Source organism: Hyaena hyaena, unplaced genomic scaffold, assembly GCF_003009895.1.
Source record: "Hyaena hyaena isolate Hyena2069 unplaced genomic scaffold, ASM300989v1 scaffold_219, whole genome shotgun sequence".
Classification (NCBI taxonomy): Eukaryota; Metazoa; Chordata; class Mammalia; order Carnivora; family Hyaenidae; genus Hyaena; species Hyaena hyaena.
Window position 1 is genome coordinate 1242764 of NW_024080850.1, and position 71651 is coordinate 1314414.

The window sequence follows — 71651 nt, forward strand, 5'->3', positions numbered from 1 at the left end:
ATAGGGCATACCTTATCTTATTGAACATCAAAGACCCCACATATATGTATATGTATATATAAAATATCTATTCTATTATTGAAGTAAAATTAACATACAATTTTATTCATTTCAGATGTATAACATATTGATTCCACAATTCTATACATTACTCAGTGCTCACCACAATAAATGTCTTACTCATATGTTATGATATTATTGACTATATTCTCTATGCTGTGCTTTTCATCTCTATGACTTATTTATCTTTTTATCTGGAAGTTTGAACCTCTTAATCCTCTTCACCTATTTTGCCTATCCCCCAGCTTCCTTCTCTTGAGCAGCCATCAGTTTATTCTCTATATTTATGAGTGTGTTTCTATTTTTTTTTGTTTCTTCATCTGTTTTTCAGATGATACATGATTCTATTTATAGGTGAAATCATATGGTATTTATTTCTCCCTGTCTGACTTATTTTGCTTAGCATAATACTCTCTAGGTCCATCCATCCCATCTCACATGGCAAAATCTCATTCTTTTTGATAGCTGAGTACTATTACATTGTATATACAGTAAAACCTTGGTTTGCGAGCATAATTCATTCTGGAAACATACTTGTAATCCAAAGCACTTGTATATTGAAGAGAATTTCCCCATAAGAAACAATGGAAACTCAGATGATTCATTCCCCAAAAATATTCATATAAAAATGATAACAATACTGTAAGTATAATGCAAAATAAAAAACATACAAAATATAAAGAAGAGTAAACAAATTAACCTGCACTTACCTTTGAAAAGCTTTGTGGCTGGTGTGAGGGAGCCAAGAGAGAGTAGGGTTATTGTGTAGGACGACTTTCACTACCACTAATGGAATCACTGCTATCTATTGGCTCAATGGAATGTTTTTCTTTTCATGCAACTTTAACAAGGAACCTATCCAATGACACTTGCTTTTGCCTCCTTTTGAGAATTCCACAGAAACGTGACACTGCATTGTCATCAAACATTCATCGGTCACACTACTATAGCCTTATTCAGGTGGTGCTTTTCTACAAAATTTTGCACTGTTTCCCACATTTTACACATCTCCCTAATTTCATTTGAAGTGAGGGATTCCTCTTCCTTGTTCCCATACTCCTTTGTAAATGAGATCTCCTCCATAACCTCTTGCTGTTGCCCATGATGCAGATCCATCAGTTCCTCAGTGGTCAGCTCCTGACCATGTTCCTTCACCAGCTCTTGAATGTCATCCTCATTCACTTCCAGTCCCATGGTCTTCCCCAAGGACACAATTTCATTGACAACTGGTGGCTCCTGTTTATAAGCAAGCCCCTCTAAGCCATGTCCAAGAATGCAATCAGGCCACAGTTTTCTCCAAGCACTGTGACCTGAGACTGAGCATCAGAGATGATCACCCACAATCCTGCAGCAAGAGAGAGAGAGGAGAACCATGGGCTTTAGGTGTGATCATGCAATGTTCAATGTAATATACTACTCGTATTGCAAGACATCATTCGTTTGTCAAGTTAAAATTTATTAGGAATGTTTGCTCGCCTTGCAGAGCACTCAGAGAACGAGTTACTCACAATCCAAAGTTTTAGTATATAATATTTATTTTATCTATTTACTTATTAATGGAAAATTAGGTTGCTTCCATATCTTGGCTATTGTAAATAACGCTGCAATAAACACAAGGGTGCATACATCTTTTTGAATTACTTGAAAAATATTCTACAAATGCAGAAATGGTGGGAAATCTTTCATAGGGATCACATTATACAGCATATATGCAGAGAGAGTATAAATATGAGTATAGTGTAAATGAAAATCATTCAGCTGGGTTATCCTTCGTCCTTCTTCAGAGTCATACTGGGGAGAAACCCTATGAATGTAATGACTGTGAAAAAGCTTGTAATCAAAGCACTTACATCATCCAACACCAGAAGATTCACACAGAAGTGAAAGCCTATTAATATAGTCAATGTGGGAAGGCTTTTAACTAAAATATATATCTTACTATGAATCATAGAGCAAAGCTCTATCAATGTCTTGAATGTGGCAAAGTCTATAATCATAGGTGATTTCTTATTCAACATAAGAGGACTCATACTGGAGAGAAACTATTTGAAGATAAAAAATATGGGAAAGCCTTTACTCAAAGCATTCAACTTACTTTATATTGGAGGATGAATATTCGAGAGAAGTCCTATGAATGAACTGAATGCAGCTAAGCCTATAGTCATAAATCATAGGTCACAGGATCCTCAAGAGGATCCATACTGGAGAAAAACCTTTTGAATGGAATGAATATGTGAAAGTTTTCTGATGCATTTTACTCAATTTTACTCAACACCAAGAATTCACACCAAGAAAAACTTATAATTTCAAAATGTGGTGAATCTTTCAGTAGAAGTACACACCTTAATCAACATGAGAGAACTCATACTGAAGAGAACCCCTACAAGTGTAATAACTGTTGTAAATCCTTTCATCAGAGTGTATATCTGACTCAATGCCAGAGGATGCATACAGGGGGGAAACCCTGTGAATGTATGAAATGTGGGAAAGGCTTTATCTTAAGTGCCACCTTGGGGTACATGGGTGGCTCAGTCAGTTCAGTGTCCAACTTCGGCTCTGGTCACAATCTCATAGTTTGTGAGTTCGAGCCCCATGTCAGGCTCTGGGCTGACAGCTCAGAGTCTAGAGTCTGCTTTGGATTCTGTGTCTCCCTCTCTGTCTGCCCCTCCCCTGTTTGTGTTCTGTCTCTCTGTCTCTCAAAATAAAATAAACGTTAAAAATTAAAAAAAAAAATAAATGCCACCTTATTCAACATCAATGATTCATAAGAAAGAAAAAGAAATCTTAAGAATGTACCAACATAAATTCAGACAAGAGAAATTCAACAAATATATTTAATGTGAGAAATATTTCAGCTACAGTGCAAACTTCTCAACATCAGTGAAAGATCAATCCAAGAGAGATAGTCTATGAATAATAATTGTGAGAAGTACCTCAGTCATAGTTTGTCATTTATACAACCTTATCTGTTTCTAATGAAGGATTCCTATAGATACATCGAATTTCTAAAATACTGTAATGGATTTTTATCTTACTAAATATGAGGTAACAAACACTGGGAGAAACTACAAATAACATATTTTCAACACAAAATTAGTCGATAAAGTGAGCCGTTTCTCCCAATACTTTTAACTTTCTAGAAAAATGTGAAAATAACGTATTTATGTTTTTATAACATTTAGAAACAATGTTACAAATGAGGAGGGAGTTTAATGTTACAGATCTGATGCCCAGTTTTTAAGAGAAGTAACTGAATTTGGTAAATATTAAAACTGGCATGTCAAAGGCCTATACAGTACACATCTCCAACATGAATCTGAAATTAATTACTCTAGGCACTACAGTGATCAATCCTATTATCTTGGATTTACCTCAATATTACAGTGTACTACATAGAGTTCTTTCTTTTTTGGCAATTCTCAAACTATGCTGCAAAAAGTAGAGAAGGGATTTTTTTAGAGGCAATTTAATCCAGATGTTTTTCTTTGAAAATTATAGATGTCCCTTTGATACCATCTGGAATTACCTTTTCAGTTTTTCTGTGTTTGCTATTTTGTTTAACAAACACAAGAATAAGAAATCAAACTTCCTTTTTTTTCCAGCTAATTGAAGGGGTTGATGAGTTACTGTCCTTTTTAGCTAATCAGGTTAGAATTAGTAAGTGTAGCTCAAAGAGATCAGTATGCAAATTTTATGAGACTCAATAGCTAAGATTCTTTTACTGCCCTTATTTGTTCTCTTTTTGCTTATTACTTAACAAATTCAACTCTTACAACTCCTACATTCAGCAAAAACAATTCTCTTTATCATCCCAGGACTTTTTCCTTTAAAATAACATATTTCAACTATTTCTAGAACATGGTTTTTCTTTATAAGCTGTTAAAATTAATGTCTAAAAATTATATTTTAGGGTTATTAGAACAATTTTCTTAACTCATACACTGCATTTTATTCATCCGAATGAACTGTATCCTTCCAAATAGCCAAGATTAAAGGGTCTGTGCTAAATCCTGGGTTATAGCCATTGTTCAAAATGCCTAAAATTCTCTTTGTTTTGAAATTGCCCTGGAGTCGTTTTCTGGCCAGGCAAGCAAACTAATGTCATTTTATGCCATGGATGCTTTCCAATGGTGCTTTCCGGTTTTTCTCTGCCCGAGTCTCCTGACACTTTAGCTACTCAGCTGAGGACACTTGAATAGTTTCATTTTGTTGGTGTGAGTAATGAATGAATTCCCCCAAAGAGTTGAGCATGACCTCTGGTGAAGGCCCAGTGGCGTTGTATCAGTCAGCTAGGGCTACCATAACAAAATACCACAGATTGTGTGGCTTAAACAACAGAACTTGCTTTTTCTCACAGATCTGGGGGCTGGAAGTTCAGAAGCAGGGTGCCAGCACAATCAGATTCTAGTGAAAGAACTCTTCCTGGCTTGCAGACAGCTGCCTATTTGCCATGTCCTCACATGTCTGGTGTTCCTTCCTCTTCTTATAAGGGCACTAATACCATCATAGACTCCACCCCATGACCTCATGTAAACCACATTACCTCCCAAAGACCCCACTGCCAAATACCACATCACGGGCTAAGCCTTCAACATACGGCTTTTGGAGGAGACACAAGCATTCAGTCCATAGCAGAGGTGCTTCATTTTGTCCATGTCAGAGCTGACTAGCCGAGGCACATAGATTGTTAGTGACTTGTCAACACCACAGACACAACTCATGGAGCCCTGAGGGTGTGCATCACCATAAATCTGATTGTTGTGTGTCCTGAAGAAATGAATGACTAATGGACAAGATTTCACAAAGCCCAGGTCTCCCAGGCACTGGGCTGCACATTGTCACTTCCTTTTGGCCATAAATTAAAGGGTAAACAGTCCTTCCAGACATTATGATATAGGGCTTCTCATTTCATTATGAAAGTGCTTCTAAAATTCGATAAGAAAGTAGTGAGGGGAAGATGGTGGTGGAGTAGAAGGACCCGAGGCTCACCTCATCCTATGAATACACCTAGATAACTATGAAATTATCCTAAATGCCCTAGAAATCAACCAGAAGACAGGCATAACAAACTCCCCAACAAGAGGCAAAGAAGAGGCCACGTCAAAGAAGGTAGGAAATACAGAGACAAGGTTTGAGAAAGAAACAGATCATGGACCCACAAGGGAGGAAACTAAGGTCATGGAGTAGGATGAGAGACAGACCAGCACACAGGGGAACTCAGGAGGAAAGCAAATCCCCACAGCAACTGGCTTGGAAAGTGAGAGAGGCTGAATTTTGTGACTCTGGCAACAGGTGGAAGTTTTAAAGGTCAACAGACTTGGCTGGGATAGAGCCCTGAGGCTAGTCTTGGAGAGAAGGCAGGCAGACAACCCAGAGATATACAGGGCAGAAACAGCTATCTTAAAAGTGCCTTGGGTACACAGTGGGAAGGTTAGTTGCTCATCTCAGAGTGTGTTTCGGAGAGGCAGTGCTCATGGAGAGACACCCCCCGCCCCCAGGAACAAAGGAACTAGCCAGTGCCATCTCCCTCCTCCATGTCTCAGCATAAACACAGGGCCACCTGCAGGAACTAGCCATCACTGACACTTGCTACCTATCTTGCTTACACCAAGCCCCGCCCTCCACACTCCAGGGTATTCGCCTTCCCAGTCATACTTGCTTCAGTCCCAGTGTAGTGGGCCCCCTCTGCCAGAAGACTGGCCCAAACCCCTACCTACACCACATCTCCGACTAGGGAATTTTGTGGGGCCTCGGTCCAGGCAGTGGTGAATGGATAAAGAGTCCCTCCCCTGCTCATGCTCTTGTCTCTCTCTCAAAGGTATAAATAAGCATTAAAAAAATTTTTAAGGAGAGAAGGCATGAACAGACATTTCTCAAAAGAAAATATACAGATGGCCCACAGACACATGAAAAGATGCTCATTATCACTTCTTATCAGGGAAATGCAAATCAAAACTACAATATCACCTCACACCTAATGGAATGGCTAAAATCAAAAACTCAAGAAACAAGAGGTGTTGGCAAGGATGTGGAGAAAAAGGAACCCTCTTGCACTGTTGAGGGGAATGCAAACTGATGCAGCCACTACAGAAAACACCGTGGAGGGTCCACAAAAAAAGTTAAAAAAAAAACCAAAAAAACAAAAAACCTGCAATCCAGCAATCACACTACTGGGTATTTACCCAGAGAATACAAAAACATTAATTCAAAGGAATACATGCATCCCTATATTTATAACAGCATTCTTTTCAACAGCCAAGATATGGAAGCAGCCTAAGTGTCCATTGATTGGAAAATGGATAAAGAAAATGTGGTGTATATATAATGGAATATTATTCATCCATAAAAAATGAATAAAATCTTACCATTTGCAATGACATGGATGAAGCTAGAGAGTATAATGCTAAGTGAAAGAAGTCAGTTAGAGGAAGACAAATCCCATATGATTTCACTTATATGTGGAATTTTAGAAACAAAACAAATAAGCAAAGGGAAAAAAGAGCAGCAAACCGAGTAGCAGACTCTTAATTATAGAGAACAAACTGATGGTTACCTGAAGGGAGGTAGGAGGCATGGGTTAAATAGACAATGGGGATTAAGAGGTGTATTCAATGATGAGCAGCAGAAAATGGTTGGAAGTGTTGAATCACTATATCATACACCTGAAACTAACATAACACTATATGTTAACTACTGGGATTAAAATAAAAAGTTAAAATAAATCAAATAAAATCTGATAAGAAAAATCACCAGTAGATAAATGGGAAAACCACAACGTGAACAGAATTCACAAAACAGACAACTTGAGTGGATATCAAATATAATTATGAGGCATTAGTGAGGGTGTTGTGAAAGATTCAAATAAATTGATATTCTGTATCCAAAAAGTATTTCTCTTAAATGCAAAAAGGACTTATGCACAAAGCTATTCATCACAACAGTATTTATGGATAGTTCAGAATTGGATCTAATGTCACATCTAACTGTGAGAGTGTGGTTAATGTAGTTATTAAACCTTAAGACATCTAGGATGCCTGGGTGGCTCAGATGGTTTAGCGCTGGACTCTTGGTTTTGGCTCTGGTCATGATCTCATGATTTCATGAGTTGAGCCTCACATTGGGCTGTGCGCTGGCAGTGTGGAGCCTGCTTGGGATTCTCTCTCTTCCTCTATCTTTGCCCCTCCCCCCTCACGTTGTCTAAATAAATAAATAAATAAAAACTGAAAACAAAAAACCTTAGGACATCTACTTACTAGAATGTCCTGGGGCTGCCATTAGAAATTACATTCATGAAGAGTAGAAAATGACAGAATTTAAAGGACTAATTAAAAGATTCTATATTAAACTCTGCCTATCTCTTCGGTCTTGGATCTGCCTTGCTAGCTCTAGTCCAGCCAGACTGGCCTTGTTTCTTTTCCTGGAACATACCACCCTCATCCTCTGAGTATCTGAATCACAGTCATTGTTCTCTTAGAATGCTCTCTGTTCTGGTGCTTCCTGTAGTGTTACTCCTCTCGTGCTGTGCGAAGCACAAGCCCACGAGGAGGCCATGTGTAAATTGCCAAGCTGGCGATTCCAGCTGAATCCAGTCTCTGAGTCATCCCAGCCCAAGCTTCAGATATGTGAGTGAGGAAGCCTCCAGCCCTCCCCCTGCCCTGCTCGAGTCACGGCAGCCATGGAGTCAGAAACTCCAGGAGTTGTGGCTGGAAACAAGCCAGCCCTGCTATACCCTATCCAAATTCCTGATCCACAGAATGTATAGGTCTCCTTCAGTGGCGGTTTTACACCAAGAAATTGAGGGTGGAGTGTTCCGGAGCACAACTAACCAGAACAGAATTTGATATCTGCAAGAATGTTCCTCTAACACATGAGACAGTGCCACATGTCATGTTGGGGACTGAGTGGTAGGCAGAAGCATATGGACCTTGAAGAGGCTGCAGCTCAGGACTTGAAGGAAAGCAAAGAATGTGTAATTGGAAGCTGGAGGAAAAGGAATCCTTATTCTGTGGTGGTGGAATATGTAGCAAAACTGTCACCTTGGCCAAGTGGAAAATATACCAAAGGAACCCCTGGATCTGGCTAAGGCAATCTTCAGGAAGTTTGGAGGCTTCTTCTATCGGTGCACAATAAAAGGAGAGGGGAGAGAGATGAAGTGCTAAAGGAGCTACTTAGTTTTCCTAAGGAAAGAGATGTAAAGTGCTTAGGCCAAAATTTTCCCAGCCAGAAACGGGGTTCCAAAGTAAGAAAGAGCCTCAGATCAAATCCAGGGTACTGTCAGAAAAACACAGTTTCATGCTAGAGATGAAGGCAAGGTTAAAAATGCAGTTGTGCCTTCCTAAGGATGTGCTTTGCATAGCCTCCCTTTTAAACAATAGGGCAACTAAAGTCTTTGAAGATTTTCTCAAAGGTGTGTTCCACAGTAGCTTCATACGGCACTCAGGTAGAAAAGGAGTGTATTGAGATTTTTAGGCATTTGGGTTTTGTCTAAAGAAGTGCATTTATTAGTGGATACATAAGAGACCCACAAAGTTTTTAAAATACTTATATCAGTTTGGACTTAAAGAGACACTGAAGGAACAAAATGAAGATGCCTCTGGACCCCCAAACTTCTATGGGCAGGCTGAGAGAACGACCCAGCTGTGAACATAGGCTATTTCCTATGGAAAAGGAAGGATGCCTCAGAGGGAAGAGCCAGAGCTGTAGGGACCCAGTACCAGGGAGCAGGATTGGACCTTAATCCAGAAACAACAGGGGCACCTGGGTGGTTCAGTCTGTTAAGCATCAGACTCTTGATTTCTGTTTGCTCATGATCTCGCGGCCTGTGGGATGGAGCCCCAAGATGAGCACTTCGCTGACAGTGCAGAGCCTGTTTGCGATTCTCTCTCTCCCGCTCTCTCTGCCCCTCCCCTGCTCACTGGTGTCAGCAAGGAGCCTCCTTCAGATCCTCTGCCCCTGCCCCTTCCCTGCTTGTACTCTCTCAAAAATAAATAAAGCATATAAAACAATAAAAAGAAAATAAATAAAAATGGCCACAGACTCTCTGACATACCTCACATTGAGGGTAGACGCTATGCGCCGTCCCTTTGAATCTGGGATGGTTTATGACTGCTTTCACCAACAGAATGTGGTGGGCGATGCTGTGTGGTTCCCAAGACTGAGTCATAAAAGTCTGTGTGGCTTCTTGGGATACTTGCTGTAATTGAGGACACTTCCCAGAACCTGGCCACCATGCTAGGAGGAGTCCACACCACCATGAAGAGACCGTGATTAGGTTCTCAAGTTGAAAGTCCAGCAGAGTCCCATCTTTGCATCTTCCCACCCAAGTGGCAGGCATGCAAGCGATAAAGCCTCCAGATAATTCCAACCCCCAACCACTTGAGTCATCCCCAACTATGACAGTCTACCTGGCTGAGACCTCAGTCATTGTGGAGCAGGGATAAGCCCCCATACCCCATTTTAAGTCCTGGCTTACAGAATCCACAAACACAATAAACTGGTAGTTGTTTTACATCACTGAATTTGGAGTGGTTTGCTTACCGCAACAGAAGGCCGTCCTGCAGGGAGATATAGCCTGTTTATATGGAGATAGGAGGAATAGTTGCTAACTGTCTTAATGATGATCTCCCACAGAGCTCTTTGAGTCTCAGCCTAGTTCCAGACAGGTGGGGGGTTCAAGAGAGGATCACAGAATTCAGAGGCAGGAAGTAGAGCCAAGGTACCGTGGGGGCTGGAGCTGAGAATGGGGCCTGCAGGAATCAGGGCTGTGCCGATCCGCTCTCTCTGGGACTGCATAGGTCCTCCTCCTTCATGTGCCCTCCTTGCGGGAGACTGTAATGGCTCCTGGTCCCGCTGTCCTCTAGGACCTTCAGTCCAACTGGGCACACTGGCTACTCCCATCAGAATTCCTAGCCCATGGTGGGGGGGGAGGGGTTGGCTTGGGAACCAGGCCTGGCTGCCCTTGACCAGGGGGTCTATTCTGGCCGTCAAAGCCAGGAAAGGGGGTCCTCACCAGGTGTGGGTAGGAGAGGCATTCTGACATATGTCAGTTATCCAGATGGGCAGACATATTTTTGATCAGGGAGAAATAAAAATAGGCATTGTTGGCTGTTAATCACTTTTTTTGTGATATCTGAGGTAACTAAAGCTTATTCTCCAATCCTTCTTTTCCTTCCTTCCTTCAACCTTCTCTCCCACACTCTCCCTCTTTATTTCTCTCTCTTCCTTCATTCCTTCCTCCTTTCCTCTCTTCCTCCCTTTCTTTCTCTTTCTTTTTTTCTTTGTTCGTTTTCTTTTTTTTAAATGTTTGTTTGTTTGTTTGTTTGTTTTTGAGATACAGACAGAGTGCGAGTGGGGGAGGGGCATAAAAAGAGGGAGACACAGAATCCGAAGCAGGCTCCAGGCTCTGAGCTCAGCACAGAGCCCGACACAGGGCTTGAACCCACAAACTGTGAGATTATGACCTGAGCCAAAGTCAGACACTTAACTGACTGAGCCACCCAGACGCCTCTCTTTGTTCATTTTCAAGTTGCTCCCAGGGAGAAGGGGAGTAGAGGCTGATCACTGAGCCCAGGGAGGAGCTTTCTCATGTGGGGCTTACCCCAAAGTGTTCACATCCATAGGACTTGTGGAAAAGAAGACAAAAGCAGGAACTGCCTGGAGACCTGCCTGCCCCTCACCATCATGTCCTGGCCCTGATGCTTGATGGACTTAAGGGAGAATAACAAAAGATTTCCTTCTGACACTCACTGAACTTCACTTGTCCTTGGTCAGTAAAGCAAAGGAAGCACCTTCAACACTGTCTGGAAATTTCTTTAGAGTAGATCACCCAGTTTATTAGGTACATTTTCTACTTTCCATGTTACTGCAGGTGACTGTGTAGCTAAACTTTCTGCCACTATGCAGAATGGATTCCTGTTTCTGACTTCTAAAAAACATTTTCCTTCATTTCCTTTAAACTCTCATCTGAAGTATGGTTTTTTTAAAAAAAAATTTACTTATTTAAGTAATCTCTACCCCCAATGTGGGTCTCGAACTCATAACCCCAAGATCAAGAGTCACATGCTTTTCTGACTGGGCCAGCCAGGTGCCCCATCATCAGAAGTATCCTTAAAGACCATCAGGCTTCATCTAACAGATCTTTCAAAGGCATTTATGATTTCATTACCACTCACATCAAAGTCCTTCTGGCTTCTGATCTTTGCTGGTTCCAAAACTTCTCCCACATTCCAGTTTTTGTTTCCACAGAATCCTATTTCTAAATAGTGGATATAATTATCTGCATTAATTATATATACAGTAAAACCTTGGTTTGCGAGCATAATTCATTTCAGAAACATGCTTGTAATCCAAAGCACTTGTACATCAAAGCAAATTTCCCCATAAGAAATAATGGAAACTCAGATGATTTGTTCCACAACCCAAAAATATTCATATAAGACAAAAATACTGTAATATAGTATGAAATAAAGAAAATACAAGATATAAAAAAATAAACAAATTAACCTGCACTTACCTTTGAAAACCTTCATGGTTGGTGTGAGGGAGATAAGATAGAGGAGGGTTATTGTATAGGACGAGTTTCTTTCTTTCCATTTTTAAAAATTCTTTAAAAATTTTTAGGATGATGTTCATTATCTCTAATGGAATCACTGCTATCTATTGGCTCAATGAAATCTTTTTCTTTTGTGCAACTTTAACAAAGAACCTACCCAATGACACTTGCTTTTGCCTCCTTCTGAGGGTTTCATGGAAATGACATTGCATTGATGACCACTCACAATCTCACAGAGAGAGAGAGAGATCATGCGACATTCAGCATCATGTACTATTTGTATTGCAAGACATCACTTGTTTATCAAGTTAAACTTTATTAGAAATGTTTGCAAGTCTTGGGGAATACTTGCAGAACAAGTTACTGGTAATCCAAGGTTTTACTGTACTACTTTTATCTGTATTTGTTATCTATTGCTTTACAACACATTACCCCTGAATTAGTGACTTAAAACAATAAACTATATTATTGCACTCCATGTCCAGCTATTCCTGTGTTGTTCTGGTTCAAGGTCATTTAAAGGTTTGCAATCAAGATGTCACCAAGGGCTGGAAGGTCCACTTCTAAGAGCACTCCTTTTGTGAGTGGCAAATTACTTCCAGCCATAGTCAGGAGGCCAGTTTCTTGCCATGTGGAACTCTCCACAGATTGTTCAAGTATACTTAAGATGTGGTGTTGGCTTCCCCCAGAGCAAGTGATCCAAGACAGCAAGGCTGAAGCTTCAATCAATATCTTTCGTGACCTAGCTTCATAATCCATATGCCAGTATATCCATAATATTATTTTTGTTACATAAGTCAGCCCTACTCAGTGTGGGAGGTACTACACAAAGATGTGACTAACAGGAGACAAGATTTATAGGGGTCATTCCGGAGGCCAGCAACCACAGCAGGGGAAGCCTGGGCACAGCTGTGCTGTGCTGATGCTGGCTGGGTAGAGTTTGTGGCCAAAGCTGAACCTGGGGTTCAAGTCGAGGAGGGTGAAATTGTTAGAGCACTGTATCAAGGGTGGGCCACCACCCAGACTCCTTCCCCTGCTCGTGAGGGTGGACCAGCATCAGGACCACTGGGCCTGAGAGCAGGGCTGAGGATTTCCCTACTCCTTCCCCCGTCCCTCCCTGGGACCCCTGGTTAGGGACAGCAGGGGCAGAAAGCCTGGTAAAACCCTTCAGTGCCCACCCACCACCACTAGTATCCCGAGTGTGAGGTGCATGAACCTTTCCTGCAAAGATGAATATGGGCCAGTAGCCACTCAAACCCACCTGGAGACGTGGACGAACTGACAGAACAATTCCACGTTCCTGGGCACCACCCTCTGGATACCCCTGCAATTAGACACACAGGCATTGGCCCAGCATGACACCGAAACTACACTTCCCAGAAAGCTGTGCTACAAGAAAGTCTGAATCTGGAGGTCAGAGCATCGCCAGGACCCCGATGCCTTCTGGGAAATAGAGTCGTCTGTCTGCGCAGCACAAAAGCTCCCGGGAGTTGTAGCTCATATCCGGTAAGCGCAGGCGCACTTTCCCGCGGTGGTGTTTGAGCTGCTCCTTTGTGGCGGTCGCTGCACTTTTGTGGGAGGTGGGTCAGCCCAGTCCGCGAGGTCGCTCTCTGTACTCGCTAGTTTTGAGCCTCTGAGCCCGAAATCGGCTTTGGTCTCCTCACTCGGAGCCCCGGGAAGAGTGTGTGGGGCGCGGGTGATGGGGTGTGAGCGTAGCCTGGAATGTGGGGAGCTTGCTGAGCCTGCCTGACCCCGACCGGGGAGGTGAGCAGGGGGCTCCTCGTGCATGACCGTGCAGCCCGGAGTGCGTGTGTGACCCCACGGGGCTTCACTGCTTGCTGTCCCTGAGCGCCAGGAGCTGGACCCGCGCCTCTGGGCCTGGCCTGGGGCCCGGGAAGTTGCAGAGCTGCCCATGCGTCCGGGGAACGCTGCCGAGGGGCCCCATGGAGACCCCTGCATGGAAGCCCCAGGACACAGGTACAGCGTCGCACTGTGTCTGTGGATTTGTAATGGAAGAGACCGAAGGTGAATTTTCCTGCAGTGAAAGTCTATACGGAAAACCCAGAAACGAGAGCTGTATGAACGTTGTTGAATCTTACCTACCCAAAGTTAAGCAAAAGAGTAACACAAAATTATTACTTTATACCAAGTTGACACACTGGCAAAATAGAAACTATTGTTTAAGGGTGCAAAGATGTGATAAAACTGTAAAGTTAAGCAAGGAAAATACTACGGTAAAGGCCAGAAGAGTGTTTAGCTGGGGAGCGTAGGGAGGTGGGAGAAAGAGATGATCATAGAAAAGGTTACCAAGACAAGTGCAGGGGGCTGTTTCTGGGACACAATTAGTATTTATTTCATGACCTGTGTCAAGAATTACGGGCGCGCCTGGGTGGCTCAGTCAGTTAAGCCTCTGACTTCAGTTCGAGTCATGATCTCTCAGTTGGTGACTTCAAGCACCACGACAGGCTCTGTGCTGACAGCTCGAGCCTGGAGCCTGCTTCAGATTCTGTGCCTCTCTGCCCCTCCTTCACTCAGGCTCTGTCTCTCTTAAAAAAAAAAAAAATCCGTGGAATTTCTCTTTACAACTATCCGTTCCAATATTAGGTTCTTGCACGACCCTATTATGTGTATTTCACAATCAGAATCTTTTAAAGATAACCACAAACCCATTAGGGTGGCTATTCTCAAGAAAATTTTTAAGAATAAAAAATAACATGCTAGTGTGGAGGTGGAGAAATCGGAACCTTTGACCTGCTGGCGAGAATGTAAAATGGTGCAGCCACTGTGAAAAGCAGGTTGAAAATTCTTTAACTTTTCTTTTAAAAATTGGAAATAGAACTACCATATGATCTCTGGGTATATATCTAAAAAAAAAAAAAATTGAAAGCAGGATCTGAAAGAGATACAGACTATGTTTATAGCAGCGTTAGTCACAATAGCCAAGAGAGGGAAGCAACCCAAGTGTCCATCCACAAATGAATGAATAAACAAACTGGTTTATCCATGCAAGGCAATATGGTAAGCCTCAAAAAGGGAAGTTCTGATGCATGCGATGACATGGATGAACCTGGAATGCACTATGCTAATGGAAATGAACCCCATCTCAAAATAACAAAAGCTGTATGATTCCACTTATATAAGGTCCCTAGAGAAGTCAAGTTCATAGAAAGCGCAACGGTGGTTGTCAGGGGCTGATGGGGAGGAGGTATGGGAAACTGTTGTTTAATGGGTCCAGAGTTTCAGTTTTGCCAGATGAAAAAGTTCTGGAGATTGGTTCCTCAACAATGTGAATATACTTAACACGTCTGAACTGTACACTTAGAAATGGTTAAGATGGTGAGTGTTTTGTTACAGGTCATCTTTACCACAATTTTGAAAAATTTAAGGAATGTTAATAAAATAATGATTAAGGTGTTAGTGCGAACAGAAGTTGGGAAGACCCTGGGAGTCTGAGGAACACTGACCCGCGTGGCCTTTTCATGCCCTGATGGGTCTGACAAGCTCTCCTGGTCCAGGAAGGGCATCCCTGAGAAGCCTGCTCCTAAAAACCCTGCCTTGGGGGCCCTGGGAAGGAGCTCAGATTCAGAAGTGTGTCCAGGTAGTTGGAGCAATGGTCCAAAACTTGGGTTAACAGGACACTGTCTGTCCCTCTGTCCATTCCCTGAACACTTGTGTGGTGCGCTGTGTTGGGGGCCTGCCCTCAGGGCCATGGTGCTGAGTAACCAATGGGAAAAGTGTTTGGGTCTGGGCCTGACACACACTAAGGCCACAGGCAGAGGGAAGAGCTTGTGATTATCTAAAGACAGTGACAACATCTGTGTAACTACATAAATGAGGGGGTCTCATGAGCTGTGCTGCAAATATCTCTGCTTTATTGTAAAGAGTCATCTAGTACAAGTAATGCCCAGGTGGTAGAGAAGTGTTAGAGAACCCAGACAAGCGCAATCAGTATTAGTCCCCCAAAGGGCACCTGGGTGGCTCAGTCAGTTAAGTGTCTGACCTTGGCTCAGGTCACGATCTCACAGTTCTTGGGATCGAGCCCCACGTCAGGCTCTGTGCTGACAGTCAGAGCCCAGAGCTTGCTTTGGATTCTGTGTCTCCCTCTTTCTCTGCTCCTCCCCCACCTTCTCTCTGTCTCTCTGTCTCTCTCTCTCAAAAATGAATAAACATTAGGGGCGCCTGGGTGGCTCAGTCAGTTAAGCATCGACTTCGGCCCAGGTCATGATCTCACGGTTCGTGGGTTCGAGCCCCGCGTCAGGCTCTGTGCTGACAGCCAGCTAAGAGCCTGGAGCCTGCTTCAGATTCTGTGTCTCCCTCTCTCTCTGCTCCTCCCTTGCTTACAGTCTGTCTCTCTCTCTCAGAAATAAATAAAACATTAAAAAAATTTTTTTAATGAATAAACATTTAAAAAAATTTTTTTATATTAATCCCCGAGTCCCAGAGAGAATTCCTCTTAACTTTTTGGCAAACATTCTTGTGGGCTTTCCCAGCCATATTATGCTAATAATTTCAGTAATTATATAATACTTTCAAACTGGTAAGCCCAGTGAAATGTTTACATAGAAACAATACTGAGCAAGAATTTAAAATGATCTCAGATGTCAGGTTGATAGTTACTAATTTGAGAGTATTATTTCTCCCTATTTTTAAGGAATGTTTATTTATTGGGGTGCCTGGGTGGCTCTGTTGTTAAGCATCCAACTTCGGCTCAGATCGTGATCTCATTTTTGTGAGTGTGAGCCCCTTGTTGATTTTTGTGAGTGTGAGCCCCTTGTTGGGCTTTGTGCTGACATCTCAGAGCCTGGACCCTGCTTCGGATTCTGTGTCTCCCCCTCTCTCTGCCCTGCCCCACTCACACTCTGTATCTCTCTCTCTCTCTCAAAAATAAACATTAAAAAAATTTTAAGAATGTTCATTTATTTTTGAGAGAGAGAGAGAGCACACACACATGAACAGGGGAGGGCCGAGGGGGGTGGTACAGAGGATCTGAAGCAGGCTCTGTGCGGACAGCAGAGAGCCCAATGTGGGGCTCAAACTCATGAACCATGAGATCATGAGCTGAGCCTAAGTCAGACGCTTAACCGACTGAGCCACCCAGGCACCCCTCTTCCTGTTAATAAAACCCTCTTGTCCCACTTTCCACCAACCACTCGTTTCTTTTTTTTGCCTTTAAACCAGAACGCCTCCAAAGAGTTGTTTAGTTTTGCTGTACCTAATTACTCCCCTCCAGGTCTGTCTTGAACCCACTCTACAGGCTTATGCCCCTGCAATGGTAACACAATTAGCTTTGTCAAGTCCACCAGTGAATTCTATGTTGTTTGATCTGTCATCACTATCTTCTCTTGGCTGTGGGGCAGCACCCCTCCTGGTTTCCCACTTGCCTCTCCAGGAACTTCTCAGTCTCCGGGCTGGTCCCTCACTCCTCCTGAGATGAGAGACCTCTCCCCAAGACCAGAGGGCCTCCAGGTTGGAGCTTCAGAAACCTCCCCTCTTCTGTAGCTGCACTGACTTTGAGGAGGAGTCATCCAGTCTTATGACTTCCACTGCCACCCATGTGCTGCTGATTCCCAGATTTATATCTCCCGCTGATTTCTGCTCTGAACTCTGGCCTCACTACCCTCCTGCGCACTTGGTGCTTCCCCTTTGATGTCTAATACCCCTGGAACTTAACATGTCTAAAAGGTCTGCTCTCTGCACAGACCTCCCCTTCCCCCGCTCTTTTCCATCTTAACAAATGATCATTTGTTTCTTCCAGTTGCTCAGTCCAGAAATCTTGGAGTACTTCTTCACTCTCCTTTCTTTTCCCTCACACCCTGCATTTGATTCATTTACAAATGCTGCTGGCTCTTTCTTCACAAGGTATCCAGACTGTGCCCTCTCTCAGCTTCCCCCTTGCTCAGGACCATCCCTCCCTGGATCGTTGGATTAGCCCCTACCTGGTCTCCCTACTTCTGCTGGTTTTCCTCTAGTAGCCGGATGATCCTGTTCCCGAATGAGCCTCACCATGGCCTGTGAGGTCTTGTGCCATCTGGTCTCCAGTTCTGAGTTCCAACCTCATCTTCTGTCCCTTGCTCCCTGACTCTGCTCCGGCCACCCTGGCCTCTCTGCTGTATTTGGAACTTGATAGGCACACTTCTACACAATAGTCTTTCTGCTGGAACACTTTTCTCCCAGATACCCACGTGGCTTGTCTCCTCATGCTTTGGTACCCTCTCATCAGGAAACCTTTTCTGGGGGCGCCGTCAGTTAAGCATTGGACTCTTGATTTCAGCTCAAGTCATGATCTTATGGGTTGTGAGTTTGAGCCCTGTCGGGCTCCATGGTGACATTGTGGAGTCTGCTTGGGATTCTCTCTCTCTCTCTCTCTCTCTCTCTCTCTCAAATAAATAAGTAAAAAAAAAAAAAAAAAAAGGAACACTTTTCTGCACCTCATCTCTAAAACTCTAGCCCCTTGCCCACAATCCTTATCTCCTTACTTCATTCATCCCCTTCTCTCTTCACTGTTTGTGTTAATTATATATCCCTGCATAATAAATTGCCCCAAGATTTAGGAACTTAAAGCAACAACAAACATCTGTCATCCCGCACTGCTTTTGTGGGTCAGGATTCACGAGCAGCTCTGGCTTAGGTCTCATGAGATTGCTGTTAGACTGTCCACCAGAGCTGCAGGTCAGTGTTAGTGGCAGGAGGGCCAGGAAGGAGGTCACTGGAGTAGTTCAGTTAAAAGGAGACTCAAATTTGAACTCTGGCAGTGGGGGAGGTAACAGGGAAGAGGGATTTGGGTTGATGAGACTGCAGGGCTTGATATCAGAGTACGGACGTGAGGCCGAAAGCCCAGCCTTGGAACCTCCCATTTCCAGCCTGAGCAGCTTGACAGATCGAGGTGCCATGTCCTGAGATGGGGACACCCAGTGAGTGGATGATGTGGGTGAAATATAATGAGTCATAAGCTGGCAACATCCAGAGAGAGAAACCCAGGCCTCTGCAGATTCAGGGCACCAGGGAGGCAACTAGGTGGAGAGAGGATTTGGTGATTGCCCTCATACCAGGGAAAGTGAGGCTATGGGCTCTGATGATGTTCTTTCAGGGGACAGTGTGAGGGCGGCGGGGGGACAGGATGAGAAGAACAGGTGCAGGAGACCGAGAGGAGCTAGTTTCCTCTTAATCTACCTATTGCCATAAAATTTAGATGCAATAAAATGGGGTGTGATGGGATTTGGCATATAAATGTGTGCACCTACCACCCCAGTTCAGACAAGGAACATTTTAACACCCCAGGGAGTTCCATTATGCCTCTGTAGTCGATTCCTACTGTTTCTCACCTCAGGCAACCCCCAGGCTGACTTCTGTCATCATAGATGTTGCTTTAGAACTTCATGGATCATGTGTCAACTATACTTCAATTAAAAGGAAGGAAGGAAGGGAATAAAGTGAGAAAGAGAGAGAAAAGGAAGGGAAGAAAGAAAGGAAGGAAGGAAAGGAAGAAGGGAAGAAAGGAAGGACTTCATTTAACCATAGTTTGTTTTTTTTTTAATTTTTTTAATGTTTTATTTATTTCTAGGAGAGAGAGAGAGACAGCGTGAGCAGGGGAGGGTCAGAGAGAGAGGGTGTCACAGACTGAAACAGGCTCCAGGCTCCGAACCGGCAGTCAGCACAGAGCCCGACGCGGGGCTCGAGCCCACGAACCGCGAGATCGACACCTAAGTGAAAGTCGGACGCTTAACCGACTAAGCCACCCAGGTGCCCCATTTAACCATAGTTTATGTACCATTTTTCATCTGGCTCTTTTTTAAATTTTCATTCAACTAACTGTCTCTCAGATTCATCCATATCATGTGTGTATTAGCAGTTCATTCATTTTTATTGCTGTGTGTTATTCCTTGTATGAACATACCACAATTCACTTACCTATCAATGAGCACTAGTTTTTAGCTTTTATGAGTCAAGCTGCTGTAGTCATTTGTGTACAAGCCTTTCTGTGGACACATACTCTTATTTCTCTTGGGTAAACACTTAATAATGGAATAGCCACTGGCTCATAGGATAGTTATATGTTTATCTGTGTAAAAAAACTCTGAAGCTTCCAAAGTGGCTGATCCATCTTACATTCCCATTAACAATGTGCAAGAGTTATGTTTGCTCCAGATCTTTGTCAACACTTGGTATTGTCAGTCCTTTACATCTTGACTCTTCTGGTAGCATACGGTGCTGCCTCACTGTGTTTTTCATTTGGATTTTCCTGATGCCTAATGATGGTGAGTGTATTTTCATATGCTCATATTATCATTTTTATATCTCATTTTATGAAGGTCTAAGCCCCTTGCCCATTTTTTATTAGGTTGGTTGATCTCTTGTTTTGATCTATAAGACTCTCTCTTTATTCTAGATATAAGATCTTTACCATGTATGTGTTATATGCATATAGGTATGTGTTCTGTATGTGTTATATTTGTATGTTTATATGTATTATGTCTGCAATACCACATAATTAGTGAATATTTCCTTGCAATCTGTGGCTTGCTGCCTCCAGGGTCCCCAGGGCCACCCTCAGGCTTGATGTTTCACTAGAAGGGCTTTAATAGGACTCAGAAGTTATTGTCTCCTGCTTAGTGCCTATTACACCAAAAGAATACAGAGTAAAATCAGCACAAGGAAAAGGTGTAGGGGGCAGAGTCTGAAAGAAACCACACACAACCTTCCATGTTTCTGCTGCCAGTGGAGTGGCAAGGGATGTACCTAGTTCCCCCAGCAGTGAAGTACAACAGCATGTGTGAAGTGTCACCAACCACGGAAGCTTAGCCAAGTCTAGGTGTCCAGTGTTTTTATTAGAGGCCAGCCATGTAGGCATACTGCATAACTGACCTGTCACTAAAGCTCCAGCCCCCCAGATGGGAAGTAGCTATCCACCGTGAATCACACTGTTAGTGTAAGCTATCTAGACAATCCGGCACAGGGTGGCTCTAGGCCTCAGGCTTGCAAAAACTCTTCTTATCCAACAGACCATTTTAGGAGCTCAGTGCCCAGGAGCTGTCCAAGGGCCAGTTCTGAAAACATGCCTTTCATGGGAATATGCAGAGGGTGAGCAAACCAGGCCCGTAGAGTTAACCCTTTCCTACATGCTTGCCTTTTTATTTTCTTAAGGATGTCTTTTATAGAGCAGACATTTTTAAATTTTGGCCAAGTCCAATTTATCAACTTTTATAAGACGTCATCAGAATGCTGAAACCAGTGCCGAGAAATAGGCCACCCCCGCTGGTGGAAATCATTCCCAGAGATCAGCTCTTGAATGACATTCGTCACAGCAACGTCGCCTACCTTAAGCCCGTGCAACTGCCAAAAGAACTGGCATAAGTGGCAACAAAATCATCTAGAAGAACAAGGAGTTGAGATGAAGACTCTTGGATCAGGGCTTGGAGACTCAGCAGCATACTTCTGGAGCCAGGTGGTGGAGCCAGAACGGGCTGACACCCGATAGGAGGGTTTTGTAAAGGCAGAGGCACAATATGGGCTGAAAAGGAAGAAGGAGATAAAAAAAAAAAAATTACTACTCTGGGACACCATTTTCTGCTTCCAATCAGTTTGCGTGTGCCTGAGGTAAGATGCAGGCACACTTACAGCAACAGAAGTTTCAAAGAGGTTTTTGTTTTTGTAAATGTTTGTTTTGCTTTCTTCTCTAAAAGAACAATAAATATTTTAGATGTGTTAAAAAATGTTTTGCTTTCTTCTGGAAAAGAACAATAAATATTTTAGATGTGTTAAAAAAAAAACAGTAATATGAACAGGGAAAGTATAGTATAAAGAATTTTAAGTATAACTTGGGATTGGAGTATTAAGGTTAGTAAGAAATAAGAAGACTGTCACATCCTATGACCTTGCTTTGTTTATTTATTCAGTTTTAAAGTTGTATTGTGGATTCCTTAGGCTTTTCTTTGGAGAAAATCACATTGTCTGCATATACAGTTTTACTTCTTCCCTTCTAGTATTTATGCTTTTTATTTATATTTTCCTGTTTTATTTCACCTCAAGTACAACATAAAATAGAAATGGTAAGAAGAGACGTCCTTCCCTAATTCCCAATATCAGGGTAAAAACATTGATTATGCTATTATTTATTACGATGTGAGTTGTAGGTGCTTTTTTGTAGATGCTCTTTATCAACTGAGTAAGTTCATCACTGGTTTGCTGAGTATTTTCATCATTAACTAGTGTTGAATTTTCTCTAATGATTTTCTATATCTGATAGTATAATTTTTCTCCTTCATTCCCTTAATACTATCTTAATGTGATTAATTACATAAATTTTCTAATGCTAAACCAACAACTTATTTCTGGGGTAAACTCCACTGAGAGATGTACACATACATACACCCTTATACATATATATACACACATAACGTTTGATTTGCTAATATGTGGTGAAAATTTCTAGCAATATCTATGGTCCTGATATTGGTCTCTAATTGTCTTGTAATGAGTTGTCAAGTTTAGGTATCAAGGTTGTGTTGGCCTCATAAAATGAGTTAGGAAGCATTCCCTTCTTTTTGATTTTCTGACAGAGTGTATGTATTTTGCCCTTAAGTGTTTGATAGCATTCTTTCGCCATTGAAAACCATTTGGACCTTGAATTTTCTTTATGGGAGGAGTGGGTCCAAGGAGAGACGTGGTCTACACTATAAATGCCTCATAGAGGTTAGAAAAGGCAAGAAACCTAAGAAAGTTGCTGTTTCTTCACAGTACAAAGTCACAGGTGCACAAGTGGTCGTGTCCTTTGCGCCCCTGTTGGGGTGCTGGGGGAGAGGTGAGCAGTCCTCTCTGGACAGTTCTGAGCCCCAGAGGAGCAGGCACTCAGGTGTCCTCTCTCTCTCTCTCTCTCTCTCTCTCTCTCTCTCTCTCTCTCTCTGCAGCTCTTTCTGGTGAAGAGGACATAGCCAAGGCACAGGTGAGGACTTTGCTTTCTGTGCAAGTGGGGGTCAAGGAGGGTGTTTATTCTTTCATGAACTGACTTCTCTGACCTTTGCTTGTATATTTATTGGGGTCATAATGTTTAAAAGCTACTTTAGCGAGGATGTAGGGAAAGGGGAATACTTTTGCACTGCTGATGGGAATGCAAACTGGTGCAGCCACTCTGGAAAACAGTATAGAGGTTCCTCAAAAAATTAAAAATAGAACTACCCAGGGCACCTGGGTGGCTCAGTCGGTTATGCGTCCAACTTCGCCTCAAGTCATGGTCTCATGGTTTGTGGGTTTGAGCCCCGCATCCGGCTCTGTGCTGAGAGCCAGCTCAGAGCCTGGAGCCTGCTTCAGATTCTGTGTCTCCCTCTCTCTCTGACCCTCCGCTGCTCACGCTGTCTCTCTCTCTCTCTCTCTCTCTCTCTCAGAAATAAATAAAACATTAAAATTAAAAAAAGAACTATCCTACGACGCAGCAATTGCACTACTAGATATGTATCCAAAGGATATAGGAGTGCTGTTTTCAAAGGGGTACATGCACACCAATGTTTATGGCAGCACTGTCAACAATAACCAAAGTATGGAAAGAGTCCAAATGTCCATCAACTGACGAATGGATAAAGAAGATGTGGTACATATATACAAAAGAATATTACTCAGCAATCAAAAAGAATGAAATCTTGCCATTTGCAACAATATGGATGGAACTAGTATATTATGCTAAGTGAAATAAGTCAGGAGAGAAAGATAAATATCATATGATTTCACTCATGTGGAATTTAAGAAACAAAACAAATGAACATAGGGGAAGGGAAGGAAAAATAAGATAAAAAGAGAGAGGCAAACCATAAGAGAGTCTTAAATACAGAGAACAAACTGAGGGTTGCTAGAAGGTTAGTGGGCGGGGGCATGGGATAAATGGGTGATGAGCATTAAGGAGGGCACTTATTGGGATGAGCACTGGGTGTTATATGTGAGTGATGAATCACTAAATTCTATTTCTGAAATCATTATTATATGTTTACTAACTTGGATTTAAACAAAATTTTATAATTAATTAAAGTAGCTAGTAAAAACAAAACCTAATCCTATGAATTTTTAAATAATTAAATTTTTGAATAAGTAATACATACATATAGTTGAGAATTCAGACATACAAAAGGATGAACAGAGAAATGCAAGTCTCCTACTTCTACCCCCAGCCACACAATTTTCCTATCCAGACAACTTCATGTATTCTTGTAAAGATAATTTATACATATGTAACCATGTGAATTTATAGCCTTTGTCCATTTCTTTTTCACCCAAGTGATAGAATGCTACACACGCAGGTTATCACTGCTTTTCTGTTTTGTTTTTTTTTTAATTTTTATTGTTTATTTATTGTCGAGAGAGAGACGCACAGAGTACGAACAGGGGAGGGGCAGAGAGAGAAGGAGACACAGAGTGTGAAGCAGGCTCCAGGCTCTGAGCTGTCAGCACAGACCCTGATGCGGGGCTCGAACTCACAAGCTGTGAGATCATGACCTGAGCCGAAGTCAGACGTTCAACTGATTGAACCACCCAGGTGCCCCAATCACTACTTTTTTCTACTATAAAATATGTATAACATAAAATTTGTCATTTTAACCATTTTTCATGTACAATCCAGTGTGAATTAATTACACAGTATTGTACAGTCATCACTGGTTATAACCACCCGGTTATCATCAAGCCAAGCAGAAACTCTATATAAACTAAGAAATAACTCCTCACTATTAACATATAATATACATTATATCATATCAGAACTAAACTCTTTTTTATGGTGGAATAGTATTTCATTGTACGCATATACCCCATTTGTTTATCCATTCATCTGTTAATGGACACTTGGGTGGTTTCCACTTGTTTGTTATTATGAATAATGGTGTTATGAACATGTATAAGTATCTGTTTGAATCCCTGTTTTCCATTCTTTGAGGCATATACCTAAGAATGGAATTGCTGGGTTACATGGTAGTACTGTATTATCTTTTTAAGGAACCACCAAGCTATTTTCCACAGCAGCTGCACCATTTTACATTCCCATCAGTAATGCACAAATGTGCCAGTTTCTCCATGTCTCACCAATACTTGTTATTTTCCATTGCTTTTATTATAACCATTTATAATATATATACAAACATTCCTTATATATATATTCTTTGGAGAAGTGTCTATTCAGTCTTTTGTCTATTTTTACATTGGGTTCTTTTTGGTGGTTGTTGAGTTGTACATGTCTTTATATATTGTGGATATTGGGATGCCTGGGTGGCTCAGTCAGGTAAGCATCCAACTCTTGATTTTGGTTCAGGTCATGATCTCATGGTTTGTGAATTCGAGCTCTGCGTCAGGCTCTGCTCTGGCAGTGTGGAGCCTGCTTGGGATTCTCTCTCCCTTTCTCTCTGCCCCCCACTCCCACTCATGCACATACACACGTGCACTTGCTCTCTCAAAGTAACCTTAAAAAATATATTGTGGATATTAAGTACTTATTAGATATATGATTGCAAATATTTTCTCCCATTCTGTGGATTGTCTTTTTGCTCTCCTGATAGCATCCTTTAATGCACAAGACTTTTAAATTTTGGTGAAGTCCAGCTTATTCATTTTTTTATTTTATTTCCTATGCTTCTGATGTTACATTCAAGAAACCATTGTCAAATCCAAAGTCACAAAGATTTGCCTTTATTTTTTCTTCTGAAAAACATTTTTTAATGTTTTATTTCTGAGAGAGAAAGAGAGAGAGACAGCGTGAGCAGGGGAGGGTCAGAGAGAGAGGGAGACACAGAATCCGAAACAGGCTCCAGGCTCCTAGCTAGCTGTCAGCACAGAGCCCGACGTGAGGCTCAAACCCACAAACTGTGAGATCATGACCTGAGCCAAAGTCGGACGCTCAACCGACTGAGCCATCAGACGCCCCTAGTTTTCTTTTCTTATAGTTTATTTGTCTGGTTCAGTATCAGGGTAAATCTAGCCTCACAAATTGAGTTAGGAAGTGTTGGCTTCTATTCAGATTTTGGAAGAGGTTGAGAAGGACTGGTGTTAATTCTTCAAGTGTTTGGTAGAATTCACCAGTGAGACCATCTGATCCTGGGCTTTGCTTTGTTGGGAGGGTTTTGATTACTGATGCAATCTCCTTACCTGTTACTCAGATTCTCTATTTTTTCTCGAATCAGTTTGGGTAGTTTGTGTGTCTCTAGAAATTTGTTCAGTTCATCTAGGCTATACAATTTGTTGCATACAACAAGTGATTTTAGCACTATTTATTGAATAATTTACCCTCCAAATATTTGTAATATCATCTTTATGATACTAAATTAGTAAATATACAAGAACCAGGTTTAGGGGTTATCTATTCTATCCATTATATGTTTACTTTTAAATCAAAGCAAAGTTTTTGAACTGAAGCAAAGACAATTTAATAATTTTAGCTTTGTAAAGTTCTTTTTGCCTGATTTTTCTCCCAGGTGAATTTTTGTGTCTTTTTTTTTTGCAAAGTAAAAATTTTCATTTTGGTTAATTGTATCATAAATTTACAAAGAATATATGCCATTTTAGTAATCAATCTTCTTGTGTCTCAGCTAACAAACTTTTTAATCTTTGCCAATTTAACATGTCGAAAAAAGTCACTCCTTTAAGTTCCATTTCGAGTTTTCATTAGAGTGGCTGAACTTCTTTTCGTATATTTTTTTAATGTTTTTTTAAATTTATTTCTAGGAGAGAGAGAGAGAGAGACAATGTGAGCAGGAGAGGGTCAGAGAGAGAGGGAGTCACAGACTGAAATAGGCTCCAGGCTCTGAGCTGGCAGTCAGTACAGAGCCCGACGCGGGGCTCGAACCCACGAACCACAAGATCATGACCTAAGTGAAAGTCCGACGATTAACCGACTAAGCCACCCAGGCGCCCCTCTTTTCATATATTTTTTAGCCATTTGAATTTCTTCTGTGAATCATTTACTCATATCTTATGTCCATTTTCTCTTATTTGTTTTATTCTTATTGATTTCTAAGAACTTTTTATGTAGAAGATTATCAATCCTTTGAAAATAATATATATTGCAAATTTCTTTTCCCAGTTACCTGGGAAAATTAAAAAATTTTTAGGTTGTACAGAAAATTCATATTTCTTTATTTTCAAGTGTGCCTATGGTTTTAGAATGGATCCTGGCCTTAGTGTCAGCCTTCCCCAAGGTTATTCTTTTCAAAAGGCTGTCATTCCTTATAATGATTTTGACTGTTTCAAAAAGCTGTCATTCCTTATAATGATTTTGACTGTTTCAAAAGGCTGTCATTCCTTATAATGATTTTGACTGTTACAGCTTTAAAAACTAATATATTTAGTCCTTAAGAACGGTGTGGGGTGGGTATCTTATTTTTTCCAAGTGATTAGCCAGTTAACTAGTATCATTTTTTAATGATCCATCTCTTCTTGCCTCCTAAAAAGGCCGTGTGTGTGTGTCTGAATCAGCACCCATTTCCAGGCCAACTGGACTGCCTGGTTTCATGAGTATAATATTCTTTTAATAATCATGGTTTTGGACTAATGCCTAATTGGGCAAGTTTCACTTGTATGGCTTTTTTTATTAAAAAGCAAAAAATTAACAACAACAACAACAACAATCTTGGGTTATTTCCATTTGAATCTTTTTTTTTTCCACATTCAATAGGTTTTATTCTTGGTAGCCATTATTAATATTCTCCAGATGAGCCTATAGTCAAGTGTTTGGGAAAATACATGTTCAACAAAATATTTTTCATTATATTACCCAATTACTGAAAGTTTCTGTTCTTTCATTCCATTTTTTTCTTAAGGAAAAATCAACACACAAATATACAATGTCAGTCTCCTTCTGTGATCTTTCCTGAAGACTTTATTCTTCAAGTATATGGTTAAGGGAGTAACCTCTACTTTTAAAAGTGCCTTTCTATTTCAGATACTGAACTTCTGAAAGGAATTATCATGAACATAAAACCTAGATGATAGAGAAGCTCTTACTCAATAAGATCTGGATAAATTAAGCCTCTCCTTGAACACACCTGCAATTTCTCATCATATTTATCTTACATATTCAACCAGAAGCAAAGAATCAATTGACAGCCAAACCAAGTGTGTGTGTCTCCATTTAAAACTTTAAATGGATTTATTAACTTTCAAAGCCTCCTGCCTACATGGGTAAGGATTTCGTTTGAAGAACAGGTGTTTTTTATCACACTTAATGTTGCATACTCATCCTTTCTTAACTCATTCCTATTAACTAAAATAATTTAGAACTTTATTAATAGGCACTTGTAGCTTTTTACTTTTGAAAAATCAGGTTGCAAAGTTTTATTACAAATTAAAAATATCTTTTAAAAATTCTCAAATTGAGGGGTACCTGGATGACTCAGTCGATTAAGCATTCAACTCTTGATTTGACCCAGGTCATGATCTCAAGGTCTGTGAGATCAAGCCCCACGTTGGGCTCTCTGCTAACATCATAGAGTCTACTTGGGATTCTCACCCTCTGCCCCTCCCACGTGCACACCCTTTCTCTCTCTCTCAAAATAAATAAATTTTAAAAAATTCTTAAGTTGATTATCTGCAAAATTTTAAAGTCTTAAGTATTTATTTCTGAGTTCATTTCTCATTACTGGGATTACATTTCAGCTTGTACTTGTTGGATGAACTAAACCAGATGAAGGAGAACGTGGTATTTACTCAGCCATTGTCTGTCCTGGGGGGACATGTTCTCAGCTAGCGAACGAGCTCTTTGTCCCTTCGCCCTCTTGCATTTTGGGATTATGTGCGTGTCTACTACAGTGATTGGGGCGCTGAGCTAGCTGCTACCCTGGTCAGATCTCTCAGGCTTTGTCCTCTCATGGCTTTGGTGAGGATGCCCTGCGATGATGTGGCTTGGCCCTCACACCTGGTCTGGCCCCCTGGCTTCTGCTGCCCTGGGCCATGGGCAGCATCAGTGGACCTGCTTTGGCAAGGAGGCTCTGTTCATGGTGAGGTGGGCACCACCACCTGTAGAGCCTTTGTCTCATGGAGAAGAGAGTCCCCACCACCCATGGGGTCTCCAGCTCTGGTGATGAGTATACTGTTAACCTGGGGAATTTCTGCCCATGGGGTCTCTACCTCTGTGGGGTAGGGCATGTCCTCCAGTGATGGCAATGACACTGTTTAGCCCAGCATTGCCCTTCACTTCTTCTTCTCCTCTAACTCTGTTCGGACAACTCAAGTATTGAGACCTGAAAGCCCACACTGAGAGTTGGGGGGAGGAAGTGGTCCTGAAGCCCCAGGAGTGGATGAGCACAGGGAGACCCTAAGGAGGGGAAGAAAGGGATGTAGGTGGGTGCGAGACAGAGGACTGTGGACTCCAGTTATTCAAGGAGGAGAGAGATGGGGAGGACCCAGGGGTCTGAGCAGGAGGGGCCAGGGGAGGGTGCTGCATGCAGGTGGAAGAGTAAGAAGGAAGACACACACAGTTGAGGTGCAGAGCCACAGACAAGCTGTCCCCTGGCATCGTTCTGCACATCACAGCACAAAGTTCCCTCTCGTTTGCTGTGCCCTGACTAGCTTTTCTTTGGTACCTCTCGTCCTGTTCCAAATAATTTCATAGACCTACTTCCTCTTTGTTTATTGCTTCATCTCAAAAACAGCATCCTTCTCCATCCTCCTTCAAATATAATTTCTACCCTGGAATTTGTAGGAATCTTTTTCTTCCTCTTCTTTATTGTCTTACCACATATGTCCCTAAACAGTAGACTGCTCGATGCACATGTTTCAACTCTGTTAATCTGCCAGGGCTGCCATAACAAAATACCACCAAGTGTGCAGCTTAAGCAGCAGAAATTCATTTTCTCGCAGTTCTGGAGGCTGGAGGTCCAAGATCAAGGTGCCGTCAGGGTTAGTTTAGGGTGAAAGCTCTCTTCCTGGCTTGTAGATGGCCCCCTTCTTCCTGTGCCCCCACATGGCTCTTCCTCTGTGTCCCTATACTCCCAGTGTCCCTTCCTCTTCTTACAAGGACCCATCGGTTTAGGGCCCCAGCCTCATGACCTCCTTTAACCTAAACTGTCTCCTTAAAGGCCCCATCTACAATACAGTCACATTGTGGGTTGAGACTTCAACATATGACTTAGGGGGAAGGGGCGCAGTTCAGTCTGAAACACTGAATAAATGCATATTCCACAGATTCATCTACAATTTGCTGTTTTTGCCCTCGACCTCAAATCCCAGCGATTCTCACAACTGTCCAGCTGCCATTACTCTGCTGGAATTTCTCACTGCACAGACTAGAACTTCCAGGAGAATATCATAGTAGTAGACTCAGTGTTGGTGTCTTGTCGTTCTTGAACCAGACTCCCTAAATGTCTGGTGCTCAGCACAAGAGAAGCCAGTGGTTTCTGTGTCTATCTTCCTCTGTCTGCGGGTGCTGCACTCTGTGATATGCTGAGCATGGCCTTCTCACTGCCTAACACTTCCATGTGTAATGCTCAGGACCCAGTGACATTCCAGGACGTGACTATAGAGTTCACCCAGAAGGAATGGGAGCACCTGGGCACCGCTCAGAGGGCACTGTACCGAGAGGTCATGCTGGAGAACTATAGGAGCCTGGCTTCCCTGGTTAAGAGTGGCCCTGGACCCACCATCTACACTGGCCAGGGGTTGGGGGGGGGGGGAGCACCGGGCAGCACCTTGGGAGGGCCAGGGGACGCAGTTGCCATCTGCTCATATTGTCTCCTTAGTTGATGGGAAGAGGAGAGATATCAAGTAATTTAAATAAGTGATTTTTTTATATTAAATAAACACAGATGTAATAGATTATGATGACAATATGCATGATTTTAAAAGACGCAACAAAGACTAGAAAGGGGTTTTGGGCTCTCAGAGGCACAGTCCACTAGCAATCCTTGAGGGCCTGTATGCACCCACTCTGCCAATATCAGTTGGTGAATGAGGAGTCTGCTGTCTCTTCTCTATCCAAACCTAAGGCCTTTGACCCATGGAGCCATATTTTGATGTTCAGAGGACACAGACCCAGGGCTTTCCTGCTGCGTATCCTCTGCATGGTAGAGGAGCAGGGTGCTGAGGCTGCCCCCGCCCACACCCTGGCATCACCTATCTTTCATGCTGCAAAGGTCTTAAGGACAGGGAAAAAGAGGCAGGGCCCTGGGCGCACACTTGTCACTGGCCCCAACACCTGTGCGTCTTATCTTCCCCAAGCAGGGTGCCAGGATTTCAAGCCTGATGTGATGTACCAGTTGGAGCAAGGCGGATTTTTGCCATGGAAGCTGTGGAGAGGCATCCCTAGGGACCCCTCCCCAGGTGAAGAGATGGGAAGGAGGCTGGAAGTTTCTAGAAGCACAGGACACAGGAGAAATCCCCAGGGGAAATCAGACCTGCCTCGAGAACAGTCCCTACGCAGAAGCTGCCTCCTGCCCCTCCGGATCCTCTCCTGCATGAGCCCTGCCCCTTCAGGGGGTTTCCTGTCCGCCTGGGCCCCTCCCCCACTGCACTGGCTTTCTTCTTCCCTGCTCTTGGGTATGCCCCCTCCCCTGTGCCACCAGGCATTCTGCCCTTGGGAGAAGCCCATCAGTGGGCAGTGATGCTGCTTTCATTCCCCTCTCTTTCCTGTCATCTGTTTGGTCACCATCACTTGCCTCTTAATCTACTATGTTAGGTAAGTCTACTAGGAATGTTCACCACCTGCCAGAATGCACATCGTGGTTTTCTGTTTCCTGCTGCATTCATTTTCCGCAAGACTTTCAATAATCACTCTCCACTTCACCCCGCTCCTCTCTTCTCACACCCCTTCACCTCTGTTGGACTCTGCACGGGTCCTTTTTGCCCATAACTTGCTTTCTCTGCGACCCCCTCGGTCAATTCAACATTGGTCATGGTTTGCCTCTGATAGCAGCAGGAGAACGGGTGCAAGAGGACCATCCTTACAGCCCTGGTGACTTGGTGTTTCAGGGAAGTTAACTGTGACAGCTTACAAGATGGACAAGTAAGGAGAAGAGGCTGAGAGATTAGTGGTGACATTTCATAATGACCCAGGCATACAGTGACTTCAGGTTATACCCTAATCTACTTTTCTTCTGCTGGTCCTTATTCCAATTATTCCCCTAATTACTGCCCCTTTGTCCATTCTCAGTCCCAGTTTTCACCCTTCAGTCATTTGAGAACAGCAGTCCTCATTCATGTCACTTACCAGCACCCCGTAACCAAGTGAGTGTCCCTGTTCACGTCTTCCTTGCTCCTGTGCACAGTGGCTCTTGGTTCACATACCATTGAAATCAATCAAAGCACCATACCTCTGTTTGGTGAATCAAAGAATAAAATAATAGTAACATATGTAGCTTTGACTAGCTCACACTTTTTGTCTCTCTAAATAGTCAAGTATCCTTTTTTATTTTTATTTTTATTTTTTTTTATTGCTTTCAGACCAAAAGACCAGATCTAGAACTGCAGAGTCAAATCTGAAGCAAGTAACTTCTGAAGAGTTTTCCCAGGGCATGATAATCAATAGAAGTAAAAGAAATGGAATCTGTTACTCCACCAGGGAAGTCCCAGGATCACATGGCTGTTTAGAGAGCCATCCAGGGCAGATGGCATTTACTCATAAGAAAATCCTGACGCAGGAGAAGATTTGTGAAGGTAATGGATTTGAATTTAGGCAGCAATCGAACTTTGTTAGTCAAACCACAATTCCTTCAGGGAAGACAATGTGTAAAGATGACAGTTATGGCAGTAGCTTTTCACATAACCTGGATCTAAGTAATCATCAGAGAATCTACACAAGGGAAAAGCCATACAAACACGATCAATGTGGGAAATACATTAGCTGTGGTTTGGGTCTCGCTCAACGCCAGGGTCATACTGGAATTAACCCATACTTTATTAGATACCAGAAATTTGGTGGTAGAGAAAAGCCCTTCAAATGCAGAAATTGTGGTAAATCTTTTAGCAGGGGGACACACCTTATACAACATGAAAGATGTCACACAGGAGAGCGACCATATGAGTGTAATGTATGTGGGAAGTCATTCAGCGGGGACTCATCCCTTATTCTACATCAGAGAACTCATACTGGAGAAAAACGCTGCGAGTGTAGTGAATGTAGAAAGGCTTTCAGCCAAAGTACATGCCTCACACAACATCAGGGGATTCATACTGGGGAGAAACCCTATGAATGTAATCAGTGTGGCAAAGCCTTTATTCAGAGCATTCAGCTTACTCTGCATCTAAGAACTCATTCTGGAGAGAAACCTTATGAATGTACAGAATGTGGTAAAACCTATAGTCATAGCTCATCCCTAATGCAACACAGGAGGATTCACACTGGAGGAAAACCCTTTGAATGTAAAGAATGTGGGAAAGCCTTTACCCAGAACATTCAGCTTACTTTACATCTGAGAACACATGCTGGAGAGAAACCCTATGAATGTACCCACTGTGGCAAAGCCTATAGTCATAGGTCATCCCTTATTCAGCATAAGAGGATCCATACTGGAGAAAAACCCTTTCAATGTAGTGAATGTGGGAAAGCTTTCCAGTGGAACACACATCTTACTCAACACCAGAGAATTCATACTGGAGAGAAACCTTATAAATGCAAAAAATGTGACAAATCTTTCAGCAGAAGTACACACCTTAATCAACATCAAAGAATCATACTGAACCCTACAAGTGTATTGAGTGTGGGAAAACCTTTGGTCAGAGTGCATATCTGACTCAGCACCAGAAGATGCATACTGGGGAAAAACCCTACCAATGTAAGGAATGTGGAAAGGCCTTCACTGTAAATGCATATCTTGCTCAACATCAAAGGATTCATAAGAGAAAGAAACCTTTATTATGTGCCAGTCACAAAGAAATTCTGAATGGAGAGAAATTCAGCAAATGTTTTTAATGTGGGAAATATTTCAGTATAAACACAGGCATTCCTCAACTTGAATGATTACACACACACACACACGATTATTTTTATTTATTTTTAATTAATTAATTAATTTAAATTCAAGTTAGTTAATATACAGGGTAGTATTGGTTTCAGGAGTAGAACCCAGTGATTCATCACTTACATAAGACACCCATTGCTCATCCCAGCAAGTACCCTCTTTAATGCCCATCCCTCATGTAGCCCCTCCTCCCCACCCACCTCCCCTCCAGCAACTCTGTTCTCTGTATTTAAGAGTCTCTAATAGTTTGCCTCCCTCTCTCTTTTTATCTTATTTTTCCTTCCCTTCCCCTGTGTCCATCTGTTTTGTTTCTTAAATTCCACATATGAGTAAAATCACAATTTTGTCTTTCACTGACTGACTTTTTTCACTTAGTATAATACACTCTGGTTCCATCCACGTTGTTGGAAATGGCAGGATTTCATTCTTTTTGATTGCCAAGTAATAATATTCCATTGTGTGTGTGTATGTAATACATATATATATATATACACACCACACCTTCTTTATCCTTTAATCAGCTGATGGATATTTGAGCTCTTTCCATAATTTGGCTATTGTTGATAGTGCTGCTGTAAACATTGGGGTGCATGTGCCCCTATGAATCAACATGAATATATTAATAAAAGACAGAAATCCTACAAATACAATTATTGAAAATATTTTACGTCTAACATGTCATGTATTCAATACTAATATGCTCATTATAAAACTAAAAACTAGGGCACCTGGTGGTTGAGTCTGTTCAGCATCTGACTCCTGATATGGGCTCAGGTCATGATCTCGTGGTTTGTGGGATTGAGTCCTGCGTCAGGCTCTGCACTGATAGCATGGAGCCTGCTTGTCTCTGCTCTCTCTCTCTCTGCTCCTCCCACTTGCTCTCTCGCTCTCTCTTAAAATAAATAAACATTAAGAAAAACTAAAAAAGCAAAAAATGTGTGAAACATTTTAATGTAATATGACCTCTTACTAAAAGTTAAAGGAGAACTACTGAGAGGGAACCTTATAAATTCTTTAAAACCACAAAGTTACAGGGCACCTGGGTGGCTTGGTCAGGTGAGCGACTGACTTTGGCTCAGGTCATGATCTAACGGTTTGTGGGTTCAAGCCTCACACTGGGCTCTGTGCTGACAGCTCAGAGCCTGGAGCCTGCTTCAGATTCTGTGTCTCCTCTCCCTCTGCCCCTCCCCCACTCATGCTCTGTCTCTCAAAAATGAATAAACGTTAAAAATATATATTTAAAACCACAAAGTCACACATGAAAGTTAAATCTTTTTATACATCATGCTGAATTTCTAGAAAAGGTGTAGAAGTAATGTCTGTTGAATCTATAAATGATGCTATGTTTGAGGAGGCCTCACATTTCAAATCTGATGTCCCATGTTATATATATGGAGCTTTAAATACCATAGATCAAGGGACAGTAAACTATGGCCCCTGGGCCAAATCCAGCCTGCAACTGTTTTTATAAATAAAATTTTATTGGAATACAGTCACATCTATTTGTTTATATATTGTCCATGGCTGCGAAGGCAAAGTTGAGTAGTTGTGACACAGGCTGTACAGCTTTTAGGGCTGCTATAAGAAAATATCACAGAGTGGCCCAAACAACCAAAACTTGTTGTCTTACAGTTTGAGAGGCTAATGTCCAAGATCAAGGTGCCAGTGGGTTTGGTTTCTTCTGAGTCTCCTCTCCTTGTCTTGGAGACGGCCATCTTCTTGCTGTGTCCTTACATGGCCTTTCCTCTGTGCACCTATCCTTGGTGTCTCTTCCTCTTCTTTTTTTTTTTTTTTTAATGTTTTATTTATTTCTAGGAGAGAGAGAGACAGCGTGAGCAGGGGAGGGTCAGAGAGAAAGGGAGTCACAGACTGAAACAGGCTCCAGGCTCTGAGCTGGCAGTCAGCACAGAGCCCGACGCGGGGCTCGAACCCACGAACCGCGAGAGCATGACCTAAGCGAAAGTCGGACGCTCAACCGACTAAGCCACCCAGGCGCCCCATCTCTTCCTCTTCTTATAAGGACACTGGTCCTTTTGGATTAGGGCCCTGTCCTTATGGCCCCATTTAACTGTAATCAACTCTCGAAAGGCCCTGTCTTTAAATATAGTCACATTGGGGTTCAGGGATTTGTTTTAATTTGTTCAGGTTGCTATAACAGATATACTGTAGACTGGGTGGCTTAAAACAACAGAAATTTATTTCTCACAGTTCTGGAGACTGGAAAGTCTCAGATGAAGCTGATGGCAGAATCAGTGTTTGGTGAGAGTCCACTTCCAGGTTCATAGATCGCCATCTTTTTGTTGCGCCCTCACATGGTGGGAAAGGTGAGGAATCTCTCTGGGGTCTCTTTTATAAGGGTACTCATCCAACTCATGAGACTTTACTTTCATGACCCATGACCCCCCCCCCTTCCTAGTACCATTATTTTTGAGGTCAGGATTTTTTTTTTTTTAAGTATTATTTTGAGAGAGAGCATGTGCAGTGGGGGAGGGGCAGAGAGAGCAAGGGGGAGAGAGAATCCCAAGCAGGCTCTGCCTGTCAGCATGGAGCCCAGTTCAGAGCTTGAACTTATGAACCGTGAGATCAGGACCTGAGCCGAAGTCAGATGCTTAACCAACTGAGCCACCCATGCCCCCAGAGGTCAGGATTTCAACATGAATTTTGTAGGACACAAGCATTCAGACCATAGCAGGTTTCAACATATTTGGAGGGAACACAATTCAGTTAATAACAAGTCTGTGAAGCCTAAAATACTATCTCCCCTTTACAGAATAAATTTCCTAAACTTGAGGGTGTAGATAATCAACTCTAATATGCCAACATTCTACACTGTATACAAATTTCTTAAAAAACGAAAACTTATAAATTACGACAACACAATAGTCATGAATTGTACCATATAGAGAACTTATTTCGTAACTGAATTATTTTGCAGAAACTAGACAAGGGATCTTTTTCCTGAAAAAAATAGAAGGCAGAAGTGTTTCTCTGAAGATAATTCTATGGCTTCTCTAACTGACAATTTTTGTAGCAAACACTGTTCAGGCAACTTCCTATTTATCCCATTGGTGAGGATGGGGATCCCCCGCCCTACATAATACAAGACAGCTAAATGCATGACACCTGACACTGGCCTGATGCCTGACGGAAGTTTACTACTCACATATATTCACAGCCACGGAAAGGAAACCACACAAACACCACACGTGGGTTGCACTCAGGATCAGAGCAAACTCCCAGAACAATGGGAGGCAGACTTTGTAGTAGCAAGAGAGTGAGATGTTTTTTTTTTGTTTGTTTTTGTTTGTTTTTGTTTGTTTTTTTTATTTCTAGGAGAGAGAGAGAGAGAGAGACAGCGTGAGCAGGGGAGGGTCAGAGAGAGAGGGAGTCACAGACTGAAACAGGCTCCAGGCTCTGAGCTGGCAGTCAGCACAGAGCCCGACGCGGGGCTCGAACCCACGAACCGTGAGATCATGACCTAAACGAAAGTCGGACGCTTAACCGACTAAGCCACCCAGGCGCCCCCCCCCAATTGTTTTAATTAAAAAATATTTTATTTCTCTGATGATTTCTTCTTTGATACATGGTTATTTATAAGTGTTATTTAATTTCCAAATATTTGGGGATATGTTAGTTATATATTTTTTGCCTTTGATATCTATTTTAATTCCATTGTGCTCTGAGAAGATACTCTGTATGATTTCAGTTATTTTGACATTATTAAACTTGTTTAACAGGACAGCAGTAGCCTATCTTGATGTATGTTCCATTATTGGGTATGGTGCTCTGTACATGTCAATTAAGTCAAGTTGATTAATAGTATTGTTTAATTCTCTGAATTCTTTTTTATTTGGCCTACCTGTTCTATCGGTTACTAACAGAATTGTTCAAATCTCCTTGAAATGTTTGCAGATGTGTCTATTTCTTCTTGTACTTGCGTAAAAGTATTTATTATTTAATGTATTATGTATTTATACATTTAAAATTTTTTATTCAATGTATTTTGAAGCTATATTTTTAGCTGTTTAAACATTTAGGATTATGTCTTCAAGAAGAACTCACTCTTTTATCATTATCAAATGTCCTTCTCAATATCTGATAATATTCCCTATCTTTAGGTCTACTTTGTCTGATATCAGTAGCCACTCCAGCTTTCTAGTGATGATTGTTTTTCACAAGATAATCTCTTTTCATCCTTTTCCTTTCTATTTCTCTGTGCCTTTATAACTAGAGGGTATCTTTTATAAAGAGCATAAAGTTGTATCTTCTTTTTCTTCAAGTATGATAATCTCTGCCTTTTACAAAGATTTTATTTTTATTTTATTTTATTTATTTTTTTTTTATATTTTTATTTATTTCTAGGAGAGAGAGAGACAGCGTGAGCAGGGGAGGGTCAGAGAGAGAGGGAGACACAGACTCTGAAATAGGCTCCAGGCTCTGAGCTGGCAGTCAGCACAGAGCCCGACGCGGGGCTCGAACCCACGAACCGCGAGATCATGACCTAAGCGAAAGTCGGACGCTCAACCGACTAAGCCACCCAGGCGCCCCAACAAAGATTTTATTTTTAAATAATCTCTACACCCATTGTGGGACTTGAACACACAACCCTGAGATTAATAAGACTTGCATGCTCCACCAGCTGAGCCAGCCAGACACTCCAGCAATTTATGCCTTTTAGAGAGTGTTTTAGTCCATTAACTTTAATTATTGGAATAGTTTGCCTCATGTCTGTTATCTTTGTTACGTCTTTGTCACTTATCTTCTTTGTTCACTCTGCTTCACCTTGTATACCTTCTTTTGGATTAATCAAGTAATTTTTAGGGCTCGGTTTTATGTCATTTGTTGGCTTTTTAAGTATACCTCTTGTATATTTCTTTTTTTTTATGTTTATTTATTTTTGAGAGAGACAGACACAGAGTATGAGCGAGGGAGGGTCAGACAGAGAGGGAAACACAGAATCCGAAGCAGGCTCCAGGCTCTGAACTGTCAGCACAGAGCCTGACGCAGGGCTTGAACCCACAAACTGCGAGATCATAACCCTAGCTGAAGGCGGCTGCTTAACTGACTGAGCCACCCAGGTGCCCCAACCTCTTGTATATTTCTTAACGGTTGCATTATAATATGCATTTTTAGTTTATCACAATACCTTAAATTAATATTACACTACTTTACAGAAAACAAAGTTATAATTTCATTTACTCCCCTTTATGCTATTATTGCAATTTATTTTACTTCTTCATGTTATACTTTATTATACTTTTTATGCTTTATTATATTTTTGCCTTACAATTTATAGATTTTTTAAAAACTTCAATTTTCTTTCCTCCAAAAAAATTCATTGGGCATCTGCATACTGCTTTTAATGAATTCTCTCAGGTTTTGATTTTGAAATATATCAATATATATTGATTTTAACTTTTAAGTAAGTTTTGCTGAACATAGATTTCTTAGCCGACAAGTAGGGTATGTTTGTTTTTCTTATAGCATGAAAATTTCATTTAATTGTCTTCTGACTGCTATCATTTCTAATGAAAGTCATCTGTAATTCTTTTTTATTGTTTCCTTAATGGACTGTCTCTGTTGTTATTTTTGCTTTCTATCCTTTGTTTTCAGTAGTTTCACTGGGTGTGATCTTCTTTATGTTTACTCTTCCTGGAGTTCCCTAAGTTTTTGGATTTCAGGGTTAACGTCTTTACTCAATTTGGGGGTGGGTGGGGACAAATATGGCTGCTATCTCTTCAGACAATTCTTCTGCTCCATTCTTTTCTCTCCTTCTAAGACTCCAATTGCATATGCATTAGGTCAATAATTCTCAAAGTGAAATGTGGTATAGGGACTTCTGGAATTCTTCAAGACCCTTTTAAGAGATCCACAGGATTAAAAAAAAATTATAAGAATATTCTCATAAGTGTTCGATGTAGTTTTCTAGAATCTATATGATGTGTGATATCACAGAAGATTGAATGCTGAAGCAGGTATGAAGATCCAGCTGTCTTCTATTATATTAAGGAGATTTGCAAACACACACACACACACACACAAGTCAAACAGTGCCACTCTTCTCACTACTTTTGTTTTGGAAAATACAGTGTTTTTATTCCATTTTTAAAATACATCATTTATGTTAAAATGTGTAATGGGTTGTGTGCCCCCTCCACAATTCATATGTTGATGTCCTAATGCCTAATCTGTGAGAATGTGACCTTACTTAGAGATAGGGTCTTTGCAGAGCCAATCAAATTAAAATGAGGTCTTTAGAGTGGGCCCTAATCACATGACTGTGATTTCCCTTATAAGAAAGGGAAATTTGGAGACAGACACACACACACACACACACACACACACACACAGGAAGCATGCCATGTGAAGATGAAGGCAGGGACTGGAGTGATACTTCTATAAGCCAAGAAATGCAAAAGATTGAAGTAAGCCACCAGAAGCTATGGAAGTCATAGAACAGATTCTTCCCCATAATCCTCAGAAGAAACCAGCCCTACTGATAATTTGATCTCAGATTTCTAGCCTCCAGAGCAATGTGACATTATGGTATTTTGCTACAGCAGTGCCAGGAAACTAATACAACATGAATTTGGCTTATTGTTTTTTAATGAATTAATAAATATTTCTAAAATTCTTCAGAAATTCTTTCTTATAAATTCTTTCACATAATTATAATAGTTTTGTTAAACAGTGCCTTCATCTGAGATCTCTCTGTGATTATTTACACAGACTTTTTTCTCTACTATGGGTCACACTTTTCTGCTTTTTTGTATGTCTAGTAATTTTTTATTTTATTTTGGCCATTGTGGATGATGCTGTGAAAGGATTCTGGATTCTGTTATCTTCTTTTAAAGAGTATTGAGTTTCATTCAGGCAGGCAGTTAAATTTTTCACATTGATCCTGCAGGATCTTTGTTTTAGGCTTTTTTAAAGGTAGGTCTCTTTTAGTTTTGCCCTTAGTCCTAGGACATAGCCCTTAACCTTGGGCTATAGCTTTACCCCTAAAGCATGCAACTTCTGGGATTCCAATGGAAAGCTCCAGGTATTTAATAAATCCTTTGGTAAGAGTTAAATGTCAAACTCTGTTGAAATTCCCACTCATCTTCTTAGTCTTCCAAATGATGCTTAGAGGAAAGCATCCTTGGAGTCATATACAGTTTAATTCTTGAGTCATATACAGTCACTCAAGAATTTAAGGGAAATTTTTATCCAGATTCTGAGGTTTACCCCTACTTGGCTATCTCTGTTCCTGGATTTTCTCTCTCAATTTAGAACCATTTTTGTGGGTGCTTGGGTGGCTTAGTCAGTTAAGCATCTCACTCTTGATTTTGGCTCAGGTCATGATCTCATGGTTCGTAAGATCGAGCCCTGTGTCAGGCTCTGCACTGACAGCATGAAAACTGCTTGGGATTCTTTCTGTCTCTCTCTCTGTCCCTCTCCTACTCATGCGCACTCTCTCTCTCAAAATAAATAAATAAATTTTTAAATGTTCATTTATTTGGGGGAGGGGGCAGAGGGAGCACATGAGCAGGGGAGGGGTAGAGGGAGACAGAGATACAGAATCCGACACAGGCTCCAGTCTCTGAGCTGTCAGCACAGAGGCCGATGCAGGGCTCAAACTCACGAATTGTGAAATCATGACCTGAGCCAAAGTCTGGTAACCAACTGAACCACCCAGGTGCCCCTAAATGTTTTTAAAAATGTATTTAAAAAACAGAACCATTCTGGAAGCCTCAAATTCTGGACTATGTATCATCAGCCCACTATCTGCTTGAGATTCATTCCTCTGTGCAAGTCTATAACTGTTATTAGCATGATGATTAGTCTGATACAAGCTACCAGTACAGGTACTTAGAGAAGGTTATTTAGGTTATAACACCAAACATTAATGTAATAAGACATTATCAATGTGTTTTGATCTGTAAGGTCTCCCATTTTTAAGTGTTTTTTCTTAATTGAGGCATAATTGACATGCAATATTATATTATTTTCAGGCATATAACATAGTAAGTTGACAATTGTACACACTGTGAGCTTTTTACTTTTTTAAAAAAAAATTTATGTCTTTATTTTTTGAGAGAGAGAGAGACAGAGTGTGAGCGGGGGAGGGGCAGAGAGAGAGGGAGACACAGAATCTGAAGCAGGCTCCAGGCTCTGAGCTGTCAGCACAGAGCCTGATGAGGGGCTCGTACCCCTTGACTGTGAGATCATGACCTGAGCCAAAGTCAGATGCTTAACTAACTGAGCCACGCAGGCACCCCAGCTTTTTACTTTTAAAATGGCATATATACCCATATTTCTTTGGAATTTCACATGGCCCTGCCAACTAGTTCTCGGGATTTCACATGGATGACCCTCAGGAATCAGAAAGTAACCTAGGATTTCTCTATATCTAAGAGTCTTAGACCTATTCTCTATTAAATGCCTTTCACAGTGCCAGAATTCTACAGTCAGTAGAAAGCAATAACTGTACCCTCCAATTCACTTCCTTATTTTAGGCTGGACACATCCCTGTTGCAATGTCTTGTTACTTTTCAGGACTGGTAGGCAGAGATATGAGTGGACAACACACTTAATATGGAATCCCTGGGATTGTACTGATTTACAGCCACACAGTCAGATCCATGAGACCCACAGTGACATAAATATGTACACAGGAACAAAGATACATAAAGATGCACACACTGATGCCCACTGCAGGTACACACAGACACACTGAGTGACATACAGAGGAACATATACAGCAGACACAGAGTCATAACCATACCTGTGAAATCCAGAGACTTACAAAGGTATGTACCTACCCAGACACAAACCAGAATTGTGAGAGAACAGCCACACACATACATGTTTACAGATTCACCTGTACGAGACGTACACTCACTGTTACACAGAACACAGACATAGATGTTTCTATGAACCATTCACAAACAAAAACACACAGAGGGTCACATGAGCAAATACACACATAGTCATTCACACTCAGACCTGTGAGACACACACATAATGAACGCATATCTATACAGACTCAGACCAGACCTGTAAGTCAACAGCTATATGCCATCACATACAGAATCACACCAGCCTCACAAGCCCACAAGTGCACACAAGTCACATTCCCATGCGCAGAAAGCTTACACACATACACACATCCAGACACATACCAGAACTGTTAAGAGAGCAGCCGTATACAGGCCCACAGACCAGGTGGCATGCATACACTCTTTCTCAGAGGCATACCCATACACACACACACACACACACACACACACACACACACACACATGAGAAATGAGGCAAGAAACACGCAGAGTCAAAATGAACATAGAGTGATTGTGCAACAGATACAAAGAAACAAGATCAGTAAGACCCACAGAGACACAAATATAATATACACAGGTTCACCTACACACAAGGACTCACACATTAACCAGCCCAATAATGCAGCAACCACTCCCCACCACGCTCACAGATTCACAACCAGACTTGTGAGATTCAGATGCACAAAGTCTCACACCCACCCGGGCTCTTGCCATGGGGTTGCCCTTGAACACTCGTCTGCACTGGGCACAGCTCAATGGTCTCAAATGAGATCCTTAGTCAAGGTAGGGGTCTGAAAAGTTTCCAGTCTGCCTCACCCCGAACTAGCTCTCAGTAGGAACCTGGTAATCGGCCTGGGTTCAAAACCTGGTTCTACCTCCTCCTGGCTATGTGACCTGCGACAAGTAACCCCATCACGCTGCGTCCAATTTTCTTCATCTCTAAAACGAAGGTAATAATATTTACCAAACCTCACTGAGCTGTTGTGAATGTTCTGCCAGAAAATACATGTCAAGCCCTTTCCAGGCAGGAAATGGGCCTGGTATGTCGTTGATCCTCGATAAATACTGGCGTCATCACTGTGTTAAAGTTAAAGGACTGTGCCAGAGCTGTGCCACGGTTTCCCAAGCTCCTGAAGGTGAGCAGTCCCACCAGGGCTGGGGCTCTCCCTCCTTCAGAGTCCCGGGTGCAGCCCACCACCTCTAGGGTCCCTCAGACCAGAGACCTGCGCCTTCGCAAAAAGGAACGTGGGTCGGAGCCCACCCGAGTCCATCTGGAGGCATGGACGAACTGACAGGATATTTCCACGTTTCTGGACACCGTTCTCTCACATCCCCAGTGAGAGACTCACTCACCGAGACACAAGAGCTTTCTGTACCAAAGGGTGGGAGGAAAGGTGGGAGTGGGGCCAGAGAGTTTAGTTGCTGCGCTGGGAACTACATTTCCCAGAAGGCTGTGCTACAAAGCTGGTCGCGTCGAGGCGCCAGGCGGCTCTGGGACCCCCACGGCCTCTCAGAATAGAGTCCGCGCCAGGGTGACGCAAAGTCTACCGGAAGTTGTAGTTCGCGCCCGGCCCGCGCAGGCGCACTTTCCCTCGGCGGTCGCTGAGCTGCTCCTTTGTGGCGGTGGGTCGGCTTTTGTGGGAGGTCGGCCCGCTTGCTCGCGCATCCGTCCGAGCGTAGGTCGGTCTGTCAGTCCGCCGAGGGGCCGCGCTCTACGCCCCCTGCCTCCGGACGGCTGAACTTGAGGCCGGCCCTGGTCACGACGCGCAGTGCTCTGGGAGGAGTGTGTGACAGGCTGCGTGGGGCGCGGGTGATGGGGCGTGAGCGCAGCCTCGGGTGTGGGGCGCTTGCTCAGCCTGCCTGACCCCTACCTTGTGGGGAGCGCAGGAGGCTCCGCGTGCGGGACCGTGCAGCCGGGAGTGCGTGTGCAACCTCACGGCGCTCCCCTGCTTGCTGTCCCTGAGCCCCAGGAGCAGGACCCGCGCCTCTGGGCCTGGCCTGGGGCCCAGGAGGCTGCAGAGCTGCCCACGCCTCCGGCGAACACTGCCGAGGGGCGCCATGGAGACCCCTGCCCCGAAGCCCCAGGAGACAGGTACAATTAGCTCTTCTAGTCACTGAGTCTGTGGCCTTGCGCTTGAGGACACTGACACCCAGAGATGTCAGGCTAGTTTCCCAGAAGCACCTAGCAGAGTCAGGCCTCCTGCGTCTTCACCGTGCGCACCCGTTTACTTCCACGTCTCAAGCATGCTGAAGAGGAAGGGAATAGCAGTGTTTTTCCTTCTTGATTGGAGTGTCTGAGACACTGGCAGAATTAACCCCTGACGCCTATCGGATTGTGCCCGGTATTGGGGCTCCCTCCCCACCCCCACCTGTGTGGGCGGTCCCTGACTCCTCTCTGATCCTCCCCCATGCCAGGGTTGGAGTGGGCTTTATTTAGTTCAGCCATGCACCTGGTGGCTATGGGCAAAACAGCCCCTTTGACTCATTTCTCCTCCTCAGCTCTGCCCTCCCAGGAGCCAGCTTTTACCCTCAAAAAGAATCCAGAGGATAAATTGGGTCAGGGTCTCCTGGAAGCCAGGTCTGAGGTGAGTGGTTGTCTTTTCTTTCTTCTGAACATCTCGTTCTTTATAAAGGGGGTTGGCACTTTTCCCTTGCCCAGGATCTTCAGTCATTCAAGGACCCCCTCTCTCCTGCTCCCAATCTATGGGCCTGCTCTCCCGTCCTTAGGAAACTCTGGGCAATGGAAAAGCTCCGGTGGAAGAGTCCAGGTGTGCCCTTGAAATGAGTGTCCTTCCAGCCTGATTTCAGCCCAGTGGGTGGGTCATTTGCCCAGCAGGAGCTCAGAGGAATGGTTTTAGTGGAACCCAAGCACGTAGATGACAGCTCACACAATCACTTCAGTCCCCTTCACATGCAGACCTGGGGGATGGTCCTCCTTGGGGAGAGTTTTCTGGGATGGAATCAGGTAGGGGGGTGCGGAACAGCTGAAGGAAGGGCTGCATTGCAGCGCCAGAGTATGAGTGATGGGAGGGGGTGTGTCCGTGTGTGCATTTCCTCTGTACCGACCTGGAAATGGGGCTGTCAAAGAAAAACCTGGAGTTGTAGAGGATCTGGGAGCTCAGCAAGAAATTGGCCCTGGGGCCACTTCTGCATCTAAGTAGGGCCCAAATCCCTCCCTTCACAGACTTTGGGTTCTGTTTCTCATTTTGTTCTACCACCTAAATCACCCCTATCCTTCACAAGATTTAAAAGGACACAGTTGAGGGGTGCCTGGGTGGCTCAGTTGGGTAAGCGTTCGACTTCAGCTTGGGTTCTGATCACACGGTTTGTGGGTTTGAGCTCCACTTCGGGCTCTGTGCTGACAGCTCGGAGCTTGGAGCCTGCTTCAGATTCTGTGTCTCTCTGTCCCTCCCCAACTCGTGCTCTGTCTCTCAAAAATAAATAAACATTTAAAAAAAATTTTTTAAAAAGGGTAAAGGGTACAGTTGATAAGGAGAATGCTCAGTAGTGAGAAAGCCTGGAGGATGCTTTGACTCTTAGGATTTTGTGATTTTGTTGACCTCCCACTTGGAAGGGGTCCGATTACAGAAAAATAGAAGTAACTATAAAACATGCATTATAGATGTGCCTAGCTTCTGTAATGTGTTGGAATGCTCTTTTGTTCTATAAAACTCTCAAGAGACATGACAATCAAATGCTGCATGTGGTCTTTGATGGGTCAGAGATCAGAAAAAAATCAATCAAAGGCAGTTTGGGACAATTGATGACATTTGAAAACGGATTTATCTTAGATCATATAGTATCAAGATTCAATTTCTTGGGTGTGATGGTAGCACTGTGATTGGGTAAGAGAATATCCTTAGGACATACAAGGTGAAGCACGTGGGGTGAGATATGATGTCTGCAACTTACCTTCAAATGGTCCAGCAGGAAGTGTGCATGCACTTGTGAGTGACTACCTCGAGGTAGTACCCTTCTTGTGCATAGGCGTTATTCTGAAAAGATCAGCTTGAGTAACTGGAACTCCTCTCCTGAGCACTCTTCTCCCCCAGCAGTCCCACTCAGACTCACAGTCAAGTGTTTTGCTCCCCTGGGACATCCCCCCACAGTCTGTTCTGACTTCCCTGCTAGTTTCACTACCACACATTTGATTCCCACACCTGCCCCTGGGATTTGTTTCCTGTCCTACAGAATGAACGCACCCTGGACATGGGCTTCTCCCAGTGGGTTGGAAATCCCCCCAGATGGGCCTGCACCAGGCCCAGATCCTACCTTGCCCTTGCCTATTGACCACCCCCACACGGAAGCCACGTAGCCTCTGATAGCCCCCTTTCTCCAACACCACATTCTGTTGTCTCTGGAGCTTGTTTCTGCCCATGTTTCTCCTTTCCTCTGCTAATGCCATGACCATTATGCTTCATCCCTGCACGCCTCAGTTATGGGCATGTTCTCAGCATGTTTCCTCACCCCCAGCTTCTCATCTTCATGAAATCCAGTGGGCTTTCTGAATCACATTTATTGAGGTATAATTTAAGTATAGGATTTGATGAGTTTTGGCAGAGGTAACCAGCACCACAATCATAACAAAGAACATTTCCATCACCCAGAAAGTTCCTGCATACCCCTTTGCAGTCAGTCCTCTCCCCCCACCCCTTGTCAACCGCAGTTTTGCCTTTTCAAGAATTGCATATGGAAACACATAGTATGTAGTGTTTGGGTTTTTTTTTTTAATTTTTAATGTTTATTTATTTTTGAGAGAGAGAGAGAGAGCATGAGTGGGGATTGGGCAGAGAGAGGGAGACAATCCAAAGCAAGCTCCAGGCTCTGAGCTGTCAGCACAGAGCCCAATACAGGGCTCAAACCCATGAACCACGAGATCATGATCTGAGCTGAAGTCACTTAACCAGCTGAGTCACCCAAGCGCCCCTGGTTTCTTTTTTTTAAAGATTTTATTTATTTTTTTGTTTGTTTGAGAGGGAGAACGTGAGTGGGGGAAAGAGGGAGGCGGGCAAAGGGGGACAGACAGAATCTTTAGCAGGCTCCACTCTCAGCATGGAGCCTGACATGGGTTGCGATCCCATGACCCTGGGATCATGACCTGAACCAAAACCAAGAGTTGGACATTCAACCAACTGAGCCACCCGGGCATCCCCAAAGATTTTATTTTTAAGTAATTTCTACACCCGGCATGGGGCTCACACCCACAACCCCGAGATCTAGAGTTGGGTCTTCTGACTGAGCCAGCCAGGTGCCCCACGTAATCTTTGGCTTCTAATTTCACTTAGCATAATGCTTTTGAGTTCATATAGTTATGTGAATCAATAGTTTGTTCCTTTTAATTGCCAAGTAATATACCATTTGTATAGTTTACAAGGGCTGCCATAGCAAAGTACCACAGATGGCTTAAACAACAAATTTATTGTCTCAGTTATGGATGTTCAGGATCAAAATTTCAGCAGGATTGGTTTCTTCTGAAGCTGCTCTTCTTGGTTTGTAAAGGTACCTTTTCCCAGTGACTTCACATGGTCTTTCTCTGTACATGTCTGGGTCCAAATTTCATTTTATTATAAGGACACCAGTCCTATTGGATGATGGCTTGCTATAATGACCTCATTTTATCTTAATTGTCTCTTTAAGGACTCTATCTCCAAGCATAGTCATTTTTCTGAGGTACTAGGGGCTAGGATTTCAACATACAAATTTGGAGGGGTCACAACTCAGCCCAAAAGACCATTGTATGGATATTTACAATTTGTTCATCCATCTACTAGCTGAGGGACATTAGCTTGTTTCCAAGTTTTGGCTATTCCAAGTAAACCTGCTATCAGTATTTAAGTACAAATATACGTATGTTTTAATTTCTCTTGAATAAATACCTAAGTGGAATTGCTGAGTCAGATAGTAAATATATGTTTAATTATCGATTTTATTGATCATTTCCAAGAGCCATCTTTTGATTTGATTTTCTCCATTGCATTTCTGTTTCCTATTTCATTGATTTCAGATCCTTATTATTTCCTTCCTTTACTTATCCTTTATTCTTAAAGTTGAAACTCAGATATTGATTTGCCACCTTTCTTCGTTTATCATATAGCATCCGATGCTACAGATTTCCCTCTTAGCACTACCATAGCTACATCTCACACATTTTTTGTTGTATTTTCCTTTGTATTCAGTTCAAAATAGTTGCAGATTCCGTTGCAATTTCTTCTTCAACCATGTGTTATTTAGGAATGTGTTGTTTAATTTCTCAACATTTAGAGGATTTTCCAGATATCTTTCTATTATGGATTTCTAATTTAATTTTGTTGTAGTTAGAGAAGGAACTTTGTATGATTTGAATTTTTGCAAATTTGCTAAGATTTATTTTATTGCCCAGAATGTGGTTTACCTTGGTAAGTGTTCTGTATGCACTTGAAAAGCCTGTATCTTCTGCTTTTGTCAGCTAGAGCTAATTAAGTCGGTTAATTAAGTCAAGTTGAATGTTATGTGAATCAATTGTTCTATATCCTTACATATTTTCTGCTTATGTGTTCTATCAGTTATTGAGAGTGATTATTGTTGAAATTACCAAGTATAATTGTGGATTTGTCTGTCTCTTTTTTCAGTTCTAACAGGTTTTTGCTTTATGTATTTTAAGCTGTGTTAGTAGGTACATTTATACTGTTGTGAGCTTTTAATGAATTGCTGTTGTGATGAGGACCATTACATAATTACATAATGATTATTATGTAACATTTCTCTTTATCTCTGGTGATGTCCTTTGCTCTGAAATGTGCTTTGTCTAATGTTAATGTAGCTTCAGCTTTATTTTGATTAGTATTTGCAGGGTATCTCTTTTCCCATTCTTCTACTTTTAAACTACCTTTATCTTTGTTTTTCTTTTTTTCTTATTTGATGTTTATTTTTATGTATTATGTATGTATGTTGTATGTGCCTTTGTTTTTTTATGTTTGTTTATTTATTTATTTATTTTGAGAGAGAAAGAGCATGCATAAGCCAGGAAGGGGTGGAAAGAGAGAGGGAGAGAGAATCCCAAGTAGGCTCTGCACTATCAGCACAAAGCCCAACATGGAGTGTGATCTTACCAACCAAACCGTGAAATCATGACCTGACTTGAAATCAAGAGTCAGACACTTAACTGACTGAGCCACCCACATGCCCCTTGTCTTTGTTTTTAAAGTGGGTTTCTTCTATAGCTGACATATAGTTGGGTCTTAATTTTTTAATTCAATTTGACAATCTTAATTTTCAATTGGAGTATTAAGACCATTTGCATTTATTTATGCATTTGTTTACTTTAAGTTTATTTATTTATTTTGAGAGAGAGAGAATGCGTGCATGCAAGAAGAGGAAGGGCAGAGAGAGAAGGAGGGAGAGAACCCCAAGGAGGCTTCTCACCTGCAGTGCAGAGTGGTGGCGCAATTTCATGAACCGTGAGATCATGACCTGACCTGAAATCAAGAATTGGACACTTAACCTAATGAGCCACCCAAGCACCCTAAGACCATTCACGTTTAATATAATTATGACTATGATTGGATTTACATCTGCCAGTTTGTTATTTGTTTCCTATATGTCTTGTGTCTTTTTTGTTTCTATTTCTCCTTTAATGCATATTTTAGTAATTTCTTAATTTCCCTGATTTTATTAACTTGTTTTTTCCTTTTAGTTGCCTTATTGGATGCTGGAGTAGATTTGACTTTGTTGAGTGTTGGCTTTCTTTTTGGAATTCCCTAAATATTTCTGGAATTTGTTCTGGGTGGGCATTACTTAGTGTTAGCTGGATCCTTCCAAGGCCAGCTCCTTAGGTTTTGTTAAGGTGAAGCCAGAGAAGACTTTAGACTTGGGCTGATTTTGTTAGACCACTGAGGCTCTCCTCTTCTGCGGACTTTTCTCAGTGCCCATACAGCAGGAGGGCATTCCACTCTGGCCGGTCAGACCATAAACTACCCCCAGCCTCATGTGAGTGTTAATGATTGTTCTGCCTACTTCTTTCTGGTGTTTCTTTTCCTGGTTTGGGGTTTCCTCCCAGCACACACCTATCAGCCCTCAATCAGTCTCAAGTGGATCCAGAACTCTGGGTCTGTGAAACCCCCTCGGCTCTGGCATGTTGCCCTAGAAATTTTAATCACCTGGACACCCGAAACTCTGTTCCTCTTCAACATGGTGAGCCACAGGCTCTGTCTGTGTCCCCTCTCCCCGCACTACCATTTGGAAACTGCTTCCAGGTGGGCAGATGGGGTGGCTACGGGCTCATTTTGTTTCCCTTCTCTCAGTGGTCTGTTCTGAGCTGCGACTCCAGCGTCTTGAAATCAATCGTTTCATACATTTCATACGTTTTGTCTGAGGGAAGAGGGCTCAATCTGGTCTTTGTTACTCCTTCGTGTCTGGAAGCAGAACACGAAACCCAGTTTTTGCCAGGCTGCTTCCTCACTCCTCCAGCCCAGAACCTGTTCTTGTCCCTCTCTCCTGCCTTCCCTCTGTCCATCCTGCTGCAGAAAACAGACGTCAGCACCTTGGAGCACATGTCTTCTTCCTCCGGCCACAGTGGCACCTCTGCTCCTCAAGCGGGGACTGACAGTGCTGCGTCCTTACCTTCGTTCCCAAGACTGGCCTACTTCACCCCGTTTTATTTTCTCTTCAACCACAGGCGGCCCCACTGCTCCCAGTCTTTTCCCCAGCGGGAGCAAAACAGGCTCAAGGAAACTGGGTGGCCGGACCAAAATAGTACTGCTAATCCCTGCCCTGCAGTGATTCTCCTTCTTTGAAAAGTAATTTTTTTTAATTTACAAAACCAGTATTTGCTGCGTAACAAAGTTAATAGTCTCCTCCTTTCCCTGTACCCACAATCACATTTCCCTGCGACAAACAGGGTCCTAAGTTTTGACCCTTACTCTTCCACATCTCTCTCCTCGTCACACAGGCAGACTCTAGCATACGTAGACGTAGGGCTTAACCACGTTGTTTTAAAAATGGGACCAGACTGTACACATTCCAGTGCTTCCCTTTGTTTTTATGGACATATAATTCACATGCCATAAAATCCGCCCCTTTCTAACGTGCAATTCAGTGGTTTTGAGTGTATTCACAAGGGAGTGCAACTATCACCACAGTCGGTTTTAGAACATTCCCATCACCCCAGAAAGAAACCCTATACCCATTAGCAGTCACGCTGGCCCTCAGCAACCACTAATTTGCTTTCCGTCTCTCCGTATTTGCTTATTCTGGGCATTTCATATAAATGGGATCATACCATATGCAGCCTTCTTTGTCTGGCTTCCCTCACTGCACTGAGCATAATGTACAACGCATAACTTTGGATAGCTGCATTATTTTCCGTGGCCTGCCTGGAGGCGGGTCCCCTAATTTATTCAACCGTCCTGATGCCTTGGTTGGTTGGTTTCTGGTAAGTACAGTGCCGGCAATACTCAGCCTTGCATTTGCTTCCTTATGTGCAGAAACTTCGGTGTCTACAGTATGAGTACCCAGAAGGGTAGAACAATTCCCACTCCCACCAAAAATGCTTCCTCATAGCCAGGATGCCAGGTTTGAATGAGTGCTTCCCTGATAGGTAGAAAGTGTTACGTTGTTTTTGTTTCAATTTACATTTTCCTGACCAAAAAAAAAAAATCATTACTCTTTTTATTTATTTTTCCATTGGAAATGTGGAGTTCTTCCTCCTTGAATGGCTTTTTCTTGTGTTTAAAATTTTGAAACCTTTAAACAGAATAATAACCTTGTGTGTACCTGCTTCACAAAATTAATGACAAAATTTTGTCATATTTTGTTCCAAATCCCTAAAAAAAGTAAACCGTTGCAGGTAAAGGCAAGAGGTTTTTTTGCATCCTCCCCGCCCCCCCTCCCCCAGCTGCTTCCTCCCCTGCCCTCCTCAGTCTGTGACAGTATCAGAGGGTGGTGATGAACAGCAAACACCGAAGGACACCTGCCGTCTGCCAGGTACTCAGGTGTGTTTCACACACAGCAGTAATTCATTCAGTCCTGTGATGAATGACATAGGTACTGTTAGCAGACAAGGAAACTGAGGCACCCCCAATTCATAGAGCCAGTAAGGGCAAGGGGGGGAGCCCACCCCAGCCATGGGGCTTAGAGCCTGTGCCCTCATCCGTCAGACAGTGGAGCTAGATGCACATCTGAGTATTTGTAAACTCCATGCGGTGCCGTGTGTGGTTCTAGATGGTACCATGTCAGGCATCACACGTGGTTTCCCTCAGCCTGGTTTTGTGGCCACCCCTGTGCTCTGAAGAGCTCCCCACGGGACAGCTTACTCCGCCATGTTCATTTTCAGTGCTGTGCAGTTTTCTGTGGTATATCCATCCCTCCCAATGGATGTTCAGCACGTTTCCAGTGTTTTCTCAGTCACTCCGGGCTGGATAGGAATCTCAGAGTGAACCTCCGAGGCACAGGGAACACACACTCTCGGCTTCACAGCTTTTGCCCTCCAAAACAGATGTTCCCCTGACGCCTATCCAACCATGTAGGACCATCCATTTCCCCACAGACCAGCCCCCACTGCTTGTTTTCAGGCTTTAAACATTTTGCCTCTCTGCTACATGCAAAATGGCATTTTATTTCTCACTTCTGGATATGTAGTGTAGCTGAATGTTTCCTCGTGTGCTCATTAGTCATTTGCCAGCCTTCTGTGAATTGTCTGCTTAACCCTGTGGCCACTTTCTTTTTCTTTCTTCTTAGTGATGCGCCAGTGTTGCTTGCAGTGATGCGCCAGGCTGGGGTGGGCTCCCCCCCTTGCCCTTACTGGCTCTATGAATTGGGGGTGCCTCAGTTTCCTTGTCTGCTAACAGTACCTATGTCATTCATCACAGGACTGAATGAATTACTGCTGTGTGTGAAACACACCTGAGTACCTGGCAGACGGCAGGTGTCCTTCGGTGTTTGCTGTTCATCACCACCCTCTGATACTGTCACAGACTGAGGAGGGCAGGGGAGGAAGCAGCTGGGGGTGGGGGGCGGGGAGGATGCAAACTTCCATGGAGCAAACATAAATCGTCTGCTCCTGGTTTCTGGGTTTCCTGTCATGTCAGCCACAGATTTAGGGAACCATCTCCCAGCAGCCCCCACATTTAGATCCTGCTCTACCTAGACTTGCATTTTGTGTGTGGTGTAAAGAGTGGCTTTATGTCTCCTCCTCTGTTATGTTGGTGTCCAAGCTGGGGCTGCCGTAACAAAATACCACTGACTTGGCCGCCTAAACGACAGAAATGTGTTTCTCACAGTTCTGGAGGCGGCAAGTCTGAGACCAGGGTGCCGGCAGGGTCCAGTTTGCTGAGGCTTTCTTCCTGGCTCTCGCTCCTTGGGACACGCAGCAGGGAGAGAGATCTCACGTCCTCTTCAGACGAGGCCACCAGGCTTGTCAGGTCAGGGCCCACCTTTATGACCGCACGTAACCTTGGACACCTACTAAAGAGACCCTGTCCAGATACAGTCATGTTGGAAGTGAGGGTGTCCACATATGATTTCAGGTGGACACAGTTCTGTCCATAGCAACAATGATAACTGTCTAAAAGCATAAGCCACTTTTAGAGGTGTAGGTCAAAGCTCTGGTGATCCCTAAGGATGCCCCCTCTCTTCCTGACCTCGTGGTGGGCCGCTGGTAGGCACAAGGCCTCATCTCAGGACTTGACATTCTGCACCCCGGTGCCTGAATGATACCGGTACCATGCTGATACAGTGACCCTGGGAGCTTGGTTGCATGCCAGCCACTCCCAGCAAACACTTAAGAGATGGGAGCTAGGCCTCCCTCTCTTGGTTTGTTCTTTGCTGTTCTGTCTAACGTAATGCCCTATGATTTAAGCTAAGCTCCCATGGTACCCGTGTCTTTGAAGGGAGACGCATGCTTGCCACTTTAGGTCAACACCCTGATGGGCCTCGAGAGCTTATATGCCGTTGGCAAGGGGGACCCAGAGTGGGGTTGGAGCGTGAAGAGCTACAGGAACGTGGGGGGTGGCAGCCTGGAGCCTCCAGAGCAGGTGAAGGGCCCCGGTCAGCGGAGCAGCCTGCAGGTGTCCGGGTGTTGGGGAGGGTGGGAGCAAGTCAGGATCTGGGCAGGGGCAGGGGAACAGGAGTCTGGTGGGAAGGTGTGGGAGGCAGGCAGGAAGAACACAGAGTGGCCCCCTTGGTCCTTTGGGCACAGAACTTTCAGACAAGTAGAGTTTACTTCCTTACGGTATAATAATGGCTTCCTGTCCAAAGTAGGGTCCTTTTGCAATGGTGAGATTTGAATAGGGCTTCTAGATTCTTTGTACTAGTCTTTTAGGTTCTTAAGTTTGACAGTCTTAATCCTGGGAAGCATAGCATCTTAGCCAGAACTTAAAGCAGCCTCCCACCCACTGAGGCACCTGCAGGGGGCTGGCCAGTTAGCTTAGCCCTCCTAGTCCTGAAGGCAGGGTCTGCACAGCGATTCCTGACTCGGGTGTGGTATGCACTTTGGGGCTGTAGACCGATGGCACCTACAGCACAACCTTCCATACTCAGGAGAAGGTCACCCAAGGTTAACCCTTTATTCCTAAGGTCCTTAGTTGACACGTGGCTCCCTTGGAACCACGAACACAGTCTGAATCACTCCCACCATGAGTGAATGAGAATGTGTGTGTCATTCCAGGAATCAGTGACTTTCAAGGATGTGGCTGTGGACTTCACACAGGAGGAGTGGGGCCAGCTAGACTCCCCTCAAAGGGCTTTGTACCGTGACGTGATGCTGGAGAACTACCAGAACCTTCTTGCCCTGGGTAAGACAGCTCCTTGAAGCTCACCCTGCAATCTGGGCATTCTGCCATGCCATAGGTATTCCCAAGCCTCCCTTCAGTGCCAGCTGTGTTGCCAGGCCCAGATGCAGGAGATGTGGTCCCTGCACTCATGCTGGGCCTGGGCAGTGCATGGTAACTGTCAGCATCCTTGCCTGGAGGTGGGGCTGGTCCCAGGATGGGGGCCGAAAGAGAGGGAGGAGGTGGACAGGGGCCTGGGAGCCCAGTCTGACCTGGAGCTTTCCAAGGGGGGCAGAGAGGGGAGCATCAATACCCACAGGGTCCTCAGAGTACACACTTCATTTGGGGTTCTGTATGTGAGACCCCCGTCCCCGGGGGAGGCACACACCTCTCCAAGCTGGGCTGGGCCGTTTCCTGGGGCTGTTCTGCCATGGGGAGCCACAGCACTTAGAACCACACACACCACTTCTTCCCTGCAAGCAGGGCCCCCCGTCTGCAAGCCAGATGTGATCTCCCACCTGGAACGGGGCGAGGAGCCATGGTGGATGCCCAGAGAAGCCCCTGGAGGGGCTTGTCCAGGTGAGCGGGGGATGCAGTGGAAGGATGTGCACACCCTTGCCCCGGTGCTCACAGCCCCACCCCCGTGTGGTCCTGCTTCTTTCCTTCAGCACACACGTTGAGCACCAACTGTGGGTGGGGGGAACTGTGCTGGGAATGTAGTGATGAGCAAAACAGGCAAAGACCGCTGCCTTCTACTGGTGGGAGACAGAAATGATGTCAGCATCCCTGGAAACATTTAACAAGCGGTCGTTGGACAGGGGGCAGGGAATGTGTATGGAACCGGGGTTTCCTTCACTCACAGAGAAAAAGGCAGAGTCAGCCTGGGCTTGGGGAGGGAGGGGGATCACGGGTCGCAGAGGTGGCTCCAAGGGAGATCATCCCCCTGGCGTGTGAGGCTTTTAAAGAGACGTACCTTGTAAAGAGACATACATACACCTCGGGGACTGAGAACACATTTACAGTTGCAGGTATTCTACAGGAAAGGCCAGGAGAGGTGGTGCGGGGGCATTCCTTTCCCTTCTGGCACTGGGGAGAATTTAAACGGAATTATCATTTCCGGACTTGTGTTTACTCAGTGTGCATGCCTAGCTCCAACCCAGTCCCGACACATAGAAGTCTCATTCGATGTTTCTGTAAGTGAATCATGCGCAGCTGCCAGACCCCGTGAGCCCTGCCCCTTTCCTGGGTCCCTGGCTCTATTTGGAATTTCCAATCTCCATCTTCCTCCATCTCCCCTCTTGTGGGCTTGCACCCCTCTCACCCGAGATGCGTGCCCTGTGGCTCTGCTCCTCAAGCCTTGGCATGCTTTGGCTGTAGGCCTCCCGTCTCTTCTCTGTGCTGGTGGGGACCCCAGGCAGACCACAGCCTCAGTTCTTTTTTTTTTTTTTTTTTATATTTTTATTTATTTCTAGGAGAGAGAGAGAGAGACAGCGTGAGCAGGGGAGGGTCAGAGAGAGAGGGAGTGACAGACTCTGAAATAGGCTCCAGGCTCTGAGCTGGCAGTCAGCACAGAGCCGGATGCGCGGCTCGAACCCACGAACCGCGAGATCATGACCTAAGCGAAAGTCGGACAAGCTTAACCGACTGAGCCACCCAGGCGCCCCACCACAGCCTGAGTTCTAGTGCCAGGTCTCCACCTGCTTATGGAAGATTGCATTTCCTATTTCTTGCAGACGGGGAGCCTGGGCCTGAGGTGGAGGATGAGTCTTGTCAACAACAGGGCCTTTACAAGGAAGAGCCTTCCCAGGAGCCCATCACCGAGCCCCTGGCGAGGTCCAGGGTCCATAGCCCCAGTCTGGGCAATGGGTGGGCTCGAAAGGGTCCGGCAGCTGCTCTGGTGAGGGGTGAGGCCGCTCCGCAGAGGCCAGCGCCGGCCTGCCGGGACATTTCCCTGGAGGGGCACCGGCAGGGCCATGAGGCCCCTGAGAAGGATTTCACCCCCCAGAACATTCCTGAAGAAGCACACCCTCTTGATGGGCCCACCGAGGGCTTCCGGTCTGGTGAGGAGGCCACCAAGCACCAGAGAGCAGGCGCCCGGAGAGGCCCGTGCAAGTCCGGTGGCGGCGGGGAGCACGCGGCCCCGAGCAGGAGGCTGGCGGCGGCCTCTGGGGATGGCCTCTTCGCGTGTGGCGAGTGCGGGAAAGCCTTCCGCCAGAGCTCGTCCTTGACCCTGCACCGGCGGTGGCACGCGCGGGAGAAAGCCTACAAGTGCCACGAGTGCGGCAAAGCCTTCACCTGGAGCACCAACCTCATTGAGCACCAGCGCATCCACACCGGCGAGAAGCCCTTCTTCTGCGGCGAGTGCGGCAAGGCCTTCAGCTGCCACTCGTCGCTGAACGTGCACCACAGGATCCACACGGGCGAGCGGCCCTACAAGTGCAGTGCTTGCGAGAAGGCCTTCAGCTGCAGCTCGCTGCTCAACATGCACCTGCGCGTGCACACAGGCGAGAAGCCCTACGAGTGCGGCGCGTGCGGCAAGGCCTTCAACCAGAGGACGCACCTGACGCGCCACCAGCGCATCCACACGGGCGAGAAGCCCTACAAGTGCGGCGCGTGCGGCAAGGCCTTCACCTGCCACTCCTCCCTGACCGTGCACGAGAAGATCCACAACGGGGACAAGCCGTTCAAATGTGGCGACTGCGACAAGGCCTTCAACAGCCGCTCGCGCCTCACGCTGCACCAGCGCATCCACACGGGCGAGAAGCCCTTCAAGTGCGGCGCATGCGGCAAGGCGTTCAGCTGCCACTCGTACCTGGTGGTGCACCAGCGCATCCACAGCGGGGAGAAGCCCTTCAAGTGCAACGAGTGCGGCAAGGCCTTCAGCTCCCACTCCTACCTCATCGTGCACCAGCGCATCCACACGGGGGAGAAGCCCTTCGACTGCAGCCGCTGCTGGAAGGCCTTCAGCTGCCACTCATCCCTCATTGTGCACCAGCGCATCCACACCGGCGAGAAGCCCTACAAGTGCGGCGAGTGCGGCAAGGCCTTCAGCCAGAACCACTGTCTCATCAAGCATCAGAAAGTCCACGCCGGGGAGAAGTCGTTCAGATGCGACGAGTGTGGGGAAATGTTCGGCTGGAGCACCCACCTCGCCGAGCACCAGAGGAAACACAGCGAGGAGAAGCCCTTCGCCCTCCAGTTCAACAAGCACTTACTGAGCACCTACTACATGCCGGGCAGCCTGCTGGGCGCGGGGGGCGCGGGGGTGAGTGGCATGGACCCACTCAATGCCCTGGACGTGGCAGAGCTCCTGTGCGTGGTACAGCCCTCAGCCAGCCGGACTTTCCCGCTGGGCAGCAAACCCGGAAATTAGCACAGTGTGCTGGTCGTCGACCACCTCGCTGCTTCCCCAGAAAGCTCTGCGGCTCAGATGCACGTGCCTCAGGTTCAAGACTGGCCCTGCCGCCTGTGCCCATCTCCCCACACACTGGGACACCCCTTTGAGCAGTCGGCATCACCCTGAGAAGGGCCACACTGTAGGAGAGAAGACATGAGGGCCATTTGAGGATGTCCCGTCATCCTGTTTTCCTTAACGGGCATGCAGGTCACCGACCTGAGGAGTAGGTCTTACCTGAAGACCAAAAGAAGGTATATCGATCATTGTGTCCTCGGGACCGGCTCCTGGCATGATATCCATTAGGAATTTCCTTTGTACGCTGGTATGTTTAGAGTAATAATAATGGTAAGAATAGAAACAGAAGAAGTGTGAACAGCCTTCCTTCTAGGGGAGCATTGTTTCAGGAGAGGAGAATGATCTTCAGTGGCAGGGGTTTGGGAAAAGGCGGATTTCCTGGACTCGCTTCATCAAAGTGGCTCTGTTGTTAGTGACAGCACCTCTGTCTGAGAAGCACGGCCTGGCGTCAGCGTGGCCGGGTCCTGACACACCCGCTTCGTCCTGGTGAGAAGCAGTGAGCGCGCAGGCGAGTGCCGGGCATTCATCCAGGGTGCGGTGTTGGCATAGATGTGTCTAGAAGCGCGCCATCACCTAGGCCAGTGAGTCTGCCCCGGGGCCTCCCTCTGCTCACCGGCTCAGCCCCGCAGGAGGAGCCCCTCCAAGGAGACCCGTCCCTGTGCTCTTTGCAGAGGTGGACCGCGTTCCTCTGGAATTAATGCTTGTTCTGCGCAGTTGGAAGCACACCCAAGCTGCTTTCTCAATGATAATACTTTACATTTATATGGAGAGCTATAGTTTATGAAATGCTTTTTAGTACACTTTTTAACTTATGGTAGCAAAATAACTACATTTTGGGAAGTGTGGAATTAAGGAAAAGACTCCCATAATTGCTAATAAAACTGCATTTCGCACTTTGATACATTACCTTCTGCTTGTTTCAAAGTGGATTTTTTTTACATCCCCACAAACATAGTATATATATCACTTTCATCTTTTTTCCCCACCTACTGCATAGCAGAATTTTTTCCCAAGTAACTGCACTGTCCTTAGAGTTACAGTTTTAAATGGAGGCATAGCATTCTGTTAAATATTCTTTTTTTTTTTTTAAATGTTTTATTTATTTCTAGGAGAGAGAGAGAGAGAGACAGCGTGAGCAGGGGAGGGTCAGAGAGAGAGGGAGTCACAGACTGAAACAGGCTCCAGGCTCTGAGCTGGCAGTCAGCACAGAGCCCGACGCGGGGCTCGAACCCACAAACCGCGAGATCATGACCTAAGCGAAAGTCGGACGCTTAACTGACTAAGCCACCCAGGCGCCCCAAGATGTTAAATATTCTTTTGTTGGGTGTTGAAGTTATTTCCATGATAAACTATTCTTCATAGAACAACTTTTTGGCTTTGGTTTTATTTTGTTTTAAGATTTAATTTTGGGGGCACCTGGGTGGCTCATTTAAGGGTCTGACTCCTGATTTTGGCTCAGATCATGACCTCACAGTCGTGGGACTGAACCCCACATCAGGCTCTGCACTGACAGCACAGAGCCTGCTTGGGATTCTCTCTTTCTTTCTCTCTCTGCCCCTCCCCCTCCCTCTCTCAAATAAACTTAAGGGGCACCTGGGTGACTCGGTCAGTTAAGTGTCTGACTTTGGCTAAGGTCATGATCACACAGTTTGTGGGTTCAAGCCCTGCATCGGATTCTTAGCTGACAGCTCAGAGCCTGGAGCCTATTTCAGATTCTGTGTCTCCCTTTCTCTCTGCCCCTTCCCCACTCATGCTCTGCCTCTCTCTCTCTCTTAAAAATGAATAGGCATTGGAGCGCCTGGGTGGCTCAGTCGGTTAAGCATCCGACTTGAGCTCAGGTCATGATCTCACAGTTTGTGGGTTCGAGCCCCACGTTGAGCTCTGTGCTGACAGCTCAGAGCCTGGAGTCTGTTTCAGATTCTGTGTCTCCCTCTCTCTTGATGATAATAAATAAACATCAAAAAAAATTTTAATGAATAGGCATTTATAAATAAATGAATGAATAAATAAGTAAAAATATTTTGTTTTTAAGTAATCTCTGCACCCAGTATGGGGCTTGAACTCACAACCCCGAGATCAAGAGTCACATGCTCCACTGACTGAGCCAGGCAGGTGCCCCTTAGAGCATTTGTTTGCATGATAGTTCTTTTATCATTTTCTTAGATTTCTAAAAGTGAACATTTTGAGGTAAAGGAAATGAACAGCTTTGGGAAAAATCCTTTTTGTGTGTTGTTAGTGGTGTGTAAACTGAGACCATTTCAGTATGAAGAATACATCAGCAGTAGCGGTCAGCTAGGAATGTCCCTGCACAGCCGTCTCCAGGGACAGGACTCCCTTTTCAAAGCTGGGTGTCCACATGGTCTTTGTTCAGGTCCCAGTGACAACACAGCAATGCTCTTGGGCACCTGCTGCCCCACCGCATCCCTCCAGAGTGTGGTCAAGCCCATTACACGCAGTCCCCAGGGCCACATCGTGGCAATCATGGGCCCTTCTGTGACAAATAGGAAAAGGTTCTATTTTACAGCTGCATTTGTAGAAGACAAATACAACCTGGGCTTGATTCATCATTATCATACTCATTTTTCCTCTTTATGTCAAAAGAACTTCAAATGAAAAAAATCTCTTTGGGGCCCCGGACACCGTGCCTGGTGGTGATCTATGCCCTCAGCCGAGTGGTACATTGTTAGCCCTTTATTTTGCGCCTTCCATAACTAAAGAGGCTGAATATTGAACACATTTTGATCCCTGGTCTTTTGTCTTGCAAATGATTTGAATATGCCCTTTCTACCTCTTTTCATTGGAGACTTGATGTTTTTCTTTTATTTGCATATAAACTTTTTTTCTGATTATATGAGCAATACATATACACTGAAGACATTGTGGGGGGGGAGTCAGAAAATTTTAAGAATAAAAATACACTCAGTTCATCAGCCATTGCTGGTATTTACTTCTTTTTTTTTTTCCTGCACATATAACATGCCTTTTCTTTTAAAACAAAACTGGATTCATATTTCGCATATTATTTCTGTCCTTTTCCGTTTAATGTTTGATGATGAACATTTTCCACATTACAAAATAATTTTTCAGAAACATTATTGATGGCTGAGTCTTTGTCTTATCATCGTGTCATGGTCGATCTGTTCCTTTATTGTTGAGCATCAACATCACCTGTACCTGTAAATAATTCTGGAACGTAAACCGGTTTTGCCCTTTGGTTAGTTCCCCAGAATAAATTGTGAGAAGTGGAGCTCACAGGCAGAGGTCACAAACATTACACAACTGTTTTTAGGTCAAACCCAGCACAACATTCTTAATTCTCCCACGTGGGCGCCAAGAGCATCCCTTTCCCTGTGTGCACTCTTCCTTGCACACACTTGGCATCAGCTTCACGTTTTATATTTGCCATTTTGATACATCACAAATGTTATTGGCTCATGTGTTTTTTACCTTTTTTCCATATTGTCTATTCCATTCTTTGTTTTTAATACACACAGACACACATGCATAAAGCACCTTGGCATATAACGTTTTTATCTTTGTTACAGCATTTTTAATGTACAGAGATCAAATTCTGTGTAACTGGACCTTTTTGGTTTTTGTGCTTTAAAATTTTCCTTGGTCCTTAGGAAGCTCCTCCTTTAAATCCTTTTTTGGTTCCTTATTTTGCATTAAACTCTTAAGTCCAAAACAAACAAACAAAAAGCCTCTTAAATCCATCTATTTGGGATGTAAATTCCAAGGTCCCTGCATCATTCCAGAATGGCATTCTTCACTTTTCTATTTCTAGCTTCATAATTCACTTTAATATGTAGTAGGACCAGGACAGTATTTTCGGTATGTTTTTTAAAAGTTTTTTTTTTTTTTTAATATATTCTTTGAGACAACCCAGGCTTCTTTTTCTCAGAGCTCAATCTCTCCTTGCCCCTGCACATCTCATTGGGATTTTGTTATCATTGGCTAGTTTGTGAAGAATTACTATAGATTTATATACATAACCTTCACATCAAAGCACCAGTCATTCAAATCTGCCTCTAAGCATCAGATAAGTTGTATAGTTTTCTTAACAGGTGTTCTTATATGTATGTTCAATGTATATGTTTATTCTTAAATTCATTCCAATTTTGTGTGGTTTCAAAATCAAGTCTTTCCAGGTGTGCTTCAGTGGCTCAGTCGGTTAAGCGTCTGACTTTGGCTCAGGTCATGATCTTATGGTTCGTGGGTTCGAGCCCCACATCAGGCTCTGTGCTGACAGCTCAGAGCCTGGAACCTGCTTCAGATTCTGTATCTCCCTCTCTCTCTGACCCTCCTCTGCTCACGCTGTCTCTCTGTCTCAGAAAGAAATAAAACATTAAAAGAATTTTTTAAAAAATCGAGTCTTTCTGTTATATATAAGATGACTATTGATTGTATATATATCTTTTTGTATATTTGTTTTATATCTAGCAACTTTACCAAATTATTCTAGTTCTCTAACAATGTATCATTTTATTGGGCTTTCTAGGTCAATTGCCATTTAACTTGGAAATAAAAAGCTTGCCTCTCCTTTTCGTATGGATACCTTTATTTCATTTCTTTTTAAAACCCATGTTGGCTAGCACTTCCAGAAGAGCACTCAATGTTGGTGGCAGTGGTCACCTGTGACAGACTCTATTTGGGGTGGGGAACCAAGGTGTCTCACCTCAAAACACTTCGGCCTTTAAAGGCTCTGTTACAGCTTCTCTGTTATAGCTGGGGTGACCACATGGCCCAATTCTGAACAACGAGGCTCAAACAGAAACTGGAAGGTGGAACTCTTGGTGCCTAGTCACTCAGTTAAGTGTCCAACTCCTGGTTTCAGCTCAGGTCATGATCTCACGATTTGAGATTGAGCCCCTTATTAAGCTCTCTGGTTGGGATTCTCTCTCTCTCCCCCTCCCCCCTCCCCCCTCTTTCTCTCTCAAAATAAATAAACTAACAAGCAAACTGCAAAATTGATTGGGGCACCTGAATGGCTGAGTCAGTTAAGTGTCTGACCCTTGATTTTGCTCAGATCGTGAGCTCCTAGTCATGAGATGGAGCCCCTCATTGGGCTCTGTGCTGACAGTGTGGAGCCTGCATGGGATCCTCTTTCTCCCTCTCTCTGCCCCTCCCCTCCAAAAAAATAATAAATAAACATTTGGGGAGGGGCTCCTTGGTTTCAGTGAGTTAAGCATTCTACTCTTGATTTTGGCTCAGGTCATGATCTCATGGTTTGTGAGATCGAGCCCCACATCGGGCTCTGCACTGATGGTGCAGAGCCTGTTTGGGATTCCCTCTCTCACTCTGCCCCTCCCCTACTCATGCTCTTTCTCTCACTCTCTCCCACACACTCTCTCTCTCTCTCAAAATAAATGAAACACATTTAAAAATATCTTTAAAAATACATAAATGGATAAACCACGGTACCTCCATGAAGTGGAACATTATTCAGTGACAAAAAGACATGGCTAAGGCAGAACTCCGTATGTTTTCTTGGGCATGGTTGCACATAAAATAGAAGGCAAGCAAGCTACCTTATTATTCCAGTGGTTCTGCTTCCTTTCCTTCAGGATTTCACATTATGGGATGGATGGTCTAATTATAATAAAATTGAAAAATTGCCCCTTACTGTTGGCCTTGCCAGATTGGACCCTGAGGACTTGCCTGGGTCATTACAATTGTTAATATGGTCCAATATTTATCAAAACAGAAACTTCAAGGATGAGACCCACTCTACAAGGTGTATTAAGAGAAGAGGTGATTATACCCACTCTTTCCCCATTTAACAGCCCAATTTAGCCTGTTTTTCAACCCATAAAGGATAAATGACACCCCCTGGTGAACTGCTGAGACCCTAACTAGTGGCCAAGTAAGGTCCTATCCCTAACACAGCTAAATGATGCTGGCCATTTACTCTTCCCCTGGCCAGTACTCTGTTGTTAATAATCTACTGAATTATTCAATACAGCCCTTTTCCCAATAGGCTCTTAGATGCTACTCATATTCATTTGTTTTTTTAGTTCCTTTATATATTATATACTTCTGAAAAATTGTGACAAAATATAGATAATATAAAATTTACATTTTAATCGTTTTTAAGTGTACAATTCGGTGGGATTAAGTACATTCACGTTGTTGTGAAAACCATCACCACTATGGTTCCAGAACTTTTTCATCTTGCAGAATTGAAACTCTGTGTGCATTAAACACCAACTCCCCATCGCCACTGCCCCCAGCCTTTGGCAACCTCTATTCTACTTTCTATGTCTATGAATTTGCCCCTTTTGTGTCTGGCTTCTCTCATTTAGCATAATGTCTTCGGGGTTCATCCACGTTGTAGCGAGTTAGAGTTTCCTTCCTTCCTATGATTGAACACATTCACTTTTGTTTTTTGGAGATGGAGGGAAAGGAGCAGAGGGAGAGAGAGCAGGAAAGATAGACTGAGAGAGAGAGAGAGAGAAAGAGAGAGAGAGAGAGAGAGAGAAACTTAAGCAGGCTCCATGCCCAGCTCGGGGCTCAATGCCCACAACCTTGGGATCATGACCTGAGCCAAAATCAAGAGTCGGACATCCAACTGACTAAGCCACGCAGGCATCACTGACTTTTGAAGGGACACAGCACTCCATTATTTGACTACTTAGGGGGTAGCCACTCCTATGCTTGTAGAACCTTGAGGGGAGATTCAGTGGACACTTTTACATAGAACATGGAGGCAAGATGGGATATTATCCCAAATAAGGGTCAGGGCCCTGGGCCTCAGTAAAATTCTTACACATCAACTGGCCCCCACTATACCCATATAGATAAGTCTGGCCAATGTCTCAAGCTATTCAGCACCCCCATGGTGTAAAGCTATCACCCGACCTTATGGCTTTTCTCACCTGGCTATGCCTACTCTGGGGAATAATCTAGGCCTGGGACACCACATCTCATTGGGTGGGCCCCATCTGGCAACAGGAGAGCCGCGGGGCTCTGTCACCCTCATTTGGGCTCTTCGCGCTGGTGCCTCAATCAACCACTAGATGGCACCATTGTTCCATTTTCGGCTCCTGGTCTTTACGGTTTGTAGGCGGTTCTACTGGCTGTTCTAAATTCACTGGCGACTCCGCCTGAGAGAAGCGAGCGCATGTACTTGTCAAACTGCCTGTAGTTAAGTCTCTTGAATGAATGCCCCATGCTCACACCTCGCCTCTCAAAATACATGTCAGACTCATTAATAAAAAGCCACGAGGAGGGGCGCCTGGGTGGCTTAGTCGGTTAAGCGTCCGACTTTCGCTTAGGCCATGATTTCTCAGTTCGTGGGTTCGGGCCCCGCGTCGGGCTCTGTGCTGACTGCCAGCTCAGAGCCTGGAGCCTGTTTCAGTCTGTGACTCCCTCTCTCTCTGACCCTCCCCTGCTCACGCTGTCTCTCTCTCTCTCTCTCTCCTAGAAATAAATNTCTCTCTCTCTCTCTCTCTCCTAGAAATAAATAAAACATTAAAAAATTAAAAAAAAAAAGCCACGAGAAGCAACCAAGATGTCCTTCAGTAGATGAACAGATAAGTAAACTGGTCCAATTTAGCCAATGGAATATTATTATTAAATATGCAATTATATTATATAATAAATGAAATAAGCCAATCTGAAAAGGCTACATACTATATGATTCCAAGTGTGGGACCTTCTGGAAAGGGCAAAAACTATGGAGACAGTCAGAAGATGGGAGGCTGCCAGGGGTTAGGGGGAGGGAGGACAAATGGCTGGAGCCCAGAGGACTTTTAAGGTGGTGAAAAATACTCCATATCATCTATATGATATTATTTCTCTATAATGGCGAATACATGTCATCATACATCTGTCCATACCCATAGAATGTACACCACCAAGAGTGAGCCCCTGGGACACCTAGCTGGCTCAGTCCGTAGAGCGTGTGACTCTTGATCTTGGGGTTGTGAGTTCGAGTCCCACTTTGGATGTAGAGATTATTTAAAAATAAAATCTTAATTTTTAAAAAAAAGTGAGCCTTAATGCAAACTGTGGACTCTGGGTGATAATGACATGTCAGTGTCGTTCTATAATTGTAAAAGATGTTCCTCTTAGTGGGGGATGTTGATAGTGGGGGAGGCTGCTGGGTGGGGAGGAAATAAATGGGAACTCTCTGTACCTTCTGTTCAATGTTGCTGCGGACCTAAAACTGCTCAAAAAAATCTATTAAAAATTTTTTTTAAGTTTCCTTATTTTTTGAGAGACAGAAAGAGACAGAACACAAGCAGGGGAGGGACGGGGAGGGGGCGGGGGGGAGACACAGAACCCGAAGTAGGTTCCAGGCTCTAAGCTGTCAGCATAGAGCTTGATGCAGGGCTTGAAGTCACAAATCGTAAGATCATGACCTGAGCTGAAGTCGGATGCTTAACCAACTGAGTCACCTGCAGAATCTATTTTTTAAAACAAACCAGATCAAGGTGGAAAGAAAAAACGCTGGAAAAAAAATTGACCAAGAAAATATGAACTTTAGTCTGTTATGGTATAATGAAAACTGAAGAACTAAGTTTGTTCTTTGTCTTTCTATTATATCATATTCTACCACTTAGCTCTGGCCTTGGTCTTAAAAGGACGAAAGCTGGACATCTGATTCAACATAATTTCTGGCAGCCTTGAATTCCTGACTGAATGAAAGTTCTGTGGCTATAAGAAATCATCATTAAATCTAATCAGCTGAGCTCTGTCGATAATACTCTTAGGCAAGTCAATTGGATTTTTTGGTTAATGCCTGCATATTCACAAATAGATAAACATTAAAGTTTTAATTTGAAGTGGAATGAGGGTCAGGCGGTGAAGTGTCTGACTTCGGCTCAGGTCATGATTTTGCAGTTCAGGAGTTCAAGCCCCGTATTGGGCTCTCTGCTGTAAGCAAGGAGCCTGCTTCAGATCCTCTGTTCCCAATCTCTCTCTGCCCCTCCCCCGCTTGTTCTCTCTCTCTCTCTCTCAAAAATAAATAAACATTTTTAAAAAATAAAGTGGAATGAAAAGCCACTGGAACCTCTCACATGGGGCAAAGGTGCCTTGCCTTTGGGATGACATCATCCCCAATAACGGCCCCTCTGTTTCCCACTGCAGTCACTACCCAACTACAGACACGGGCCCATGACTTTCAGACCAACAGTTGCCTCTGGATCCCAGTGGTCAAAGTCATTATCAACCCAGTGAGAGCCTTGACTTGGTTCTAACCAACTTCTTTTTTTTCTGTTGGGTTGAAATATACGTAACATAAAATTTACCATCTTAACCATTTTAAAATGTACAGGACAGTATTACTGTCCATCGCTAGAACTGTCTGCATCTTGTAAGACTGAAACTCTGCCCTCGTGAAACAAAAATTCCTGATTCTCCCCTCCCCCAGTCCCTGGCACCACCATATTCTTTCTATCTCTATGAATTTGACTACTCATGGTGCCTCATATAAGTGAAATCATGCAGTGATTTTGTCTTTTTGCGATGGGCTTACCTTACTTCAGTTCTTACAATGTCATCAAGAGTCTTCCATGTTGCAGCAGGTGTCAGAACTTCCTTTTTTAAGGCTAAATAATGTTCCATTGTGTGAATGGGACACATTTTGTTTATCCATTCATCCATCGATGGACACTCGGGTTGTTTCCACATATTAGCTATAGTGAAACTAGCCAACTTCTCGACTAAACCGGGTGACCTTAACCCTGCAGCTGGACTCATCCTACACTGACGTCACCCAAAGACGGACTGTCTCTGATGTCGACCCCAGGTGCAGTCAGTCTCCATCCACACTCCACTGCGCCCCATCAGACGTCTCCCCTCCCCCTCTGGACTCTTCCTTGGCAGGGGCCCTGAGCTCCATGGATACCTTCACCTGTATTTCAACTCTTGCTCTGCTCCCAAGCCTCTGCCCTCCTTTTCTTTCTTCTTTTTTTAATCTTTCTTTTTAATTTTTTTCTTTCATAGTTTATTGTCAAGTTGGTTTCCATATAACACCCAGTGCTCACCCCCACAAATGCCCTCCTCCATGCCCATCACCCCCCTTCCCCTCCCCCCCACCCCCATCAGCCCTCAGTTTGTTCTCAGCATTCAAGAGTCTCTCATGGTTTGCCTCCNCCCATCAGCCCTCAGTTTGTTCTCAGCATTCAAGAGTCTCTCATGGTTTGCCTCCCTCCCTCTCCCCAACTATTTTTCCCCTTCTCCTCCCCCATGGCCCTCTGTTAAGTTTCTCCTAATCCACCTATAAGTGAAAACATATGGTATCTGTCTTTCTCTGCCTAACTTACTTCACTCAGCATAACACCCTCGAGTTCCATCCACGTTGCTACAAATAGGCCTCTGCTCCCCTAACCCCTCCCTGTAGACCACCGCCCTCTTGGGAGGCACTCCCCAGCGTGTGAGGGGAGCATTCCCCAGCGTGTGGGTGAGCCTCATGACAGCAAGCTAACTGCCGGGCGTGTCACAAGCACCTGCTTGCTCACCTGTTCTTGTTGCAGCCTCTCTGACCATCCTTAAGGAAACCTTCAGGACAACTCTTTCCATCTATTATTGGCCACATCTCTAAACCATCTTCCCAGAGGGTACAAACTCTTAATTGATTTAAGCTCAAAATAAACAGACAAAGGGGAAAGACTAACAGAAACAAGACCAACTGGTCAGACCATGAAACCAAAAGAATCTGGCACCAAAAATCAATGAAGTCCTCAAAAAGAATCCAAATCAAATTCTTAGACCATGCTGCCAATGGACAGGAGCCCGGGGAGCCCCGGACCAGAGCTGGAGTCCCTGTGGGACCCAGACTGCGAGTCAGGAGGGGCACACGAGGGCTCCGAGAGGCGTCATTACCTAGAGGAAGTAAACAGGGATCCTAGGATAAGGTCCGATCCACACACTGAGTCAGGGCCCCAGAGTCGTGGGGGGAAATGCATCAGACCGTTAGGGAGGTGATTTCACTCAGGCCGCAGCAACAAGAAAGTTCGCTGGTGAGGAATGTCCGCACGGAAAGGACAGAGCTTGGGTTTTTCTAGAGGCAGGTAGACAAGGGGTCCTGAGGAAGAGTGGAAGTGTCTTGCATGTGTGAGGGCAAAGTGGTCTTTGAGAGTTAGCCATTCCTTGGAGCCCAGAAGGAAAGGATTTCTCGACTGTCAGTGCTTGTCTGGAGCACGAGGCTCAAATACATCTTGTCAGCCTGTCTGGATGCTCCAGGTGTCTGGCTGTGTGCTTGTGTTTGCAGGGTTGAGCAGGACTCACGCCTGTGTTTCCAGCAGAGTGTATTTGCGTGCCTGTGCACGTGCGTGTGTGTTAGCGTGAGGGACTGCCTCAGCATTCAGTGGGGCCTGGTGGCCTATTTGCGGCTCAGGCCCTCCCTCTGCCGGTTTCTGTTGGCTGTAGGGGGTGTGTGTTTCTCGGTGTGTCTGTCTCTATGTTTGCCTGTGGCAAGTGCCGTGTGTGTGTTTAGCAGGCACATGTCTCACAGTTTCTGTGAATGCGATGGACTGTGTGTGTGTCGCAGTTTGTGTCACCGTGTTTCTGCGTGTCCTGTGGCGTGTGTGTTTGTGTCTTAGCGTGCGTCCATCCGGGCGTCTCCGGTGGAGGGGGAGTGACTACAGAAGGTGGGTCTCTCGGTGCCTCCTTGGGTCTGACGGTCTGTGTGTTATAAGGTGTGGGTCTCTCTGGAGGCTTCTGGAATGGGTGGTGCGTGTCTTGTGGTTTCTTTGTGGCCCATGACGCACGTGCAGGCCGCGGTGAGCACCCGCCTCAGTGTTCCTGTGCCTGGTGGCGTATTTTTTTGTGGAACAGTCTGTTTCCGCTTCTGCGAAGTGGCTGGATTTTGTGTGCGTGACTTCCGGGGTGAGTGCGCTTCCCTGTCGCCCTGTGGGCCGGCGGTGCGTGTGTGTTTGCTGCAGTGCGTGTGTCTCCCCCGGTGTTTCAGGGACTCGTTCGGTATGTGTGTGCAGTGGTGCTACAGACGCTTCTGCCTCCACGTCTTGGGGTGTGTTGTGTTGGAGAGACCGTGTCTCTTCCTGTCAGTGTGTGTGTGTGTGTGTGTGTGTGTGTGTGTACTGGCACATGAATATTTCTTCGGGTCTGGTTGTGTGTGGGTGTATGTTACAGTGTGTGTGGCAGTGTACACGTGTGTAGCTCTGAGGTGTGCGTGGAGCTGTGTGTGACGTGTATGGCAGGATGCGTGTGGTGGGACAATGGTCTCTGTGGCTCTGCGTGTGCGGCGGCGCGCGTGGAGCTCTGTCTGTGATGTGAGCTGCGTCCCCAGTTGAAACCCAGCCTGGCTCAGGCCTTTTCCAGACCCACATTCCTCCCGCTCCTTTGTGCTCTGTGCTACAAAAAATATTTGCGTTTTCCACGACTCATAATTTTTCCTCCTCAATCGCTACCAGATGTGGGTCCTGTGGTCCCCGTCCCCATGGCAACAGCGGTTCCAGCCGCCGCGGTTCCCTTCTGTGGCGCCTTCCCTGGAAGCTGGCACTGCTGCAGGCCCGAGGGGGTGGGGAGGAAGCGGGTGTCAGGCAGGGGGTGGCTGAGGGGTCCTGGCAGCTCCCTCTCCTGGCGGGCGGCTACCCGGCTCATCCTGGGGGGTTTCTTGGCCTGGTTCCTGCCAGGCCTCCAGGCCACCGTCCAGCCCACAGTGGGGGCAGGCAGCAGAGGCTGGCTGCTGGAAGTACGGGATGTGCCCCTGCTCTGTGAGGCACTCACACAAAGGGGCTCCTGAAGGTCGGGGTCTTGGACACCTGGAGGGGTCCCAGGGCGGAGGGAGGAGGGGCCCCAGAAAAGCCTGGTCTGTGTGACCACGCCGGTAGCCCCACACCACGCTGACTCGGACTGCGGGGAGAGGGAGGGCTGGTGAGGTTTGGGGATCAGGGAGTGGTGATGTGGGCCTCGCTGTGTGGGGGGGAGGGGTGCGGGGCAGGCCTGAACCACTGCGCCGCCCTCCCCACCATCCTCAGTCATTATCCTGCCCTTGCTGGGTCCAGCTGGGCATCTGGCCCTCCTGACCAACTCTGAGCCTGTGTTCTCAACCCCAGCAGCCAGCATGGCCCGGTGCCCGAATACATCAGAGGCGGCCAGCCACAGGGCCATGGCTGG

At 44.5% G+C, this 71651-nt stretch overlaps 2 protein-coding genes across 4 annotated transcripts; both read left to right on the forward strand.

Moving 5' to 3' along the window:
- Window positions 1–13214: 13214 nt before the first annotated feature.
- On the forward strand, window positions 13215–33540 carry LOC120238871 (zinc finger protein 501-like). Of its 2 annotated transcripts, none has more exons than XM_039242936.1 (2): window positions 13215–13588; window positions 32012–33540. In XM_039242936.1, the coding sequence occupies exons 1-2, from the start codon at window positions 13555–13557 to the stop codon at window positions 33298–33300; spliced, it is 1323 nt and encodes a 440-aa protein (XP_039098867.1). In that variant the 5' UTR covers window positions 13215–13554; the 3' UTR covers window positions 33301–33540. The 2 variants fall into 2 exon arrangements, with proteins under 2 accessions (XP_039098867.1, XP_039098868.1); XM_039242937.1 differs by lacking the exon at window positions 13215–13588 and adding an exon at window positions 30681–31574.
- Window positions 33541–43963: 10423 nt separating this feature from the next.
- On the forward strand, window positions 43964–59611 carry ZNF74 (zinc finger protein 74). 2 transcript variants are annotated; one of them, XM_039242934.1, is made up of 5 exons: window positions 43964–44442; window positions 44850–44935; window positions 54991–55117; window positions 55574–55672; window positions 56827–59611. In XM_039242934.1, the coding sequence occupies exons 1-5, from the start codon at window positions 44409–44411 to the stop codon at window positions 58464–58466; spliced, it is 1986 nt and encodes a 661-aa protein (XP_039098865.1). In that variant the 5' UTR covers window positions 43964–44408; the 3' UTR covers window positions 58467–59611. The 2 variants fall into 2 exon arrangements, with proteins under 2 accessions (XP_039098865.1, XP_039098866.1); XM_039242935.1 differs by having other exon boundaries at window positions 55577–55672.
- Window positions 59612–71651: the final 12040 nt, after the last annotated feature.

What these genes read in the sequence shown, in the direction of transcription:
- ZNF74 (XM_039242934.1), top strand. Translation starts at nt 44,409, where the DNA reads ATGGAGACCCCTGCCCCGAAGCCCCAGGAGACAG. An exon ending in CCCGAAGCCCCAGGAGACAG is followed by an intron (nt 44,443 to 44,849) that starts GTACAATTAGCT and finishes TCTCCTCCTCAG; the next exon opens with CTCTGCCCTCCCAGGAGCCA. An exon ending in CCCTGGAGGGGCTTGTCCAG is followed by an intron (nt 55,673 to 56,826) that starts GTGAGCGGGGGA and finishes TATTTCTTGCAG; the next exon opens with ACGGGGAGCCTGGGCCTGAG.
- LOC120238871 (XM_039242936.1), top strand. Translation starts at nt 13,555, where the DNA reads ATGGAGACCCCTGCATGGAAGCCCCAGGACACAG. An exon ending in ATGGAAGCCCCAGGACACAG is followed by an intron (nt 13,589 to 32,011) that starts GTACAGCGTCGC and finishes TATTGCTTTCAG; the next exon opens with ACCAAAAGACCAGATCTAGA.